Source organism: Macrobrachium rosenbergii, chromosome 15, assembly GCF_040412425.1.
Source record: "Macrobrachium rosenbergii isolate ZJJX-2024 chromosome 15, ASM4041242v1, whole genome shotgun sequence".
Classification (NCBI taxonomy): domain Eukaryota; kingdom Metazoa; phylum Arthropoda; class Malacostraca; order Decapoda; family Palaemonidae; genus Macrobrachium; species Macrobrachium rosenbergii.
Window position 1 is genome coordinate 56263290 of NC_089755.1, and position 51008 is coordinate 56314297.

Genomic DNA, 51008 nt, shown 5'->3' on the forward strand with positions numbered 1-51008 from the left:
AAGACTGAAAGAATAAAAAATTATAGGAATCATAATCATTCAAACCTTATATTATTCTTTAAATACTTAGGACCCTCTTTATATCAAAGAAATATATTCAATTTATTTTCATATGTAAACTTATATTAATTTGGTTATCATATCAATATCCCCAATTCTCTTATTTATTTCACCATTATCAGTTTGTCTTTATTCAACATTGCATCAACAGGAAATATCTCTTCATTTATCAAAGAATATATAGAACTGAGCTGAATATAGAATTTAGGCCTAAGGCCTATAGAATTTAGGCCAAAGGGCAAGCGTTAGGACCTATAAGGTCAACATCACTTAAATCTTCAATGCATTGCTTGTGTTCAACATACAATCTAAACATAATGAAATACTTCATTATGCGTAAAAAAATTAATTTTCTCGTTTCTATTTTTTAATAGTTTTCTAATTTTTTAAATTATAAAAAATTTTATCAACCTCATTAATATAAGGAATATATTGGTGGAAGGAATCTGGGTACTCTCTGAACCAACTGGTAGTTTATCTGCAGGTGATGGGTTATTTTGCATAGTACACGAAGTATAATTCATCTAAACAGTCTCTCACACAAAACGGGGTTTACAGGGGATAAAACATGGTTGTGTCACAAATGGTGACCATCTACCTTGCCTTATGAGCCATCAGTCCTTCGAGACCAGACCCAGCACTAATGGGAAGGTTTGACACAATTCTGTTGTATTGCTCGACCAAGGCAGCTACTGGGATTCTACATGGGAGGCGGCACCCGATCAGACCTCACCATCCTTTGCGTTCCAAGTGTGACAAGAAGTGCTTTTAGACGTGCATGGGTCAGAATCTAAAGGTCAATCTTAGTAGGACAAGGGGGGTGGGGGAGGAGTAGCTAAAAGGTTACAAGGCCTAGCTAAATTGGTTAGCAGCAACTATTTGAGGCTGGCTATCAATAGTTGCTTTCTGAACACCTGACCCAATAGCAAGATGCTGGGAGTCTGGAAGTTATGAACTGGGAATCATGATCAATTGTCATTCTCAAAAATAGTCAAAATTTATCTTGGTGGCATCAGAGATCTTATTTGTCAATATGTTACAATATTAGGTTCATATCCCTGCAGTAGTCACCAACATTAGTGTTCAATATTTTTGTCCAAGGATGTGAATTAAGAAATTTTGTTCAGGTAAACTAGGGATGAATCCCTCTCGAATAAGCTGCCCTATATGCAATGCAGGAGCCTGATGTAGATTTTCACATTGCTCAACCACATTGGCTAACTGAATTTTATGGATCAGTGGGCATACCATCCAACTTGCACATTTTTCATGATCTAAAATAACTGTAAAAGACTAAAGAACCTAATAATTCAGTTTAAAGTAACCACTTCAGTCCAAACTTTGAGTCAGATCTAAGAAGGTCTCTGAAGGCCCCCATCCCGTCGTATGGCATTGAAGCCTGGGATGCATAACTCATATACAGTGGAAATCATTCAAAGGTTTTTAGGATAATGATGTGTAAGGTCCTTTAAAGAATGCTGTCTCTAAATATTACATATTTCTGTGGGGGCATGGTTTTCATAATTTTAACTGCTAACCACAATGTTGCAAATTTTCCTGAGAACAAAAGCATTTCTCAGTAAAGAAATCAGACCAGTCTTGTTAAATAGCATTGCAGCAAATCTTACAACAAATGATGTTTTGGACCTCTCTGTATAAATTGTGTAATGTGGTCCTATCTATCTTAAATGTTCTTTTCATGCATAATTTTTAGATAGGGTAAGTATGCACAGTATTTCAAAACCCTGTTCAAACACTTCCTAGTGTTGTCAGTCAAGGGTCCATCTGAAAAATGGAAAAATACGAAGAGAAAAATGTAAGAATGCCTACTAGGGGCAAAATTATCAGTCAGATCTAGGTGTCTTTTTGACACACCCTATCCAATGGCAAGGTCCTGGGAGTCTGAGAGTCCAAATACTGTAAGACCCAAAATAATATTATCAATCTTTTCACATCTATCATTTTTTCTGATTTCAACATTTCTTCAACATTCAGTGTCTCCAATACAGCAATTCAAGATTTCTTGGTAAAGATCACAAGTCAAATTCAAAGCCACTTCAAGAGCAACATAAAACCAGTATTCTAATCATGTTTTAATTAATTTCTCCTCCAATTAACTGCAAAGTAAATGACAATTCATCTACTGACAACTTACCAGAAATACAATTGCAATTCATTTACAAAAATCTTGAAAGCAACAAATATTGATTTGTATGAATAAATGACAAGCAGAAAATGAATGAAATGGCGACACAATAAAATGAATATATTGCTTTTGACCTAATCTATGCAGGATGAATATCTTAAAAACCTTGTGTTTACACCTATCGACATAATCAATGCTATTTGATATTATGGCTCAGGTGTAATTTCTTTTAAAAATTAGGGGAGTATTTTTTACAATATCACTTCCGACATCACAATTTACAGTGCACTGTGATAACACTAGCAAATATTTGATCCATTTATCATTCAAGTAAGACCCAACTTTCTCTCTAAACACCTAAAAAAGCAAGGTTTCCTAAAATAAAATATCAAGGTTCACATACATATTGAAAAGCAGCAAAACTTATCAATTAAAACTTCAGTACATATCACTTGGACAATCGGTCATAAATTGTATCGCTTATACAGTATAATTACATTCTTGCATATTTTGATGATGTGTTTTTTCATCACATGTCAACGAATTTACTCTATTGTGTGACAATACTATGTGGCAAAAAATCTTACACTTTGAACTTTCAAAAAGCCACTTGCCTACATTGCTTCTTAAAACTCAAAATAGCAGCTTCAGCATTCGTGAAAACATGACATTGACTTTCCATTACATCACTGACAAGAAACAAATGAAACCTGGAATGTAAACAATCTTAAGACTACGTAAAACCAAAACTTCGTACTACTGTACTGCTCTCTGTATCATAAAATTAAAATCACAAGCCCACAAAAGAATTAAATGCAGGCACCATATATTTTCTACATACTAGGGTTTCATGTCAGTGGCTGCCTAACTGCTGCCAAGATTTTCCTAAAGTACAGTATGTGTCTGTGGTTGTGTATGTATTATTATCTGCAGCGTGTGGAATTTCAAAAAATTATCTAAAAAAATCTGGTGTTGTTTTGTCAAAAAGAGTGGTTGTGTTAATTTTACAAATCGTCCCTGTTTTGACGAACTGGCATAACCAACTTTTTCTAAGTATTTGGGTTTTCCAGCCAAAGTGTGTCAGTTTTTGTTACTCTGTAACAAGTCAAAACTTCAGCTGTCCGTGTTGTCACATTTTCAAACAAAATTTCCTAAAAAGTTGAGCTAAATAGAAGCTCTGAACAATGTAAAATCTTTGAGGGCCATTTTCTCAGAATGGGGAAAAAGTGGCTCACGTCAGTTTGTCAAACTAGGGATGAAATGACCCCTGTCTTCAATCTTTTGTGAAATACCAACTTACCTAACACAATTATTAATCCAAATTCAATCGGGGAACTATATGGTGAATGACTTAAATTCTAAAGTAGAAAGAGTCTGAGAGAAAACTTGAGCTAACCTGTGGAAATGTATAAAACCAGAAACACTCACTTAGGGAGAATCGGAAAAATTAATGTAACTGCTGTCAATAACATCGGGACCCAGCAACCCAAACTTAACATACCGAAAATAAATAAAGAATGAAATCAGACTAAATGTTCAAAGGTACTTAAAGAACTAACATATTCATTATAATGATACCACCTATGTTAACTGATTATGTTGGCATGACTCGACAGTTTGATTCAAGAATTTTTATCCAATTCTGCATATCAACGCAAAGCAAATTGATGACCACAAAAAATGATCTACAATCATACAGCCTCATTAGTTTGTATACCCAACAGTTGCAACCTAACTGACGTGAAAGTACAACTTGTATCACATACACACACATTCAGACATTACTTCCTCTCTCAACCACAGTTATATGGAGACTACAAGAAATAACTAGAATTTCATACAGTGACAAAAATGCCATAGTTCACCATCAACCTCAAAGGAATGATGAGAATTGAAAAATGATGAAAGTCAAGGCATATGGTCTATAAATCTTTCCAAAATATCAAAAATGTTGCAAAAGATCTTCATCAATCCGTATTCATAACACAAGACTTATACAGATATATATATGAGAATTAATATACATACAATTCAAATAACTACTAAGAAATCTCAACTTCCTTAGGTCGAAAAAAATGAAGAAATACAACCTCGGGTAGCAGCTTCTTTCGGCAATGTTTATACTAATGATTTCAATTACTTAAGATGGTGAACTAATTACATTCTTTTATTAACAAAATTACAACCCAGAGAGAGAGAGAGAGAGAGAGAGAGAGAGAGAGAGAGAGAGAGAGAGAGAGAGAGAGAGAGAGAGAGAGAGAGAGAGAGAGAGAGAGAGAGCAAAAATTTAACAAAGACCAATCAAGTACTGTCACAGCCACACTATGAATGACCTCGCGAAGCATTTACAGATCTATATGAAAACTGTAAAAGTTGTCAGCTAATCTACAACAAAAGTTGTAAGTAAACAAAACAAAAAGGAGAAAGAGCATTGTGACTTACAACCATATGAGCAGATACTCGTAACTGCTCCTCTACTTATGTTAATGTGTAATAAAACAAATACATCAAACATATAAAAACTATCTACAATTACAAATAATACTGTTTGATTAATGAAAAAAATTATAAAAAATAACACAAAATTTACAGTAACTGGTTGCTGGGGCAAAGTCCTCAAACTGTGAGAAGTCACATTTGGGGAAATGTTCCCCCCCTGACTTGCTCGTGGGTAAAATTCAAAATTGTATACTTTCATTCAAAAATACAAGCTGTCCTTAAGAAACTTAATGGGAGCAATGATCAGATACAGTATATCTAAAATCAATAAAACTTTTATCCTTCAAGGCCGTACCTCAAATTCTCTTCCAAATGATTCTAAGTGGACCCTACTCCCAAACTTCTAAAATCATGTCGGATTTCAGATCTATACATGTGGGTGTTGTGTAACCATAAATATATATTCACGCATGTGTGCCAGTGTATGCATATTTATATGTATATAATAATGTGTATAAAAGTATACACAAACAAAATTTTATTTTCTGTTCTCTACATATTTACATAAATATTTGTATATTTACATACACTTACACAGTGTGAAAGCAGATTATACATACATACATACATACACACAGATGCATGTGTACACGCACACACACATATGCATACACACATCCACGTAAGGATTTCTTGCACTCACACAGCTTTAACTATAACCTGTCACACACGGAGAGTAACTACGTCTGTCAAATAAATACAGATTTACACAAAATGGAATGAGCATTTTTGGCCTTCTTCACCTGAACCATAATTTTTAATGGCTAGGATTTGTTCCCTTCAATTTAAAAAATATTGCACATTGGCATTCGTGACTGAGAAACATCCAGTTAACAGGGCAAGAACATAATCGTCAAGAATCAATGTGAGAAATTAGTAAATAGACTCGTTAATTACAAATTCACTGGAGTAAAATAAATATGCACAACATAAATGCGCGGCAAATCGTTTCATTAGTAAACCTTAACACACTATAATACACCTGGAATGTTAATGCTCTTTAACTTCCACTGTAGAAGTCTTGCAAAATAACTATCAATTCTAAAAGATCAATAATGACAAATGTTGGCCTTACTTGGAATGGCATATCCACATCAAAAATTGACATTGTCACAGCAAATTACTATCACTGCTGATACTGACAGGGGTAATCAAGATAACGATCAGCTGTTAACCTCAGATTCTACGGGTTACTGGCCAATCACCAAAACAGAAAAGAAAAAAAGGAAGACTAGAACATGAGTAATACAAAAATATGCTAGAATTGGCTTTCTAATCAACAGGAGTGCTAGATGCTCTAGAAACACCAATTCTAATAAGTACACTTACTAATTAAGAGCAATAAGCTCTTTCATTAATCAACAATATTCACATACAATCTGATTCACATGGTCCATGATCATTAGCAATATTCAATTCATAGTTTTGAGACCATATTAAGTAGTATGTACTTCAATTTAAACCACGAACAGTTTTACTCAATTACCATTTCATTTCAGTTTTTTTTTTTTTTTTTTTTGTGAAATACTGTGAGTATACTTCAATTTCATTTTACTCTTAAGCAAATGTTTGAGGAGGAGTAAGCTCTGAGGCGGAGTAAAAGCCAATCACAAAGTGACTTGTACTTATTATCATCATTATAAGAGACCCTCCTCATACTCAGGACTGTCTAGAGTGATAGGGCGGGTTCGTGCTGTCTCCAGCCTGGGCAGTGAAGGAGATACTGGAATTGGGGCAGTTCCTACCTGTGGAGAAAATTCTTGTTTAAAGTTCATGTTATGCTCACTGACAGACTGCTCTTGTGAACATGATGATGATAATTCCAAAGGTGATGAAAAATTCTGTGAACTAACAATGTCTCTCGGTGAATTACTGAATCCTGATGACCTTGGAGATGATAAGGAATCATCCCCATCCACATGGATCATAATTCTGTTGGGATCATCGGGGCTACCAGGTATATATTTGAATTCTCCTCCACCAAGTGGAGACTTGGCAACTTGACTTTTGGGAGTCAACGATTCTGTATTCCCTGAGTATGGCACAAATATGCGCACAGTGTCAGGCGTCTCTGTAGCCTTGGGTGTTGCAGGCTCAGACTGAAGTGCTGCTTCACCCTGCAAAGTTGTCTGACTTACAGATAAACAAGAAGGCCTGGGAGTGGAAGGGCTATTGTTAGGGCTGCCCAGTACACCATTATGCACAACCTCACTTTCACTATGCACAGAACGTGTGTCTGAATGTATTTCACCATTGGTTTGCTGTGACTGTGAAGGTGACTGACTATTTGAATGTCTGAATTTATCTGTTGGTGATCTTGGTGATCTTACAGATTGTACAGACCGTGTATCAGGAGACATCAAGGATCGGCCGGACTGTATAGAAGCTGCATCAATGTCCCCACGTCTGGCCAATGTTACAGAAGACAAAGTGGAGAGATCTGCAGCAGACGTTAGTGATGTGTTGGCAAGGGAAGCACGGGAACCTCCAACTCCTCCCAGGCTGCTTACTTCGTCAATGCTGCACTCCAATGAATATCGTGACCCTGAAGTTGCACCCAATTTATTAAAAACAAGTAATTTTGGAAAAAATACTAAAATTAAAAAATCTTAATAATAAAACATAACAGCCAATTGGTGACAGCCTATAAAAATGTCGAGTGAAATAGATATTAACAGCCAACTGGTGACAGCCTATAAAAATGTCGAGTGAAATAGATATCCCAGAAATTATTTTAGGAAGCACTGCATTTAAAACTCCTTTACACTGTGCATGACAAAGTTCGTTATTCCTCTTACAATTGTATGCATTATGTTGATCGACAATTAGATCTTCTGCATCTAACGAAAACAATGAAACTAACAACCCATTTCAGTAATCCAAGACTGGCTAACATTGAATAACCCCGATGAATGAATACCACACACCGCAACTTGAAGCCTGTAAGCGATGCCTATTAATGGCTCACAATTCGGTGACACCTTACAAACAACACATAACAGAATTAAACAATTAAATGGGAAAACTTATTCCAAGGAGGTTCCAGTATAATATGCATAGATACTAAAAGCACAATGACCAACAAATAGAAGAAATTACTGAATTGCACTTTACCCTATGAAGAGAACAGTAAAATGGACAAGTTTACATATTGGCCAACAGTTGGCCTTTCAGGCAAGCGATTAAAAGTGATTTCTGCATCGTTTTGTTTGTCTGGAAGGGCCTTTTCTATGAGACAAATATCAACACCGAGCTCATCTTACATTAACTGACAGGTTCTTCTGCCAAAGGGTTAGACATACACTCAGGAATGTTTCTTATCAATTGTAAATAAAAATTAAAACAAAACAGTAGGAAATGATCACAATGAATGTGGGGAATATACTAATGCAATAGGTGGTTATGAACCACATTTAAAATACTGTAGGTGGTTCTAATCAATACATAGCTAGCCAACCAACCTCTTTATTAGACACCAACTTTATAACTACAAGCCTCACTACCTAGGCCAGAGAAACTCTTTGTCGTGTTTACTGTTCCCCACATTTGTCCTGATTATGTCCTACTGCCACAGGACAAAATATCAACAGGTTATTTGTTTCATCACAAACCCTATACTCTACCAATGCCTATGTTATCCATGGTACAAGGATGGTGCATTGAAAAGGGTACATCATTCCATGGTAAACTCAAACACCTTTTGTGGATGTTCCAACACATCAATGGCTGCAAGAGATTCCCTGACTTTGAAGACCAATCAGGATGGGTGTGTACTCTTCTTTCCTTTTCATTTTATCTCCACTTTTCCATGAGACTATTTTCATAGTGGTACGAGGTGGCAAGAATGACGAGAATTTCGGAGAAGCCTCAACTAAAGTTTGTGAATAGCACTAGCCATTTTCTTTACTGGATCAGAAACTAGCAAAACAGCCTTGAAATGTTCCTGCTAATTTTTAAGAAATTTTAGGAAAAACTCTCATGAAAAGAAGAGCAAAGAATTTTCTTGAGAAACGCAAGTCTTTTCAACACTTATGGTCTTTACAAGAAAAAGACAGTATCACACTAAGACCTATCATTTCAATCACAAGGGCTGTTTATGTATAAAATCTCAAAATGGCTAGCTAGTTTCCATTCTTCTGAGGGATTTCTCCCCCTTTCATATTAAGCATTCAAAAGATTGTTGTACACAATTCAGTAAGGCAAACATTTCCCTTAACAATGTGAAATCAGGCAATATAGATGTGGGTTCATTTTGTTTAAGAGGTCAGAATGATATTGTGTTATTGCCATTTCTCACTTGTTCTAGAAAAAAATGTAAAAGTATTAGAACTGTTTCCAAATGTGTTTCTATATTTAAAGTGGATTTGACCAACAGAAATTCATGGGCGGTGCACTTAGCCCAGTTCTGTCTCAACTTATGACCTCTTTCCACAGAGCAACCAATCAACAACCACTCATGACATGTCTTACAGGTGAGTGTAAACAAGCACCTCTGGTCATGACAGGTACCACCAGATGTGGTCCATGTCAAGAGAAGACATGAAGGTGTAATGTAACAAGCCCTACCTGGAATACCTAGGCAAGTTTGCTAAGGCACAGCAAAAGATATACAGAAAAATGAAGCACAAAACTATAATGCATGAAACAAAACATTATAAAATAAGGACAGTGAACATACACAAAACTCTGTTGCATACAAAACAGCTAATTAACAAAATACAATAACAAAATCCTGTTTCAGATAACTGAAAGCAATTAGTGATACTATAAAGAGGGCAATTAGTGATACTATAAAGAGGGCAGGCATAAAAAAATTCACAAACATTAACCACTATCAAAAAACTTAAAAAGCTCAGTGGAAAACAAAATGCCTTCATTTACAACATATGAATACTGTACGTACATTGTTAATGCAAAACAAAAACGAGCCCATCAACACCAGTTAGCCAACAGCTATTAATTAGTTAACTCAGATTATAATACAGCCACATCAAAAATGTCTCACAACAAAAACAATAACAAATACAGAAAAAAACTATAACAAACTGTAAAATTCTAGGAGAAAAACCTTGCAGTAATTACTGGTGACTGAAAATAACTGATAAAATCAGGAAAATCACAGTTTTACATTTATTTCTTAAGCAAAATAGTGAAAAGGAGCAGTGAGAATATGATGAATTAGTACTGAAAAGGGAGAGCTTTAAATGAATGACTGAGTTAACGTCAGTGCACAAATCTTACCAAATGTTTCTTTGAAATGTGTGTACAATAAAACCCCCACAAGATAAAATAGTAAATAAACAAGTGGTGTACAGTATAATACAAATGCCTATAGAATTATTAGAGGGTAGTATTCCAGTAGTATTGTTACCAAAAATTTATACTGGATTACATTTGATAAACAGGACCCAGTCATACCTCACAAAACCGAAATGGAGTAACCTTATTCAATGGTATGATGAAAGAAAAGGTACTTGATTATCAAATTCATGTTGACACTGTCAACTTCGGATAAATCTATTCTCTCCAAATAATTTCATTCTAGCTTTGCTACCTGCAAAGTTGTTCTGATGCAGAATACTGCTCTCATGCTCGTAAAAATACACCGATGAGCAGTGTATAGATTTGCTTGCGTCCATTTTAAGATGCTCAAAATGCTAAAGTATAAACTATGATAGTCCCTTAGTCCTTTATTTCAACACCTATGTTGATTTTAGCAATTCAATGTCTGTCTCGCATTACCATACACCCTTCCCGAAATAGTACACAAAAACGAGACTTAATATTTAAACACACAATATAATACGTACGTACAGGTAGCACATAAAAATGTGACTATTTTGTCAAAGCTACAGTAATTTTTCCATCCATCAAACCACACATTTTTTTAATAAAACCTTATGCAGTTCAATATGCAAAACAGTTTTTAATAAAACCTTATGCAGTTCAATATGCATCTTTGTCTTTCAGCAGAGATATCATGATGTTTCTACCAATGCATAATGAAGTTAAAAATATAACATTAATATACTCAGTCTTATAACTTGTTCATGTACCAGTCGGTTCTACAGAATCCTGATACTAGATATGAAAAAAGCAACGGGGGAAAGGCAAAGTTAAAATATTAGCAAAGAACAAAAATATGAATGTTTTCAACATCTCATAATGCTAGTAGTAGAGTTTTGACATTTTAAGACACAACACTTCCTGGGATGTTTGTTTTCAATACAGAAGCACCAAGACTCGAAGATGATAATCCTTTCATCCTGTGCTAGGCTGGGTATCCTGCTTTGTATTCCAATATGAAAGAGTCCCTCAAATTCTGCAGGAATCAGCTCCCAGTGAAAACCTAAAATCTGAGAATAACTTGACTCCCCCGTAACCTCAAGTCCTAAAACTGTTCAGTGTACTGTTGATCATGAACTTTCCTGGTACTGAATGTTAGCAGCTGATTATTAACCAAATTACCATATTATATGCAATGCAGTGCAGTACAATAAACCCTTTATAGTATATAGCACAGTACAGTACTAACAAGAGAGAGAGAGAGAGAGAGAGAGAGAGAGAGAGAGAGAGAGAGAGAGAGAGAGAGAGAGAGAGAGAGAGAGATTGCACACTGTAACTGTACTTATGATGCCACAGTATGCAAACAGTACTTTATATTTTATATCATAAATTATCAAATTCACTTAACAATACCAAGTAAAAAACACTACTGTAATCTAATAATAATACTTACCTTATGTATATGCAATGATATACTAATATGCATCAACTTAAAAGTCTTTGACACAATGTCTCGGCAATATTAAATGATGATGATGATGAAAATGACAATGTGGCACAAGCATGCTGATGCAGTTCTTGCGGTACCTCTGTTGTACTGTACTTAAACATTAAGACATCACACAAATATATAAAGAAATGTTTCTTTACTGTATGGCATTATCATTATTTATTCTGTAAGTGGAGATGGACCATCAGGATCTTCGTCACCTTCGTCTACACGTCCCGTACGAGGGCAAGCAAAAGGATTAGTGACTGGTTTTATAGCCTCTGTGATAATGGGGGCGGAGGAGGCAGAGAGCGTGGCAGGAGAAGCCAAGATAAATCTAACCTTCAGGAAATATTTTGCCTTTTCATGCCTACAAACTAGATTTACGTATATAGTATTACTACATCTGCCGCTGCCTTCACTTTCCAGGAACGTGTCACGGATGGGATGACATGATAACAGTAGTCCATGACAGCAGTGAACCAACACAATCTGTGATATGATCTAACACAAACCTTTTCTCTGACAAATGCTATTTCTTCATCTGGTATAGCATGCGTTTGGGTCAGTTCCATAAAAAATATTAGGGTGGTATCAAAGAAATCTTGAATTTCCTCAAGATCCACAACTCCAAAGCATTTTCCCACCCACCTTTATGCTGTGGTCACAATCTACAAGTATGTCATTATTTCTTGACAGGTTCGATAGGAAATGCAGGTGATTAGGGCGTCCTGCCTAAAGCTTTTTTCAGCATGAGTTTATTTTCTCATGTTCATTAGTTTTCATGGGTTTTTCAATATTCTGACATCTGCAAATGTAATTACCACTTCTTCAGTGTTTTACTCAATGGGATCACCAACCATAGAATATCAAGTGTAATGAGTCTGTCCTTACTACCCCCTGATCTAGGGTATGATTAGAGGTGTAAGGGAAGAGGAGGGAGACGAAGCATATGACTTTGGTGTTGAAATCACAGGATTTTGGGTGGCCAGATGAATGTCCAGTATCATCAGGACCTTAAAAGACGATCCTTTACTGGCAAGGGATCCATCTTTTGACTTGCAAGACAAGGCACCAGTGAAATCACTCAAGGAAAAAGTGTTATGGTAGTCCAGGCTTCTTAATATGCAGCCAAAAGAATTTACCTTTTCCCTTCAAGTCTGGCAGATTAACAGCTTTATAAATCGTCATGTCTTAAAACCTGATGCTCTACTCTTTTCTTGGCTGATAAATGCCTTCTGTGTTATTTTTTTCTACAACAGAGTGGCTTCATTGGCACTGAATATCTAATCCGGTAAATATTCTTTCTTCTCCATAAGCTTCTTGGTGGTGTCAAGAAACCACTCAACGGTTTCTTGGTTGGCAGAGGCTGCTTTTCTTGTCATCTATACATTTTGAAGTCCGTACACTCTCCTGAAATTCTCAAACCATCCTTTTGCAGGTCTGATATCTCCAGAACTAGATAACTAAGTTTCTACTTGCGTAGCAGACTTGTTTAAAGACGTGATCTCTTCTCAAATCATATTATATTTCTACTTGCCTAGCAGACTTGTTTAAAGACGTGATCTCTTCTCAAATCACATTAATGTTTACTACTGGGGTGCCTTTCTTGAAACAAATCCCACAAATAAACTGGTTTTCTACATGAGACAGACAGGCATTTCACTCAGGAAGTGACATTTTAAACCTGCTGGTGTTGATGCAACAACGGCTGCATGGATTGGCTTTTCCATTTTATGCGTGTACCTCACAGCTGAGTTGCTGATGCTGTAACAGCAGGCAACTACAGCATGTGATTCCAGAAAAAGTAGAGAATCTAACCATTTGATTTCTTTTGCCTCTTTGTAGCAAATTTAGCAGCACTAGGAGCTTGGACAATGACTAAATTCAAGATTTTACAACTGCAACACACTGGATACAAAAAACCTCAAATACTCCTGATCTCTGAGAGAGAAAAACAAGTGAGTGAAGCTGGAAGCAGAGAGGGCTGCTGCCATTCGCCAACAAAGTGTGCAGATCCACAGCTCTTTTGTGAACTGGAACTTTTCTTTATCAATCCAAAATTTATAATTGTGTACTATGACAATTTCCTTTGCATTTTTAACTTTACATGCACCATCTTCAGCTTTGCTTCTAAATGTGGACAATAGTGTCTGTGATTTGTAACTGATTTTTTTTTTTTAGTTTTTACTCACAATACTGTATTTCAGTGGTAAAATAAACTAATATGTATATGTGTTTTATAAACTTACGGCTCCTAAACTTTGCATTTCCAGCTTAAGCACATTACCTGCAGTTGATATGAATGGTAGCAAAGATATAAAAGAGATAATCCTATCTAATTATGGATGACAATTCCCCAAACGATCAAAACTTGCAAACCCAAGCCCAGAAAAATCAGAAGTATATCTGTAACTTAGAGAGAAACAGTTTGCTATACTATTTAAAATTTCTCTCTTTTCTCACAACCACATGCAAATACGGGATACGGATATTCAGTAATAAAACAGTTCAAGCAAGAAGGGATAAAGGATTCTAAAGAGTCATACAACATTAGCTAACCCGTCTAAGGATAACCGGGCAGTCTAGTGCAAATGTCATTCTAACGAAAGCTACTTCTAGTGCATTCTAATTCCTGACTGTATAAGTTCTATGTATAAACGTAAATAGAAAAAGGTAAGCGTACGATGGATCTACAAGCATTCCTGTGGTTGCCACAACGTACTTCAAAGGTTAATTCATAAAGAGGGCAGAAGGGGAACTAGGCAACCTACAGGTACAACAGACACAGCGGATGATACAAATATCACACGACACTTGCAGCTTTGCGGTCCTTGGGATTCAGGGGCATAAATATTGGGCAAGTTATTTTTACCTTTTTTTCCTTTGAAGCGTCAAATAAAAACCATGGCCGGTTCAGTTTAACAGTCTCAAAAGCATTTCAGGAGGAAATATAAGTATCACAAATCACTAGTATTTATACCAACTTGGCGAGAAAATTCAGACTTACTGCTGATAAAATATTATATGAGATTATTCTTAATGTAAATTTTGCAAAGTGTGATGAATTTCAAGACTATCAAACTCAATAATATTTGAAAAATTCATACACAGTGGGCCCTTTAAGTATAAAAATTTTTTTGTATAATAAAATCTTTTCATACAAAACAGACAATTCACATATTTATATCTAATACTGCATCCCACAAAATTTCTCTGATCATTATTCTTTTGCCTAACAAGTAAAGTAGCAGAACTACAGCGCACATTCCCAGGATCCTTGGGTACGTCATATGCAAGCCCCTCGCTTTTCAAGTGAGGCAGCATGACTTGTGGGGCTGGGAGAAGGGCAATCATTACATGATCATTGGGTTTGTGCGGAGAAACCTGCATTATAAAAAATTTGTTTCATCACAGCCCCATTTACTGTATATATATTTAATTTCACGTGGTTGCATTCTTGCCTGCTCAGTTTCATTCACAATCCGTAACATTACTATATAACTTGCCAGAGCCAAAACAGGATTGTTTTTTTCTCCTCCTTCACACTTTGACCAGTGGACATGAACAGTCTGGAGGATTTACACCCAGAGGTTGCACTGGAAGCAGGTAATTAGGAAGGAATAGCAAAAGGCATTGTGGGCCAGTCCTGGCAGCTAATCATTAGAGGCTCCACAACAAAATCTGAAAGAAGCAACAGTCCCACTAACAAATGACTCTGGCATGTTACCTTACCAGGCAGAATATGATTCATCGTGACAACCAGAAGTTTGAGCAATCTATAGAGGAACCCCCTTTTCACAGCGCTGGAGAACCACCTTCAACTCAACTGAAAAACCTGTATCAGGCCCATTTAGTGCAGAGACCTTTGATGGTTGAGACAGACCAGTACAGCGTTGCTAACTGGTCTGACACCCCTTTAACATATTAACTCCAATCAAACCTATCCACCATGCTGGATGAGCAAAGAATGTCATCCCCTGATGAAAAAGTTGCATGTGTTTTTTAAAAGTATGTATTTGTTTCGTCATCATTCAGACAGCACAAACCAAGAGTTCATGGATTGTTCTAATACATTTTCCCGAAGATTTGGTGACAAACAATTACAGAGGAATTTTACTTCAGCAGTTCAACAGTTACAATAGAGAGGAGGTAGTATAACAGCGAAGACCAACAATTGCTGGTACTGAAATACTTGGTCGTTACCCAATGAGACATTTCTGAAACATAGTCCAAGAAGTTTCCTCTTACAGAATGAAGCAGAACTTCCAGTAGCTGCTTTCCTCAAAGAAGATACGCTCAAATTAGCCTGTTTCCAAGAACTCAGGTCCAATCCTGACATTTTATAAACAGTCTGACAGTTTCCTATGTCGTTTTCCAAGAAATATGTGATGACTGTTAGTATTGTTGCTTTGTTTTATTTTTCCCAATTAGCCATGCTGCAGTTTTCCCTTGAATACACAAAACTAATTTTCCTTATGCAATCTACCAGTAAAAATACAAACAGTAAACAGTTAGGCCACATATTTTACGCTTAAAAATTTGGTGGTCTGGTTACACTGCCAAATATAATAGTAATACTAATAATAATAATAATAATAATAATAATAATAATAATAATAATATGGTTAAGTTGCCAAATAATAATAATATATTTAAGCTGCCCAATAATACTGTAATAATAATAATAATAATAATAATAATAATAATAATAATAATAATAATAATAATAAATATCTCTCAGAAAATATATCAATCTAAACAGATATATTGAATTTATAAAATCTAGAGTTGGCCCCATTTCTCAAATACAAAAATATCAGATCAAAAATGAATAAAAACACCACTTCTTGTGTATCTATATATTTACCATAACGAGTACAAAGTTTGCAAAAAAAAAAAAAAACACCTCGCACATCCTTACTAACCTCTGTCAACTGAGAGATGTGAGCCGTTGAGACCAACAGTTTCATTCCTTTTCATCAACTTCTCCGTTATCTGACGTTCCTCTTCTGTGAAACCTCGTCGAATCCCAGACTCCTTCTCAATGGTTGGTTCTATGAACATGCCTGAGCAAATATAGGAAGTTAAATGTGACTGAATGTAAAGGATTTTATACTTGATCAAGATTCTACATATTCACAGGTTCTGAAAGCCTCTATCTAATAATTATCAAGGGCCAGAGACAGTATGCTTGCTTTTAGATTAAATTTAAGTTATTTAGTTATAAACAAAATCTTAAGTAGATACTGTACCATTATGAACTTAGCATGTAACAAAAATCTTACTCACATATGGAAGTCAGAATATAAAATTTAGGCCGAAGGCCAAGTGCTATAGGTTTATTTAGCCTCGAAAATAATGTTGAAACAATTGTTAGGAGAGGGTGGAAAGTAAGAGGCAGAAAGAGAATATGAATGGAGGTGCAGTAAAAGAAATAAAAAGGCTCGCAGCTAGGGGCAGAAGAAACGCTGCAAAGAACTTTAGCAATGCCTACAGTGCACCATGTGAGTTGCACTAACAGCAATAACCCCCTTTGGAATATCCAGATATGATAAAATCATTTCCCCTTTCTAGACGATTTGAAAAACGCCCCAAGAACTCAAGTTCAAACTTACCAAACGGTTGCTGCGGTAGTTCACAATCGGGTGGCGCCCCAGGGTGGTCTAGCTTTGCTTTTCTGAGCTCTTCCATTGCTTTTTCCAAACTTTCTATGACGTAGTCGTCATCGTAGCTAAAATCTTTTTCCAGCCTGTAAAAGTAATGTACGGTACAGTGTATTGGCAAAGGAAAAATAATATCTGCTCTCACATTTAACAAAATATATATAATTGCCTCAATTATTAACATTAATACATCCATTCCTAGTCTCACTGGGCTGATGCAAATTATGTATTCTTAAGTAAATGACAAAAACTTGAATACAATAAATGGATACTAAGTGGGAAGAACAGAAAGTGAGCAAAAGAAATGTTATAAAATAATGGAACACAGCTGAAAAACCTGAATAAAAGTCAACTTCAGCAATGATAAGGTAACTCTGTAAAGCATACCATAGACAGACCAAATAAAGAATACACCATGCAAGGTATACTGTATGAAAACTAACATTAAAAGGGCATAAATAATGGCTTACTTCTTCTGGAGGTAATCCAAGATCTGATCCATGTCTAGTCTCGCAATTTGCCGCCGATGTAGTTTAAGAATAACGTATGCAAAGGCCACAAGAAGGCGTTCCCCCTCCAATAAAAAAATATCCCATAATCTGAGTGTTAGTGTGAACGGTACCTGAAGATGAACGATGAAAGATTTCTAGAAATTGGAAGAATACCACACCAGAATTCTTTTTGATATGACATTTATATATTTGAATGTTAACTGCCTGACATGAGGGATTTTGGTTATTACCTCTTTAAATTATCATCTCTTGTATATATGTTTATAACCTTTCAATAATCAGTCGATTAAAGTTCACTGTGAATGAAAATGAAAATCTAACTCACCCTATCAAGGAAACACTGAAAAAACCATTTGAGAGTATACAGCCCTGAGTCGATGCAGTTTCTTTCGAGATGTTTTTTAAGCTTGGGAAGAAATTTTTCGAGTATTTTGTCATGATGTTGCTGGTAACGTAACAGTTTGGGAAATCCTGGGATAAAGAAACCTGAAAAGATAACATACTTTACTAAAGTATGCTGTGACTAAAAAAAAAAAAAAAGTTTTGTGGATTTATAAAACCTTACAATTTCATTACAGTATATTTATATTGATGCTAGCGCAGCGATGCTGCAGTCACGCTCTCCAAATTGATGTATGGTTCATATGATGCATGACGCACCTTGTACAGCGATAAATAATGTGATTACACGTAATTAAAGGTAAAGACAAAACTAACCATGCATAGCATATTTTGGTTTGGACATTAGGGCAGAGAGGGCCCAAAAAGCATCCTCTTCATTCAGGTACATCAGTAACAGTGCAGCTATCTGAGACATCCCTTGGCAGTAACCCACTTCTTGATTGTACATTGAGTAAGCCACTGGAAAAATAAGACGGAAAACAAGATGACACACACGTGAATGTAGAAAAGCTTTCCTATATTGCACAGATAATGCAATCATGAGTACTCCTAAAGATATTGCATTCTTAACCACTTACTGCTTACGCTGAGAAAAACTTAAGTTTTCTTACTGATTACCTTACTAAGAACAAATTTTACAGATCTGAAAGGTCAGACTAGTCCAGTATACCACATTTATAAAGGGGTCTTTTACATATGTGGACTAATTTAATTTTTGCTGAAACTCAGGAGCTAAAATGCTGTAAAATAGAGCACTTTATCCAAGACTGCAAAATCACAAATTCTGGAGACATGGGTAACCAGAAATAGCAAATGATGGAAAATAATGGCCTTACATTAATCTCACATACCATACTGTATTTGTTTTATTAAGGAGTCTTATAAACATAATACCTCTCAATTGTCACAAGAAGAAACATCCAACTGTTAAATTAAGCTCTGAACTTAGAGTACAGATTTGCCAACAGGCATGATTATGTGAATTAAGGATAATTAGCTCTGTCAAATGATTGTCAAGAATTATGGCTTTGGAAGAATGCATTACTTAAAATGATTGTGCACATTATAGCAAAATTTTCTAGGGAATAAGACTATAATTGTTATTTAAAAAACATAGCAGAGTAATGACATCTCACCACTAGGGGTATTCAAGAGACCCAAATGCATACTCAGGTAAGTGGAAAGGGAGACCATTTCTAGGCAATACCTAGAGATAACTGCTTACCACAAATAAAGGCTGACAGGGCAACAGGAGTGTGTAGAAATAGATTTAACAATTTGCAACACTGACTTTTTTTATTTCCAACCTTATAAACCGTAATTAAAAAATACGGAGGAAAGCTTGATCCTTCCGCTCTTAACAAGAAATCTTATTGCGCATGCAACTTTTCTTACGCCCCCCGTCAAAAATCTGCTTTTGATGCTTCAGCTTCAAGCTGCTTCAGAAGTGATACCGAGAGTACGACAACTCTTACCAAGAATATGAAAGAGTTGCTGCTGCTTCTCGTCATATCTCTTACGAAAAAACATGTGGTCCCTGTAAGTTCTGTTAACATCCAAGTCAATCTGCCTCACATCCGTGGACCATTTGCATCCCAGTTTTTTCATTTCCTGTCAAAAAAAAAAACAACATTAAATAAGATAATCTAAGAAATATCATACCAGTTTTAGACACTGAGAGAACATGAAAATTGTGTTCCGACAACAATTCGCATCTTTTCCCAATTCAGGGTAAGGCTATCATCACATATGTCCAATTCACTTTTTATTGCTAATATCTTATAAGAATGATAGGGAATAAGAGAGACTGCAAAACAGAACACTTATATAAAAACAAAGAGAAAAGCAATAGTGCTTATTCTCTTCATTACTCCCTGAAAATCAAGCAAGATTTATGCTTCCCAACACAGCTTTCCACACAGTGAACGCAAACTTGCCTCGTATTTCCCAATCTGTTCTTCTTTTAATTGCTCTAGAAATAACAGCCTTGCCCAAACGTCGCCTCGAAATCTGTCAGGTATTCCTTTATAAATTCGTTTTGTGAGTTTTTCTTTACCCCAATATTTATCCCATGCTTTTATCATTTTCAGCCATTTTTGTATCCTGGATACTTCAACCTCCAGTTGTTTTTCTTCTTCTTTTGTACGAGACTGGGGAAGCCGTGTGTCACTGAAATATTTCAAAATACAGTATTAGAGTTGGAGTACAATTCAAACAGTATCAAACTACTCCTGTCACTGTTCATACCTTACTTTTTTCTTCCTAACATTTGAGAGATTTAGACTCAAAAACCACAACAGAACAATGAATATATAGCTAGTTATAAAACATGACATTACGTAAAATCAGTCATACTGTTTAAATCACATATAATTTACTACTTTCATCAGCAAGAATCCAGTGGAAAAAGTTATTATATTCATACATATCACCTGGATAAATGTCGCTGTCACGACACATCCAAGTAAGTGCAAAGGTCGAAAAGACCATGCCCCAGATGTCTCAAAATTATCAAAGCACCTTTGAATCACAGACCGATGATCACCTGGCTTTTGCTTGCTTCTGGATGGCTATCTAGCTGCTGGGGTTATGTGACCCCTTTCTTACTCCTCTCGTCAAACAACATGGTGCCTGATTCACGTATGACTTTTCCTTTAACAGTCAAAAGTACATGAATAATGTCTGTGGGCTGTATATTTTACATGAACTCTCTCACTGACATGTTGCTTGACTCAAAAACAGTGAATGTATAGGGACTTGACAATATCAACTCCAAATTACCGAGATATCAAAAATGGAGAGCTTTTAAAAAATCTAGATCTATCCTGGAAAAGTTCAGCAACTCAATGCAAGTAAGCTGAAGGCATTAATACCAGGAACCTCAAGTATTCAATACTACTGTGTTGTCTGGTTTTTAAAAAATAAATGGGCAGGAGTTATGGGGATAGCCGACAACCACAAACAAAAATGACAGCTACACAGCCACGGTCATGCAAATTTTGAGCCATGCTGACATCAGTATCAGAAGATTCAAGGTCCTCCAACATGATTTGATTTTAATTGAAACCATCCCCTACTGATCAGCCCTTCAACTTGAAACCATCCCCTACTGATTAATCCTTCACCTTGAAACTAGCCCATACTAATCAATCCTTCATCTTGAAACCATCCCCTTACTGATCAAACCTTCACCTTGAAACCAACCCCCAACTGTTAACAAAAATGGACAAATAAACTGAACTGTATAAATCCGTATCTGTCTGTGGCATGGTATATCTCTAGTTCTGGATCTTCCCACGGAACAATGATGGCTCCATCTTCGCGACCAAGGTGGTACCTCCCAACGATGGCTGCACGCTCCTCCCTCGCCCGGATGAGCAACTCCTCCTCGCTCAATCCTGGAAAAGGCACAAAACGATTGGAATCTCCTTCAGCACACTCCACCTTCCTGAAATCAAATTTCTGAAGTGCTTACGCCTTAAAATTTCTGAAGCGCTTATGCCTTTTATTTAAAAGAAACAACGGAGATCAAACTCAGAGTAAACTTAAAACTTAACGAAACTTAATCCACAGCAGTCTGCTAGGTCTAAAAGCAATAACTGATATATACACTTAACAGAACATATTGCAAAAAATAATAAACAGCTGAATACTCAACGTTTAAACAAACCATAGTTACCCTAATTTCTATTTTGAACTTAATTCTGAAACTGTTCAATACAGTACGGTAGACAGAGAGTATTGCCAAGAACTGATTTGGTGAGACAACTGTCACTTTTCACTTCACCAGGAAAGTTACACCTCTAGGCTCAATTCTCGACAGCACTTCCTGAAATACTCGGCTAGGGTTAAGGGTTAGAGCCACCCATGTTTATTCACTCCTGAAAAGCCCTTCATGTACTAAGTACGACTGATCCACAGGCATTGTCAATTTTAAGGGACTTAGCAGACACTGTTGATTTGAACAGCACTTGGCTACAGGAGCTGGTCCCCACAAAATTTGGGTACAGTATACATTATCATAAATAACTCATACAAAATAGAAAATTGAGTACTTTTACTATTGGTTTCTGTTTTGGGATTACTTCAATGCTTGTTACAGTCCTCCAACCAGACGCTAATATATAAAATTTTTTTATCCTAGAGGTAAAAATGTACAACCTGACAAAGAATCTCACTACCACTACATTGTGTTCTGAGAAACAAATCATTGTACTTATACACTATCATTGTAATTCTGACAAATTATGTAACACAGAGCAAGGTTTGTGTACCATTGTACCATCAAACAACACAGTGAAGATCCTATGTACAGTAATTGAAAAATTCTACTTCTGTTTTACATTATGAATATGTTTGTGGAAAATTTGGCTAAAAAGTTTTGTGAAATTTAATACTTAGACTATTTTAATATTAAACACCATGAACTTATCTTAATTAAAAGTCATACATTTGATAGAAATTCTTTGAAATTCTCACTTACAGTGACAAAGACAGTATCAAAGGAACATCATGCTATATCAATTTCTAAATCAAAGTCAAAACACCTTATATTAAGTATCCAAAAACACTGAAATCAGGAAACAAAATGATCAAAACCTGGATGCTGCCTGACAAAATCACAGTGGCATTTACTTCATTGGGGTATTTTATCAAAAGGTAGTCTGGTGTTCTGAGAGGTTTAAACAGCTGTTCACATGCATACAGATCAAAGAGGTCTCTAGAGAACTGTTCCAGGAGAAAATTAAATATTATACATGAATACAGACCTAAGGAACTGTCCCGGTGAAGGACAAAAGAATCATACATCAATGTAGACTCCTTAACTAACATCGAAATCAAAATTCGCTATTGGATTTCACTAGGCTAAATGCAAAGCATTAAATGTCAAAACAATACATATGACAGTGAAGTCTTCTTCGTTTATGCCATGCTTAGACCTGCATAAAGAAAAAGCTCTCATGAAGTAGTAGAATGATGCACTTAGGAATGAACTTCTTGCTAATGGACAACAAAACGTCAGAAAACCACTGAAAATTAAACAACACACCACTAGGCTAAAAACTTGGAGCACTAAAAATGGACACTAAAGAAAATAAACAAAGGTTAATTATCACAAGCACAAGTAGTATACGAGTGATAAATTTACCCATCAGAGACTGGGAGTCGGGATTGAGCATCTTCCGAATATCCTGATTCATGCGAGCTATAAGAAATTGTGATTATCAATGTCTGTCGTCATTGCCACAGTGTATAAATTCAGAAAGGTATGAATGTGAGCAAATGCATGGGTAAGGAATTCAAAAATCACAAATGTGCATTTCATCTGGTTAATAAAATACAATACAGTACATAGAATCATGGACCTAAGAACAGTAAGGCTGTGTAAATGTTATGTATCACGAAAAATCCTGTACAGTCAAGTCACTGATAAATGATTCACAATTCTCGCAGATGCTTCAGAAATAAGAAATGAAATTAACACGAAAACCAAAGCACTTGACAAATAGCATCTATACCACATAACAGTTCCAGATTATGATTGAAAGGCACAAAAAAACCACGTAATCGCTGCTTGATTTCTACGCAGAAAAACAGCCCTGCCTTTGGTTGTACTATACAGTACAGATTTGATTTCCATCAATCTTTCCAGGCTACTCAGTCACTCACATCTATACTTACTCTTGGGCCTCACTGCCACCCATTATCACTCACAACAGACCATTCTTCACCTTGCAAAGCTTTGAGTGTTCTCAATCCAATCATCATTTGTATCTTTTAATGTCTGCCCCAGGTAGCTTCTCAATACACAGTAAAGCAATTCACCTACACATAGCAAAATTTAACAGAACATAATTTCTCAAGTTTTTATTTTATTGAACATGCAAAGGAATATACTATATACCATATGAGCGTACAGTATATTTAATTGTAAATTGTACTGTGTCCAATATTCGTGCACTATGTTCATGAAGCCATAGTTCCTAACCCTACTAACTGCTATATTATTACTCATAAAACTAGATCCACTACATGTGTCAAAGGGCATTTCCCTTTTAAAACATGCTCACAAAATTAAATAAAGCTGTAAATCATTCAATATAGTATAATACTTTTAAGTATTAAATTTATGTACTGTATTGTACTCGCACTTTCAATAAAATTCTGTTTACATACAGTGGTCAGAGGGAAAATGATGAGCTGTCATAATTCCAACGAAACAATTGCAAACCAAAAGATCAGTATAACAGTACCAATTAATATAAGTAATAAATTAAGGTACAACGGCATTACCATATACCAATATACCATTAGGAATCACACCAGACTGCACTCTTCTCTAATAAATGTCCATATTACAGTAATCATAAAATCTTATAATCCGAAATTCTAGTGTTGAATTTTTCCTACATATGCAAACCTCCAGCTTTTACAGGAGTAACCTTTGACAACAACTGGTTCGATCTTTGAAGCTCAGCGGAAGGTATGCAAGTTGCAGGGTAATGACCACTCACCTACCTGCAAACCAATTATTGTTTTTCCTTAAGCTACAAGGGAAAAAGCAGGAATGGGTTAAGGTGGGAGTCCAATAAAAGACTTTAAGACTGTATGTCTATGAAAATGCAAATATAAAAGACTTTGAGACTGTATGTCTATGAATATGCATATCTTGATTTTGTTTGTAATTTGCTCCTATGAGACTACAAACCTTTATCTTTTATATGGAGACTCGGTCCTTAGGTGGAAGGTTTTGTCTCACTGAGCAAGACTGGCACTGTTGTGAAAGAATCATTTTTAGAAGTTATTAACCTCTGCTATGCCACACAAAGTCGGTGCAAAAGGTGACAGACTGAAGGATACGCCAGCTTCCTGGCAAAGTACTTTAAGCAGGAGAAGGCCACCTCCGGTGACCTCCTACTCAAGCTTGACGAACTGAACCAGCTGTCAATGACGGCTATCCTTGTAAAAGATGAAGGCCTGTATTCTCATATGAACAAATGAAGAGTGAAAAATTTCTTAATATTATATGGCAACACAAGCTAATAAAGGCTATGCACATCTGAAGCTAACACAGTTATAGGGGGCAAAAACAGTTACACAGGTGTGTTATGACCACTTGGCAGTTCCTTAACGCTAAGAGACAGCAATGTAAAGAAGAGTGTATTATATATATTGCAGAAACAGTAATTATCCTCCCTGAAACAATTCAACCTCACAGAAAGGTGCTGAATCTATCTGGAAGGTTGATATAACAATTTTTTAAAGTAAATTGTATTTTTCCTAACTATACAAACCTGAGGTCCTTTACATTAGGAAATGTAATGTAAAGGACCGATGGTTTACATATCGTGTCAGAACAAATTTTTTACAGTAAACTGTACTTTTCCTATCTATACAAACCTGGGGTCCTTTACGTTACATTTCCTAATGTAAAGGACCGATGGTTTGTATATTGTGTCGGAACAAACATAATTTACTACTAAACCAATACATCTTTCAAATCATAATTGCTTCTTTATAACAAAGCAGCTCAAAAAGTGATAAACATTTACACTAATAAAGGTTACCTCTGTGTTCATGAGCTAGGCTATAAGAACTATGTTAAGTCCAAGTTAGTTAGCCTAGGCAAGGATATATGAAGCACATGAAATAAAATTTGGCTAACCTACACAATCAGCAAATTCAGACAAGGGCGCCCCCCCCCTGAGTTAGTGTGGGTAAGCAAAGTTTTACTGTATATATATTTCTAATAAATTTAACATGGATGTGTATTTAGTAGAGCAACAAAAGTGCATTTACATGGACGGCAGCCAATCTGCACACACAACTGAAGGCCTCACGACTGAAATCTGGAGTTGACATGCCACTGAAAAGCACAGCAGTATTATAAATTTTCTGTCCCCAAAATAACATACGTATGCCATAACCAGTCTCTGAAAGCTGACAGTGATTGAAGGAACCCCATAAGATGTGAACATCCACAATAATTGTCCATCCATCGCCAAAAATGAAATCTGGTTTGGTGACTAAACACAAGCTTTCTCTTCTGTGAGAATATAATCAAGCATGTGCCTTTCACTGTACTTGACGCCTTCTCAAACACTTACCTTAAAATTAATAACAAAATAAAACTGTCTGGGTCAACAAACAGTATTATGAGTGGCAGATCACTTCCATAACTTTCTAGCAAATAACAGATCATGAACAATACTTTAGTTTTAAGATAACCTTTCGGTATAAAGCCATGTAAAGCTCCATCGTGTAAACTGTTTTGAATCCTGTAGAACAGAAAAAATGTTACCTAAAAATCTGCTAACAATGCACAATTTAGTCTTTTTAGCAGATTAGTATAATACTACCTGTGTTCTGAGGTTAGATGACGCACAATACTACAGAAACTAAGGAATCAACACAAACAAAAATAGGCAAGATGACAAAAATTCAAAGTCCAGCTTTGGGGAGGTTCTAAGGAGGCAGTCCAATAAAACACCAGCTTTTAGCATTATAGTACAGTATATAGTATTGACTGCTGATGCTTTCTTTGTTAGTTGTTGGAACAATAAAAGGTGGTATATATAAACTCACAAGACCAAAAGTTACCTTCATCTGAAAGAGCACTAGTTTTCCAAAAGCTCCCAAGTGCATCATGATTTCTGAGCAAAAAATGAAAAATAATAACTAATAATAAAGATATTATAGAGTACTTAAAACTAATAGCTTAATAGTAAATGTTGTCCATATGGCACTCCAAAAATAATTTCCATTTTAAATTTCACAACTACTACAATGAAAAGATTTCGCCTGCTGTGGCAAATATAAGCTGCCCTCATTTGTAAGTTTTCCCTTGAATACTTGCATTCTCGTGTTAGGAACTTTTTTTATTGTACGTAAGTTAATCAATTTAACAGTAATGATGCTTGGCCTACTCATCACTAGTAAAACCACTGCAAAAGCCAACTGCACAAGACCGTCTTGAAAGAAAGTATACATACCAGAAAAGTTTCGTCTAAAACTTACATAAACAAAAAATAAAACTTGAGAAAACAACAGTACTTGCACTGTCCAGCAACATTACTTACCAGCATCCATTTTGTATGTCAAGCATTGGTGTCAACTATCTTTCTGCACCCATCACACCAGCACCTAAAAGGTCAAAAAGCAACGATAAATACCTCACAAAACTAATAAATATTACGGATATAAAGCCAAGGATATGAGAACTAAACATAACAGTTCAAAGAGGAAATTTATTTAATTTCTTTAACTTATCAGACAAACCTTTACACGAGATTAAATGACAGCTGGGACAAAATGATTCACCCTCCAGTACCAAAACATAAAATATCAAAACATTTAAATTGTGAGTGTGTTAAAACGTCATCTAATTTACTCTTGAACTGGCCAGTAGTGGTACTATTCACAATTTCCACTCATTGTTCCCCGCCAAAAAAAAGCTTTATATGCAAAGAAGTTTCCATCCACTGGACCTAAGTTTCTTTACTACTCGAGATAAATGGTTTCATGCTGTTTTTGTCAAGTTGTTTATACCTCTGAGTACCTTAAATGTTTCTATCAACTTACCTGAACTATGCTTTTCTATTGAGTACAAACTGAGGCATTCTAGCCTCCTCCGATAGCTTATACATGAATGTCTGATATTTTGCTATGCTTATTCTAATCTTATGCCCGCCCGCTAGCCTTAGGTTATAACGTAAATTATAAGCGTTGTCTTCGAAAGAATTAAAAAGTAAAACTTAGCTTGAAGCAGACATTTTAAAAACAGGGTAGACTAGTAGTTAAAGAACAATGCTCATCTTCAAGGGGGGCTAACCTAACCTAGACCACTAGGGTACATTAACAAATTGGCCTAATGCCTGTAGAATAACACAAGGCCACCAGTCTGGGCTACTATTTGCGTATCCGGCATTTTTGTCTTAAGCATTTCTGAGGGAATATGAACTAACCTGAATTACCTTTGCCTAACCAAACCTCAGATGCCGTGTCCTAACCCCGACTGGAGGGGGGGGGGCAAACCACCCCCCAAAAGTAATTTGTAACCCCCTACTCTGAACTCTACCCCAGTCAGGTAGAGATCTACCTTTGCTTAATCTAACCTTGGATGCCATGTCCTAAACTTGAGTCGCGGGGCTTCGTCCCCCACCCTCCAAGAACGCCCCCACAAATTAATCTGTGACCCCATTTACTAACGCATTCTACCCATGTTTGCTGCTGCCTGGCTACTGTATAAATAGCATTGGAACCTAATGCAATAGGTAAGGATACTAACTAGTGACTAGGGACCCTAGCCACGTAACAGTATCCCTCGAAGGGCGCGAAGGATATACCTGTCAAAAAACGCAAATGTCAAACGAGCCGATACACGACTAAGGGGGAGGGGACAACCCCCGTTATATTAACACTCACAAGGACGCCACCCTGCCGACTCCGGTCATAAATCCTACGCCAAACAAACGACAAGGATAACCTGGAGGATTCTGAATACTAATAGCTGCGACATCCTTCACGACCAATTAACGAGCGACGGAATCAATTCGGTAGCCATAAAAATGTCTCCTTCTCCTTCGGCAGACCCGAATCTTCTTCTTCTCCTTTTCCTTCCCGCTGCCAAACGCGATCAAATTTACGCCTGAGTCTTTCGCACCGAATGTAATCTTCGTCTTTCTTACCGTTACTAATAAAACAATGGATCTATTTTAGAGTGCCATGACGAGGAGTCATCATCTATACCAGCGAAGACGAGCGACGGGCGAAATCGTCCCTTACATATTTGTGTACTATGTCGGTGCTGCCATCTATTGGGGGTTATGGCGAATGACTGGAACCTTGGTTCTTTACGCGAAAAAATTTGACAGCTGTTTGTTTTTTAATATGTCTTTTTAATTCGGTATTCGTCCTCCGAGAGTTGAATGAACCTAATTACGATTTTTTTATGTATAAAAGCGTACTGTAAGGCCATATTTTAGCGGCACAGGTATTTTAGCATCGAAGACAACCTTACGATTGGTTGTGAAGATTCCCCGATGGGAGAAAAATTTGACAGCTGTTTGCTTCTCAGTCGTTTAATTTATACGTTATACGCTCCCCAACCGTTGAATTAAGCGACTTATAGTTTTATTATACATAAAATAATGCCGTAAGGCGGTATTTCATCGTCAGAGATAAACTTATGATTTATTATGAAGTAGACTCGTCGGAGAGTTGTGTGAGGTACAGTAGACGAAAGCGAGTCCCGTAATCCTAACGCAGCTTCTAACCTTTACTTACCATTACTTACACCGAAGTACTGCCTGACTGTAACTATGAAGGTCCACGATTATCATTATACGAATATTCAAACGCGAGGATCCTTGCGATATGCATAGTTTCCCTGGAAAGATTTAACTAAGACACTAAAACGAGTTTTGCCTTGAAACATACCCTAGACCCCAGGCCACTTATTCTACTCAGTGCAGGCTGTTAGCATACTCACGTAAGCCTTAGTTGCTGCTATTTATGAAAACAGAGAATATAAATGGAAGTTTCAGCGACACCATTCAGAACAGAAACCATCTCGCAAGCACTACTCGTCGCATCAGCTTTGGCACTAAAGGTATTAGTGCCAAGAGAAAGTGGATTTCCTGAGAGAGCCACTCTGGATACCCGATGCCATATCGAATCATATACGCTTATTGCATTCAATAATATTATTGCTGGGACGTCTCATCACTGACCGTTTGTTTACGGCCGAGGTGTAAGGTGACCGTTATTATCGGTTATCGCTCGTCAGATTCAAATTAGGGTTGACACCAAATAGCTTTATATCTTGAAAGATGTTATGCGAACGTCGTTTTTTTTTTTTAATAGCGGAGTAACTTTTTCTACACATTTATTAATGCAAGGCCTAACATCCCGTTGTGATAATCCTAGTATATTTCGTTATTTCCTTTCCTGTTTTTGTCATGTTTTAGTCTTCAGTGTTATTACTTTTTATATAGATTTATCAACGCTGTTTTGATCATTCTGGTACCTTATATTATCTTAGTTTCATGTTTGTGTTCAATGTTATTTCTCTATTATTATTAGTTTACCCATTAGGCCAACTGTACATAGCTGCCCAGAACCGGGTCATAGCATGCAATAGTCTCATTCAAGTCCAAAGGCTTAAAAAAAAAAGGCTAAAAAAGTCAAATAAAATGGAAGGAGAGGGGACAATGCAACTTTTCGCCTATCTGCAGTAGAATTCGTGACGCCCACCGAGTCCTGGAAAGAGTCCTGCAGAGAAATTAGACTGATAACCCCGGATCAGGCGAGGTTCATTATCGTCTGGTTTCTTCCTTGGTAACGTGAGTCATAACTGTATCGACATAGGATCAATAAAACATGAATGACCCCTCTGTGAGAATCCCGGCGGAGTCAGAGGGCGGCTCCCGATCAAAGTCGTCGTTGTTACTTCAGCGAATTTTAGAAGTGTTATTCGATAAGTACTTCGTTCATTAATACTAAAACTAAATTTGGATTGGAGTATAAAATTTAGGCCTAGGCCTAGCGCTAGGACCTAAGTGGCTACGGTCTTCTTGAACTCGATCAAGTCTGGACTGGAATATGAAATTTAGGCCTAGCGCTTAGACCTACGAGGTCATTCAGCGCTAAAAATGATATTGAAACAATTGCCAAGAGAGGACTGTGGAATGTAAAATGAACGAAAACTGAATAAGAACGGAAGTACAGGAATGCGTACAGTGCACCGTGGGAGGGGATTGGATCTAGTGTTTAAAAAATGACAGTTTTATACATATTAGAGAGAAGGCATGGTATTTAAGTCACTATTCTCTTACGTATACGGTATAAATGTAATTGCTTTTATTCCACCAAGGTCCTACGACACTTGAACTATTCCCGCCAGTTGTTCGTGCATATACAGAAGGTTCATTTCCGAAATACAATGGAATACAAAATGGTTGTTGGGATACAATGGAATACAATGCAGCTGTGCTTTCTAATATATAACCGCGCAGGATGTGAAATAACAGAATCACAACCGTCAATTATCGAAACAACGTCTAAAACATCCGAATTAATATAACCTAGTTTTTATGGTCACGTATCGTCTCTGTCTGCTGAATAATTCCTTCTATTATTATTATTATTATTATTATTATTATTATTATTATTATTATTATTATTATTATTATTCATAAAAATCTCATGTATATAGTACTAGAGCTTTCGAGAATCGCAACAGCTAGACCGACATGGCAGCAACAGGAGCAACATGGGAACAGCAAGAGCAACCTGACAGCAGCAAGAGCAACGTGGCAGCAAAAATAGCAACAAGCCCAACATGGCAGCAACAAGAGCAACATAACAGCAGCAGGCGCAGCATGGCAACAAGAAGAAGAGAATGGCAGCAACAAGGCCAACATAACAGCAACATAGCAACAGCTAGACCGACATGGCAGCAACAAGTCCAACATCACAACAACAAGCCCAACATGGCAGCAACAACACCAGCATGACAACAACAAGACCAATATGGCAACATCAAGACAACACGGCAGCAACAAGAGCGATATGGCAACATCTAGACCAACATGGCAGCAACAAGAGCAACATGGCAGCAACAAGAGCAACACGGTAGCAACATGGCAGCAACAAGACCAGCATGGCAAGCGAAACAAGATCAACATAGCAACAAACAAGACCAACACGGCAGCAACGAGACGAACGTGACAGCAACAGGAGCAACGCGCCAAACTAGGGAGCCCTCAGGCGTGGCTGGAGCATAGTCTAACAAAGACTCTTTCTTAGAAAGAGAGAGAGAGAGAGAGAGAGAGAGAGAAAGAGAGAGAGAGAGAGAAATCTGTCGCGCTCAATGAATGCATTGGGTGGTGGCTTGGGAATAACCATCACGCTAACAGTAAAGATTCCCGCCATGAATTATGGTGGGTTCCCTTGAGGCGTAGAATTAAAGGCGGTTATTATTATTCCGACAGTTTTTAGATTATATATAAATATATGTATGTATATATATATATATATATATATATATATATATATATATATATATATATTGGTTCGTGCTAGTGTATAAAGTATGTATGCCGTCATATGGGTTATGTGAATACGTTTGTGAAGGTAACTCTCTCTCTCTCTCTCTCTCTCTCACACACACACACACACACACACACACACGCACAGATAAACAGGAGGAAAGACACAGCAAGAGCGTAACGGAATAAAAACATTACCATTTTAATAATAGTGTTTCTTTCTCCTCCACAAACACACGAGAAATTCCACTCTCACGCGCACGCGCAAGCACTCCTGCAACTTACGAGTAACATAAATAATAACGCATAGTTTTCCGTTTTGCTTTCAGAAAGCTCAAGGACAGAAACTAAGACTGACAGCAAAGCAAAAAGGATATTAAAAGTGAAAGTCAGTCATTCTTTCCATTGATCACGAGAGGTGCCATCAGCAAAGCAATCTATGACCTGAGACTTGACGCATTTTCAAGACGGTCCCAAGCCCTAATAAGAGAGGAGACTTCAGCGAAGACTCAATACTCTCGCCATAAAAGAATTTTTAAGGATTTCTGATAATTCACGAAAAGTGTATCCATCTTGAGAGCCATTTCAAGCAATATTGGTCTATATATCAGAAAGTACACAATGTTCAAAACGACATTACAGGAAGCCACAGTCGATAACCGAGCGATAAAAACTGAAATTAAAACGTCAAAAGTAGAAGAAATGGACTAGATAGCTTTATCTGAAAGTGCAGACGAGAGAGAGAGAGATAGAAAGTCTAATGTGACTCCTCTTGAAACACATCGAATGACGAACTGGAAATATAAACATTAGACTCATAGGAAGGGAAACATTTAAAAACTATGGAAAACGCCTCTACGATTAGCGATAGAGTTTTTTTTTTTAATACTGCTACGATTAACAAATGCTTTGGAGTTTTTTTTTACGATGACAAACAGAAGCTCAGCGTCAATATCGTGTAAGATTCTTCCTTAGGCCTATGTTGGGGCAGTGTCTGTTAACCAGGTTTTTTTTTTTTAAATTAGGGTCACCCCATTATGATCAAGCGGTTTGTTGGCATTATATATATATATATATATATATATATATATATATATATATATATCAAGTGTGTGTGTGCGTGTGTATGTGTGCAAACATCCCAAGGAAAATGTCAGTCTCACAAACTTAATTCTTTGTATTACAAATCCACCTCGCCTCTGCTGTCGTAAGTCAGTGTTTCACAACTGCAACGCCCCATAAAACAATACGCCAACATCCTGTTAACTTGCGTAATAAAAAAAAAAACTGGAGATAAATCCTGACAATATTAATCTCCCCTCAGACGTAAACAGCAGGCAGGAAGTATGATAAAATCCGATACGTTATAAACGGGTATCGGGAGTGTTTAAAATACGACTGACGACCTAACTCACTTTTCCAGTTACATTTTCTGTCAAATGTCTCCAGGTGTTGCCTGCAAATAACCAGTTTACTAATTTATGAATTGATTTTTAAAATATCAGTTAAAACGTAATCCTAAAGTAATATATACTGTGCAAACCCAGCTATGAAAAGTAAAACTTGGTTAAAAAACAAAAAAGTATTAGCACTATAAATCAGTACATTCTCCATGACTTTCTTACACAATTTGACATGGTTTGGGACCAGTTCTATCAATTTTCGACATAGCCCGGGATCAATCCTATCCCACATGTATATTCGTGCATCACAATGCTTAGAAAATCTATAAAAAACAAAAACAAAAAAAAGTCAACTGAGAATAAATTTACTAACTGACAACAGAACCATATCCAACCACGCAACAGGGGAAATGTAGGGACAATTGGGGGCCGGGAAATCAAGGCGGGGAAAATTCGGTGTCGAAGCTGAGTGTATGGATGACATTTTGGCCCTATCAGAGTTCTCCTGCTTGAACCTATGTCTGTATTCGTGTATTGGAAAGCTTCGAAAAACCATTGGGAAAAAATCGGCATGGAATAAACTGACCAACTGACGACTGAGCCCTATCCCCCATTCGATAGGGGGGAAAATAGGGACATTTGGGGGGGAGGGAAAATCAAAGCGGGGAAATTATCAGTGTCGAAGCAGAGAGCGTTGATGACCCTAACTCGGACATTTTACCTAATTGAACCCGAGAACCGTCGGTTGGGAAATATCCGTCGGTTTGAAATATTTCCCATAAATCAGTGCGACATGGCAAGGCCTAATACGTCACGTGATGACGTAGTACGTGTTACCGAGCGCTATAAGTCAAGTTTAAAGACCGGTGATATTAACCGGCTGACCGGTGTGACGCATCCGAAGTACCGGGAAGGGAGAGAAAGAGTTTGACAAAAGTCCGCCATTACAGCCGGGTAGCTTAAGAATGAAAATCCTTTTCTCCTTTGTAGGCTTTTAGTTCGTACGATTCAGTATTATTTGAACCAAGGTCTAAAGAAAATGTCCTTTGGACCTTGATTTAACTGAAAGCCGGGGAAAGAAGATGCTTTTTTTTGCGTTTATGTTCATAACAATTCAAATTCCCTTTCATGAATAGTTGGTTCGGGAAAAAAATTGACAAAAATTGTCCCAAAACGTGTCCATCCGTCTAAGACAGTGTTTTCAGTTGGGCCACGGACATTTAACTAGATTATAATAAAAATAAATTAACCATATAAAAAATAAGAGAATAAAATAAAAACAAAAGAAATAAAAATCTGAAACTTGAGTGTAAAGACAAAACTAAATCATTTTGTTGACTCATTGCGTGCGTTCATTGCTAAGATCCAGAACTGGGTTAGGAAAATTAATGCCGGTAATTTTGCAATGTTTGAGAATTTTTGTGAAGTGGTTGAAGGTGAAAAAGAACTAGATCCTTGTCTCCAAAATGAAATAATCAACCACCTTCAAAATTTGGGTCAAGAATTTTCCACATACTTCCCTGATCTTGAATCCATCGATCTGTCATTTATAGCCGATCCATTTAACATTGAGCCAGATTCTGTGCCAGACCCTGACCAGGATGAATACTGGGAAATGAAATTTGATTCCGGTATAAAGTGTTTGCAAAAAGAGCTCTCTGTACAAGAATTCTGGGCTAGAGTTGGTAAGCGTGCAATAAAAACACTTCAGGCTTTTCTCCTCCAGTCACTTATGTGAATCAGGCTTTTCTCCCTTACTTCAAATCAAAAGCAAGAAACCGTTTAGAGGTGGAGGATGACGTGCGATGTGCCTTGTCCAAAAAGTCTCCCCCGATTTGATGAGCTTGCAGGTATGAAACAAGTACAGTAAGTCCATCTCATTAGTCGCCTTACCTGAGTCAGTGGCTACCATGAACAGCAGAGAAGTTGCGTTGTACGTTCATCTTTTGGCCGTGTTTCAAGCCATAAGGTCAGTGCATGAATTTTATTCACAATGATCAAAGTTCAGTCATTGATTTCTGGATTTTTAAATTTAACTTTCATGAAAGTTTCTTAGATACATTTACCATATAATGCATTTACGAAAATTCTGTTTGAACACGTTAAGAAAATGTAATAAAGTTCCTTTAAGTACCTGGCATCGTACGTTTTATTATGAACAGGATTTATATGCTAAATCTGAAGGGGAGTAGGCCATGAATATTTGGAAATGCCTAAAGTGGGCCATGGTCTTAAAAAGTTTGAAGACCACTGGTCTAAGAGGAATCATGGGGTACGTGGCAGGTATCAGTGCGTTCATAGGCGAGTGTTCCATATCAGTTTCATTGTTCCAGTACTAATATTTTATTTCTTTACAGATTTATTTTCTCACGGTTTGGTGTTGGGTTTGCAAAGACACCTTTATCGCATAGTCAAATTGCAGGGACTGTACTTTGAGGAAATAACTGTTTAATTCCTTGCAAGATACATTTAATAAATTCCGAAATAAATACTGATGTGTTACAATTTTGGTGATTCTGAGGAAGAGAGAGTTCCGCAAGGAGATATTGTTTGGTAATGAAATTATTTTGACTGAACAATATAGGAAAGTGTGTGTGTGTGTGTATATATATATATATATATATATATATATATATATATATATATATATATATATATATATATATATATATATGTTGTGAAATTTTACCGGAATAATTTGAGAAATATGACTGCGTTAAACATGAACAAAAGACTGTTCATTTCTCGCATAATCTGGTATAATTATCAACTTATTTCACCCGTGCTGTATCATATACACCCTTTTCTGTATTGCCCAGTCAAAAAATTTAGTTAATGAACAATATCTAGGCCTACCGTGGAATTACCAAAAAAATCTACGCTGTTTGCTGTTTGTAACTGACTTGGCTATAGAGCCAAACCACAAGATTACAAAAGTCATCTGAAAATGGATGCTACGTCATGTGCGTCCGGATGCTACCGTAACCGATTGGCTGGTCAGCTGCTTATTCGGATTCATGGAGGAGGGAAAATTGGGCGCGTTTTGCTAGACTTAAGGCAGTGTTTAAATCTTGCGCCACGACAGGATATCCCAGTTTGGTTCAGGTGTTTACGCCATAAATTCAAGTGTGTGGGTCTGTGCAAAGTCTATAAACCTTGGGCCGGTGTGTTCAGGTGTTGACGCCATTTCTTCCAAGCGTATCTTAATTCAAGTGCTTGGGTCCGTCCACATGTTCTCATTGCCAGACGTTTAGAGCTTTTGGGTGTAATTAAACCCTCTGAGGGGAAATACCAGATAATAAAGATAGATACACGTTCTTGGTTCCCTGCTGAAAAAAAAAAAAGTTGAGATTTACACTGCTTCTTATGTCCTTACGGATTGAATACGTACAACCGAATTAGATGTACCAGTCTTAGGCTTCGTATCGTTTGAAGGGTTTTAGATGAAACGCGAAGTCCATGACTAAAAGCGACGCCAGTTGCAGTATGAAACGAATCAGTTGAATCTAAGGTTAGAGATTAGCCTATATATGAGTCTACGTCCGGACAAGGAGATACTAATTTTTCCATTCCACGATTAATCTTCAAATGGGGAAAAGTAATGATGGCCTATGCCAATAAGGACATTTTAAGCCAGTTTAGCCAAGAACTTGGAACAATAAATATCTACAATAATGAGAAACCTTGCGAAACGTATTTACTCCGGGAAACACGTACTCCGGGAAACACGTACTAGAGATTAGCGATCCTATAGCACTGAATAATGAGTTTTTCAACACATTATAAATAAATTAGACTGTTAGTAAGTCGAAAAGACTCATTAATTATTCTCTTACGTCATGGAACAAGAAGTGTCGAAGAATTTCCGCAATCCATCTCCAACGAAAAGGGAGAGAGAGAGAGAGAGAGAGTGAGGGAGGAGGCAGTCACATTCCTCAGTGGTAGGAGCAAAAGATTTCCGCAGTCAGCTCCAACGAAAAGGGAGAGAGTGAGGGAGGAAAAAGTCACACATTCCTCAGTTGTAGGAGCAAAAGATTTCCGCAACCCAGCTCCAAAGAAACGAGAGAGAGAGGGAGGGAGACGAGAGTCATTCTCAGTTTTAGGAGCAAAATGAGTGTCACGCGGAGCTGCAGTGGAAGAAGTTCCTCGCACTTGTGTATAATTAATTAATCAGTTGCCGAGCGTAGCCATTTAAATTCCCTAGGCGCAGCGCCTAATCCCAGCTGGTCGCTGCTATGACTTGGGTGCGGCGGATTCCCCAAACATACTGGCTTCTCTCAGATAATAATAATAATAATAATAATAACAATAATAAAAATATTAATAATGACATCATGTTCTTTTAAAACGAATGGCAGCATAGTGAATTCATTTTATACGAGGTTTATTCAGCTCTTCTTAGGATTCTCTGTTTTCCTAGGCTGATATCCGCTCAGACTAGGCCGATGTACATAATCTGGATATATATATATATATATATATATATATATATATATATATATATATATATATATATATATATATATATACACTATCACTTAAATATCAGTTAGTGAAGGAGTAAAGAACTTAGTATTTTATGTAGAACTATATTTGTACCTAACGCCATATCTATCTATATATATATCTATACCATCTAACCCAACACTTAATGGCTGCACCGGACTGGAAATTATCATCGCAACTCGTCATAGCATATTGCTATGATATTCATCCACCAAAAAACCGGTGAAAACTGCCTGTTCTCCGTTTTAAGTTGTACCCTCTTCTTATATTGTCCTTGGAGGGACGCAAGCATATTTCCCGCTAAAAAGCAATGGTCTGCAATACCGCTCTTAGTGTTTCCTTGGTTTGAGTCCGTACGGACATTTAAGTGGTTCATGATAGTGTGCAGCTGAGTTGGTCTTTCATATTCTCTTTCTTCCATCGTACTTTACTGAACCCTCTCCCAACAACTGATTCATAGTGCAACTGCTTTGAGACTTTCCTCCTGTTGCACCTTTCAAACCACTTACTGTCAGTTTCCGTTTCAGCGCTGAATGACCGAGTAGGTCTCAGCGCTTGGCCCTTGGCCTAAATTCTACACTCACCTCAGTTCATTTCATAGAGGAGGGGTCATGGGGAACGTCTCCCCCTCCCCCAAAAACCCGTCCATTTATTTTGGGAAAGATTTAGCTGCACGGCCACTTCCGCCTTCTCTCGTTCTTCACGCAGTCTTGGCTTCGATGTACATCTCATTTTATTGATGGAGGAAGGAGTTTTTTTCCTTCTTTTTTTGCTTTTACAAATTTCCCCCATCTTGCTTCAGATCGAATGATTCTGAGGGATATTTCCCAGAGAGGCAACAGCTTCATTTTGTTTCAGACTGAACGATTCTGAATGATTTTCCAGTCGTGGTTTCAAAGTACGTCTCGTTCTAGTGCTTTATATTATATTATATATATATATATATATATATATATATATATATATATATATATATATATATATATATATATATATATATATATATATATATATATATATATATATATAGCTTTTACAAATCTGCCACCATTCAGATCGAGTGACTGAAAGATTTTCCTTAAGAATCAGCAACTTCATCCTGTTTCAGGCTGAATGATTTTGAATGATTTTCCTACAAAAACAAGTCTTTCCTTTTTTAGATTAAATATTCCCAGGGAAACAAGAGCTTCAGTGCTATCCGGATTTGTACCCTGTCACCGTCCCACAAGCAATCGTCTGATTGCATTTTGCTTGTTTAGTTCCTTTCTCTCTTTTCTCGTCCAAAGGCATTACAGTTATTCTTTGAAACTGTTTAGCAGTAACTATAACATACTTGTTATTCACAGTCTCTCTTTATATTAATTTTAATATTCATATTTTTTCTCCCTTGTGGATTCAACTTCTATCCAAGGACGGTTTCACCTTTTAGAGAATTCAAGATTATTGCCTCAGAAACTATTTCCCAAGAACGAGAACCCCTTTCATTCCTTTTACTGTACCTCCTTTCATATTCTTTCCCTTGCATCTTACTTTCCGCAAAGCTCTCCTAACAATTGATTCATAATGCAACTGCGAGGTTTTCTTCCCGTTGCAACTTTTAAACTTTTTTATTCTCGATTTCCGTTTCAGCGCTGAATCGACCTCACGGGACCCAGCGCTTGGCATTTGACTTCAATTTTATATTCCATTTCATTTATAAAGCCGAATAATTCTCTTCTCTAAAATTCTGATGAACTCCGGTCGTTCCAATCTCGCCTTTGGGAAATTACGCAAAATCCAGAACGTTGAATAGAGGGGCCTCTGATAAGATTGATGTTCCGATTCGATGTCAGTCATTCGATATTGTCTGTTCTTTATCTGACTGCATTGAAAAACCTGCTTTTATATATGCTCTGTCCTGTTCTGCGTGGCTGTGACGTCACAGAACATGACGAGGGTTTTAGATAGATAGATAGATAGATAGATAGATAGAATACAGGATTCAGGCCAAAAGCCAAGCGCCAGGACCTATGAGGTCATTCACCGCTGAGACGGAAATTGTGAGTAAAAGTTTTGAAAGGTGTAACAGGGGGAAAACCTCAAAGCAGTCGCACTATGAATCAGTTCTTAGGAGAGGACTGAGGAAATTAAGATGGAAGTAAGAGAATTTGATCGGAAGTACAGCGAAAAGAAATGAAAGGGGCCGCAGCTAGAGGCCGGAGGGACGCCGCAAGGACGCTCAAGCAAGGCCTTATATACAGTACGCCACGTGAGGTGTGCTGACGGCGCTATACCCTTATGGATAACGAAGGTTGTGTAATTACTTTTGTCCTGTCTCGGGATGTAAAGAAAGGCAGTAATGGACCATTTCCTCCTATTAGACTTGGCGTGAGACAATGGAAAGCGCTGCCTTCCTGTTAAGAAGAATACAAGGAGCTGAGTTGGTTGATAGAATTCTCGATTGAGAAACCAAGTCAATGGAAGTCGGTCTATCAACGGCAAATGCGCAGGATGAAGTTGAATGAGGACTGAAATGGACTGTTTGACACCCTGAAGTTTGTTGATGAAATAGATGGAGGTTTATTCTTCTGCGCGCAAAATCTATTACGTCATAGGCTAACAGAGGCGACGATGTTACCACAAGTATATCTTAGTTTAACCAGACCACTGAGCTGATTAACAGCTCTCCAAAAGAGGGTAACAGATGCACCTGGCGTACTATGGCTAGAGGGCTGCAAATCTGTATGTTGATCATCCACCCTCCAATCAAGCATACCAAATTGCAGCCCTCTAACCTCAGTAGCTTTCATTTTATTTAAGGTTAAACTTATCCATAATCGTGCGCCTGGCAACGATATAGGCCAGGCCACCACCGGGCCGCGGTTAAAGTTTCATGGGCCGCGGCTCATACAGCATTATACCGAGACCACCGAAAGATAGATTTGTTTTCGGTGGCCTTGATTATAGGCTGTAATGAAAACTCGATTGCGCCGAAGAAACTTCGGCGCATTTTTTACTTGTTAATTTGAAGGATACTGCGTATTCACTGTATAAGTCTGCGCTAACTACACGCCGTATCCCAAGCCATAAAGACTACAGTAGGCTACCCGCGGTGCACTGTAGCCATTACTATAACCCCTTCCATTCCTTTTACTGTCTCTCCTTTCATATTCTCTTCCCTCCATCTTCCTTTTCTCAACTCTCTCCTAACAGGTGCTCCATAGTGCACCTTTAAAATCTTTTTTATTCTCAAAATTTCCGTTTCATTGCTGAGTGGCCTCTTAGATCCCAGGGTTAGGCCTAGTCCTAAATTTTATATTCCATACCTGTATAGAATGCGTATTTACATTTGCACTTAGCATGAAACTTTAACCATGGCCCGGTGGTGGCCTGTGCCGTGTCGTTGCCAGACACACGATTATGGCTAACTTTAGCCTTAAATAAAATCAAAACTACTGAGGCTAGAGGGCTGCAATTTGGTATGTTTGATTATTGTAGGGTGGATGATCAACATACTAATTTGCAGCCCTCTAGCCTCGGTAGTTTTTAAGATCTGAGGGCGGACGGAAAAAAGTGCGGACAGAATAAAGTGCGGACGGACAGACAAAGCCGGCACAATAGTTTTCTTTTACAGAAAACTAAAACGGGAGACGAAACAAAGGAGAGAGAGAGAGAGAGAGAACATGAATGAGTGAGCTAGTTCGCATTGGACGATTCAGGTAAGCGATGCAACTAAATGAAAAATAAAAAAAAACAGCTTCTCTTACAAGACCAAAGATTTATGTTGCCAAGCGCAACAGAGGTTTATTTTCCTGTACAGAACAGGAAAAGGGAAAGATACTGAATGGAGCCTATTTTCCTGTTCTGAACAGGAAAATGAAAAGTGACTGAATTAAGTTTATTTTCCTGTTCTGAACAGAAGGAAAAGTTACTGAATGAAGTATTTTCCTGTACAGAGCAGGGAAAGTTACTGAATAGATTTAATTCTCCTGTACAGAACAGGAAAAAGAAAAGTTACTGAACAGAGCTCATTTCCCTGTACAGAACAGGATCAAAGGGAAAAATTACTGAACACAGCTCATTTTCCTGTACAGAACAGGAAAAGGGAAAAATTACTGAACAGAGCTCATTTTCCTGTACAGAACACGAACGACGCAAAAAAAAGTGAAAGTTACCAAAGAAAGCACCTTCGAAAACAACACCCAAAAACACCTTGCTTGTTTTTACACCTCAGTCCACAAGTCTCAGCAATCAGCTCTGAGCCGATTGCCAGCATCAAGAAAGAATGAATCTGCGCACCAGTTCACTTTCCACTTATAGATTCTATCTTATCTATCAAATTATTGCCTAAGCATGCATCAGACGGCATTGTGAGGTCAGCCCTACCTAAAAAACATCGTTTGGAAGGTAGAAATGAAAGCGTATAACTCGTAAACACATTTCACATCTGACACAGTCACGCCATGATGTTGCCGACTGTTGAAATGTGGCTCCGAATCTAATGGCTCTGTGTCTCTGGAGAGAGAATAAAAAAAAAGTAAGCTATGGTTATGAAACCTCCCAGTGAGATGGGGAATCGAATTTCGTAGTTTAAAAATAGATTTATTGTTCTGTTTTGACTTTCATTGCTCAGTGTTTTTTTTTTAAGTTTCATAAAGTCTTTTTTTTTTAAGGGGGGGGGCCCTTTTCATGCCAGTTATAAGAAAAATTCTGCAGACCGTAATTATAATATCACACACGTACACACACACACACTTATTTATATATATATATATATATATATATATATATATATATATATATATATATATATATATATATATATATATATATATATATATATATATTGTTATGAACCAAAACTCAGTTCATCAGGTTCTATCATCAGTTACAGAGAGATGGACTGAAAAGACTGGCAGAAGCCGAGACAACGACCGGGCACAGAGGAACAACAAAACCAGCAAAATAACCTTAATATGCATATTTACAAGTGAGTCAAGTCTGGCATAAATCAACAAATAAATAAACATTAAACAACCAAAGAGCCAGTCAAATAAAGATGTAGCAAAGTTAGTTAAGAATAAAACATTACCATCAAAACATCAAACCAAGGTTAACACTCACGCTACATCAAGAAAACACAAAACATTCCAGACAGCATAGTGATTAAAAGGGGCATCAATTATTAACATAAATAATGGTATAACCAAAAGTACACAAATAACAGATCAATCATTAAAGCAGCACAAATAAACCAAATGATCATGAATACCAATTACACTGATAATACATAAACATCTGCAATGATAATTAACAAGCCTCCTACAGAAAATACATAAACAGCTACCCAGAGATGTCAAGACCACTCAACAAGTGTCACAGAGGATGACCTTCAAAGGTCGTCGAGGATGACCACCAAACAACTTGCCGTGAAGCCGCCAAAACCGCCCCGTGACGGCAAACACGAACATCTCCATGAAACACAGACGTTCACGGCAGAGTCGATGCGAGGGCCAAATTGCTGCCCCAGAGGAATGCCTCCTCTCCACAGATGACTAGGGTCAGCCGTCAACTCGTCCTCGAACTCGAAGTCGAACTCCACATCCTCGAAACTGTAGGGGCCAACAGGTAACAACTAACCTGTGCTTGCTGCTATGCTGTCTAGACCCTGACTCGATGATTAGCCAGACTTGACTGTCGCTACCGAAGCGAAGACAACAGACGTCAACTCTGTAAACTAAAAATGAGCTCCACCGGGAAAAGGGGTGCACCCTCAACAAGGGAACAATGGTTCCACAGACAAAACAGGCACTAAGCCTCACAACAGTATATATATATATATATATATATATATATATATATATATATATATATATATATATATATATATATATATATATATAAATGAATGTCTTTTACTGTAATACCACAGTGTAATATATATATATATATATATATATATATATATATATATATATATATATATATATATATATATATATAAAAACGTAAGACCCAACCAACATTACCCACTAGGCATTCGTGCATTATTGAAGCCGAAATATGTAGTTATTCACAGATCATTAGAAGAAATATTGTTGCTGCGTAAATCATCTCGCCATTGTTCTCCGGAATGATCAAACTCACTGAGATAAAATTTAAAGTAGAAACATAAAACTTAGGCCAGAGACCAATCGCTCGGACCTATGAGGCCATTCAAGAGCTAAAAGGGAAACTGAGAGTGAAAAAGGTTTGACAGGCGTAACAAGAGGAAAACTTCGCAGTTGCACAATGAAACAATTGTTTAGAAGAGGTTGGAAAAAGCTGAAAGAGAGAGAATTAGAACGGAGGTACAGTAAAATGGAAGGAAAGGGGTTGCAGATAGGGGCCTAAGGAAGTACTATCAAGTAATGCCTACAGAGCACCGCGTGAGGTGCACTGACAGCAGTATACCCACTTCGAAGAAAGCAAAATAGATAATAGTCATGACGTTACTTTCTTACGCCAAAGATAGCAGAACGGGCCTACCTGTAAATTTATGATTCGTGTACGTTATATTGAACAGTCTAAACGCCTTTACGAATGCTCACCCACGCTCTCCGTTGCACTGCAGTGAATATCAACAATGCTAACAGAATCTGTCTTGTCTTCTGTCATGCAGAATTCCTCTGCAATGGATCTTGCGCGAATTCCGATTCAGAATACCGAATTGCCCCTAGAAGCTTAGTTTGTTCTTTAAACTCCTTTTTCACTTATATATTTCTTATTCATTTCCTTTTTTATTTTTCATCATTTCTTCTTTTTTAATCTGTTTTCTTTCCATTTTCATCCATCCTGTAGGGGAGGAGTGGGGTGGGGTGGGGGGCTAGTGTCATCAGTTCACAGAGGTGCCCTTTTGGCATTGCTGTAGGTTTCTCTGCGGCGTCCCTTCGGCCGCCTGCTGCAACCCCTTTCATTCCTTTAACTGTACCTCCGTTCATATTCGCTTTCTTCCATCTTACTATCCTCAATCCTCTCCTAACAGTTGTTTCATAGTGTTACTGAGAGGTTTTCCTCCTGTTACACCTGTCAAACCTTCTTACTGTCAATTTCCTTTTCAGCGCTGAATGACCTCGTAGGTTCCCAGTGCTTGGTCTTTGGCCTAAATTTATTTTGTAGATTATTCCATTCCATTTCAGTTGGATCCGTAACCCAACGGAATGGTAAGCACCTTGCCTGTAGAGAGATATATATATGTGTGTGTGTATGTGTGTTTGTGTATGTATATATGTACGTATATGTATGTATATAATTATATATATATATATAAAGATATATATATATATATATATATATAAATTATATATATATATATATATATATATATATATATATATATATATATAATATATCTACATATATATATGTATATTTATACATACATACATACATATATATATTATATATACACATATTATACAGTATACATATGGATTTGCGTCGACAAAAGATGAAACCACATCCACGCAACACACCTCGATGCAAAATGAATCTCATTTCCTCATTCGTTTTATCACCCATTGTCACATAATTAGCCGAATGCATACACATACACTTTGTATGCAGCGTACACCAACATCCACGCCCATCTGCACACACTTGCACACACTTGCATACACATTTATTGACATTTATCCCATCCAGACGAGAATTACCGCCAGTCACGTGTCTCGAGGGGAATCAAGATTGTGGGACTGGTAAGACCCAGTTAGTGGGTACCGGTAGGCTACTGCTTGATACTGGTACCTAACCGTTCTGGTTTTTTGGGCGGGTTTTTGGACCTCTTCTGGCCCAGTGCGTGGGTTTTAGCATCAGATAAGAAGGCAGCTTCTAAGCATATTGAAAATGGCGTTGCTAAGATGGTTTTGTTAGGAATTGGTTGCGATTTTGACACTGAATGATATAAGGGGCTGTTTTATATATATATATATATATATATATATATATATATATATATATATATATATATATATATATAATGTGTGTGTATGTATATATTTATAGAAATAGTCAACACACAGTCACGTGCGGGACAGAAATATGTCTCTGGCTCACATCGGGATCGAACCCAGGTCTTTCAATTGATAGCGCCCTTCCTCCCCATTGAAAGGCCTGGGTTCAATCCCGATGTGAGTCAGAAAGTTATATGTGAATATACATATATATATATATATATATATATATATATATATATATATATATATATATATATATATATATATATATATATATATAACTATTGTGCCGGCTTTGTCTGTCCGTCCACACTATTTTCTGTCCGCAATTTTTCTGTCCGCCCTCGGATCTTAAAAACTACCGAGGCTAGAGGGCTGCAAATTGGTATGTTGATCATCCACCCACCAATCACCAACCATACTAAGTTGCGTACCTCTAGCCTCAGTAGCTTTTATTTTATTTAAGGTTAAAATTAGCCATAATCGTGCTTCTGGCAACGATATAGGCCAGGCCACCACCGGGCCGTGGTTAAAGTTTCACGGGCGGCCGCGGCTCATACAGCATTATACCGAGACCACCGAAAGATAGATCTGTTTTCGGTGGCCTTGATTATACGCTGTACAGAAAACTCGATTGCGCCGAAGAAACTTCGGCGCATTTTGTTACTTGTTTTTGTAATTGTTAAGCAAAAATAGCCTCCTGACGCAGATTATAATTATTCCTTGTTCTCGTTACTGGTAGAAAGCAAACTCGTGCTGCCTGCAAGCAATCTGGAAGCACGATTCCAGTTTCCAGGAAATGTCCATGCGGTCATACGAGTCCTGAGCTTTTTGTTCTCTCTCTCTCTCTCTCTCTCTCTCTCTCTCTCTCTCTCTCTCTCTCTCTTCTCTCTCTTTGAAGTCTTCCTCTTCCTCTTCGAAAAGAAAGTGTCATTAGGCTTAGCCTGGAACTGAGGTGAGATTAATCTCTCTCTCTCTCTCTCTCTCTCTCTCTCTCTCTCTCTCTCTCTCTCTCTCTCTCTCTCTCTCTATTTTACGAAAATCATGGTTTTGAAAGTTTAGGCTCGATCAGGCATCTCCCCACAGAGTACAAAATGACAATAATAATAATAATAATAATAATAATAATAATAATAATAATAATAATAATAATAAAAATTAAAAAAATTTTCACGTAGTGTTAAGAACAAAATAATAATAATGACAATGATAATAATACTATTAAGATTAATAATAATAATTAGTGCTTACGTCAGTAATAATTAGCGTCAGTAAACTTCATTTTTGCCATTAATAATCTTTATTATCCGAATCTTTAGAGATCAACACACGCCTGTTTTTTTTTTCCTTCCAGGGTGTGTAACTCGCATAATGTGAACTGCCAGTTTCCAGTTCAAATTACTCGGTGTTTTCGTGCAACTTATTTTTCTTATCATCCCTCTGGATTTTATTATTATTATTATTATTATTATTATTATTATTATTATTATTATTATTATTATTATTATTATTATTATTGTTATTATTATTATTATTTTGTACTTAATACTTCATGAAGAAAGTTTATTATTATTATTATTATTATATTATTATTATTATTATTATTATTATTATTGTTATTATTATTATTATTTTGTACTTAATACTTCATGAAGAAAGTTTATTATTATTATTATTATTATTATTATTATTATTGTTATTATTATTATTATTTTGTACTTAATACTTCATGAAGAAAGTTTATTATTATTATTATTATTATTATTATTATTATTATTATTATTATTATTATATATACTTAATACTTCATGAAGAAATTTTATTATTATTATTATTATTATTATTATTATTATTATTATTATTATTATTATTATTATTATTATTATTATTATCATCATCATTCAGAAAATAACCCCTGTTCATATGGCACAAACCCAGAGGAGGCCACTGACTCGAAATTCAAGCTTTCAAACAACATTACGTTCATTTGAAATAAGTTACAGAAGGTTACAGGAAATACAGGAAGAAGAAGCCAGTTATTGGAAAAGGGAAAAAAAAGGGTAATTTGATAAATTAATAAACAGGTGAAAATAGAAATAAACGATCAAAGTGCAAGGTGAATTGTTTTAGGGTGTTATTGCTCCGCATCTTCGCTAGAACTCCTGAGATTTCTAATTGCACAACGCCCTCAGGAAGGCTGTTCCACGAATAGTAGTTTTTCAGATTGATTGATCTCTGAATTCTTCTGTTCTGATGAGTACATCACTATTTCATGAACTCTCGAAATGCTTCTCTTGGATGCTTGAGGTGTGAAAGCAAAAATGTGAGAAATGTGAGGGCAAGGAGAGGTTTTAGAAGGTCTGTGGGTGGACGAATGGATCATATACGCAGTGTATTGTGATAGTTCGGTCATGTGGAGAGAATGGAAGGTGATGGACTGCTGCAGCGTTTGGGATTCGGAAATTGTTAGGAAGAAGGACGAGATTAGAACCTAGGCTATATACATATATATATACACACATATATATGTGTGTGGGTGTGTGTGTATATGTACATAGCCTATCTTGAACTAACCAACACATTATTCCTGACCCACATCGGGATCGAACACCGGTCCCTCGAGTGAAAAGCCAGGGCACTACCAAGTGACTCTAACAAGTCAATTGGTAGCGCCCTGGCCTTTGGGGGTTTGATCCTGATGTGAGTTAGAAATGTTCAGAAATTTATTAATATAGAAAACCACTCGTTAAAAGTACAAGTCGAATGCGTTGGTGAGTCGTATGCCAGAAGAACTGCATTTTCTGTAGTCACAGGAAACGCGTGACCTTGAACTGTTTTGTTTTCTCAAACTGCACAATGGGATCCTGCTTAATTCTATACCCGGACGTAGAACAATCCCCTTCCCAATCCTCTCTCTCTCTCTAACCAGGGTAAACAACAAAGAAGTCCAGGCGATTTTGAAATTACCCCCAGATTTGTTCAAATACCACTAAACCTCAATAAAAGCGGGAATTAGCCTAGAAGTTTTTTGTTTTTCGTGGCTAGAGATGTTTACCAGAGAACTTCCCACGTCAGAGCAGATCTCAAGCCTTATAGCGGACGGATCGGGGTGTTTATCAAACACCCAGGTAAGTAAGTCCTCCATGCTGCATCCTACCATTGACCATGGCCTCCTCCCTCCTTCAACCTACTCCCTCAACCCCACAAGACTCCCCCAACCCTCCCAGTACTCCTCCACACCTGTCGACGATCTCGCTAAGGTAGTCAGACAGCCCAGCTTGGAGTTCTGCTGGGGGAGGTTTAGTCACTTCCCTGCGCTGACCAGGTGAGGTCTCACAAGTGGAGTAGTGCGGCCCTCTCTTGTTTTTTTGTAAGAAGTGACTCCGTCGAACTGATTAATGCAGCGCACTTTTTCGATTCAGCGTACAGCGGAAATACGGGCACTCTAGTAGGAAAAGCGACTTCGATTTCACGCATGCGCGTCTTGGTCACTAAAAATAAAAAAGGCTAAGGAAATTCGTCCTCAAAGAGAAAGTCATTTTTCAGTTAGCGGTTGTAATAAGAGATAATGACATCGGCTAGCGGCGCAAGTATAGCGTGAAGAACGAGCGTGCAGCTTGGCGAATATTTGCTGGTAAGTAAATGAATGTCAACTGTTTCAAGAACTACGTCAGGTGGAAATCTTTCAAATTGTATAGTTTTCATGTTATGGCCTTCTGATATCTCAAGTTTTCGAACTTTTCTTTACCGAGAGTCACATTGGGTGTTTATCTTGCAAAATAGTATAGTTTCTCACTTGGTCTTGCAGCTTTTCCTGTGAGGTTTATTGCACATGCAATAGCAGGTTAATTTGCAAAACAATTTAGACATGGGAAATAAATAGGCCTAGTATTAGTTTTTTTTTTTACCCGAGAGTCACATTGGGTGTTTTTCTTGCAAAATAGTATAGTTTGAGTAATAAAAATCCACAATTATATATAGTAAATAAATATATTACTATGCAAAATGAACCAAAGACTTTCGAACACCTGAACGGTGCTCATCAATGTTAACGTTAACACTGATGAGGTGTTCGAAAGTCTTCGGTTCATTTTACATAGTAATATATTTACTATATAATTGTGGATTTTTATTACTCAGATTGTTTTTCACGAAACTGTGAATCTATTAACATAGTACTGTATAGTTTCTTAATTGGTCTTGCATGTTTTCTCAGAGGTTTATTGCACATGCAATAGCAGCTTAATTTGCAAACCAATTTAAACATGGGAAATAAATAGGCCTGGTATTATAGTTTTTTTTTAACCCTAGTCACATTGGATGTTTTTCTTGCAAAATGGTATAGTTTCTCACTTGACCTTGCATGTTTTCTCAGAGGTTTATTGCACATGCAATAGCAGCTTAATTTGCAAACCAATTTAAAAATAGGACATAAATAGGCCTAGGATTACAGATTTTATCATTCTTGACTGGGTAAATGCTAATGCCTCTGACAGACTTTTCATGAAGTAAAAATAGGAAAAAAAATAGGCCTAGCTTTAAAGATTTCATCATTCTTGACTGGTTAACTGTTCATATCTGTTACAGACTGTTTCCATGATGTGAATAATTGCATGAACAAACATTTTTTTTAGCTGTAGACCTAAACACGCTTTTTTTATTTTCTATTTTTAAGAATACCTTTTAAAGATTGACAACTTGCTTATATCAATACAATTGTTGAGTGCGCAAGCACACGCGGCATTAAATATAATACCGAATGCGTCTAGACCTTGAGTGAGTGAGGCGACTTTCATTTTTGTCTTTCACAGGACTACAGTTTTCTTCTGTGTGTGTGTGTGTGTGTGTGTGATTTAAGTTGTCTCTCCGTGGCATTTCCCCAGGGTAAAACAAGACTGCTACCCACCCCGCTACCGTCCCGCCCCCGCGACGGTAGTGTGGTGCACTGAAGATTAAAGTTCCTTGCGGCGTCCCTTCGACCCATAGCTAGAACCCCATCCATTCCTTTTTACTCG

At 37.0% G+C, this 51008-nt stretch overlaps 2 protein-coding genes across 7 annotated transcripts in view; one reads left to right on the forward strand and one right to left on the reverse strand.

Moving 5' to 3' along the window:
• Positions 1-2140: 2140 nt before the first annotated feature.
• On the reverse strand, positions 2141-28901 carry LOC136846762 (USP6 N-terminal-like protein). Of its 6 annotated transcripts, none has more exons than XM_067117976.1 (12): positions 28749-28886; positions 27141-27204; positions 23210-23266; positions 21302-21458; positions 19998-20229; positions 19536-19671; positions 18376-18519; positions 17984-18144; positions 17617-17768; positions 17099-17232; positions 16409-16549; positions 2141-7250 (listed from the first exon to the last, which is right to left on the reverse strand). In XM_067117976.1, exons 2-12 carry the CDS (start codon positions 27148-27150, stop codon positions 6343-6345), a joined length of 2232 nt encoding a protein of 743 aa, XP_066974077.1. In that variant the 5' UTR covers positions 27151-27204; positions 28749-28886; the 3' UTR covers positions 2141-6342. The 6 variants fall into 6 exon arrangements, with proteins under 6 accessions (XP_066974077.1, XP_066974081.1, XP_066974082.1 ...); XM_067117980.1 differs by lacking the exon at positions 23210-23266 and adding an exon at positions 26662-26714; XM_067117981.1 differs by lacking the exons at positions 23210-23266; positions 28749-28886 and adding exons at positions 26662-26714; positions 28486-28692.
• A 20318-nt stretch (positions 28902-49219) lies between these two features.
• Positions 49220-51008, forward strand: part of LOC136846766 (sodium-coupled monocarboxylate transporter 1-like) — a 56266-nt gene continuing 54477 nt past the window's right edge. Inside the window, exon 1 of the mRNA XM_067117988.1 lies at positions 49220-49627. The gene's annotated coding sequence lies outside the window, so the exon portion shown is untranslated. The remainder of the gene's footprint in view (positions 49628-51008) is intronic.

Excerpts from the sequence above, each read along its gene's own strand:
- LOC136846762 (XM_067117976.1), bottom strand. Across the intron at positions 19,672-19,997 it reads AACAGATTGGGAAATACGAG|GAAATGAAAAAACTGGGATG; the intron begins GCAAGTTTGCGT and ends TTTTTTTGACAG. Across the intron at positions 7,251-16,408 it reads ACATCTCTCAGTTGACAGAG|GGTCACGATATTCATTGGAG; the intron begins GTTAGTAAGGAT and ends GTGCAACTTCAG.